We start from the raw sequence: 71,833 nt of genomic DNA on the forward strand, positions 1-71,833 counted from the left end.
CATCACTTGGCAGTTTGTTCCATAATTCGATAGCATTAGGAAAAAAGGAATACCGGTATACATCCGTACGTGCGTTAATAGGTTGTAGTACCCTGCTGTGGTTTTTTCGGGAACCACGTTTTAGAGGCGCTTTCACATAATGTTCTTTATTTATTTTTAATGCTCCTTGCATTATCTGGAAAAAAAGTTTGAGTCGATGTTTTATCCTTCCAATTTCCAGCGTTTCCAGTTCACACTGCTGCATCATCTCTGTAACTGAGTCAGTACGGCGATACTTGGAGCATATAAAACGTGCTGAAATGTGCTGAATTCTTTCCGCCTTCTTGTTTAAGCATTTTTGGTGTGGGCTCCACACAGCATTTGCATATTCCAGAACTGGTCGTATAAACGTTTTATAGTTGACCAATTTAATTTCTTTAGTCGCATCTGGTAGTTTTCTCCTAAGAAAGCAGAGCTTTTGGTAAGCTCTTGAATAGATATTATCAATGTGAAAACTCCAGTCTAGATTTTGCGTCACTGTCACCCCTAAGTATCGGAAACTCTGTACCTCGACCAAGGCATTTTCTCCTATATTATATTCAAATCTGATAAGGTTCTGTTTTTTACTTACGTGAGTGTATGTGGATTTTTTGAAGTTAATTACCATGCCCCAACTTTGGCACCACGAATTTAATGATTGTAGACATCTATTTAGTTCAATCTGATCTTCAGCGCAGGCTAAACGCGAGTAAATTAAGCAGTCATCGGCAAACAGTTTAATTTTTACGGGCGGAACAATGTTAGAAGGAATATCATTAATATACAATAAAAACAATAGCGGGCCTAAAACAGACCCCTGCGGCACTCCTGACACAACTGCACACTTCCCCGACTCACTGTTACCGATTCTAACCTTTTGGTAACGATTCATTAAATATGCCTGAATCCACAATACTATAGTTTCACTAATTCCTAGGCTTCTCAATTTGGAAAGTAATTTATGATGTACAACTTTATCAAATGCCTTCGCAAAGTCTATACACACAATATCTATCTGTTGGCATTCATCTATAGCTTTACAAAGGTCATGTACAGTTTCGATTAACTGTGTCACGGTCGAAAGGCCAGATCGGAAACCGTGCTGAACTGGGCATAATAAATCGTTTTTGTATAAAAAATACAGAATATGTTTTGCTATTGCATGCTTTAGGACTTTACAGCACACAGAAGTCAGCGAGACTGGTCTATAATTGTTTGCACATAGCCTATTGCCACTTTTAAATATCGGAATGACGGTGGCAGCGCGCCAGTCCTGAGGTACTGAATGATCTCGCAAAGATTTTTCAAATAAAAGCTGCAAATAATACGACATCCATTCAGCGTACCGTTGAAGAAATGCCGATGGTATTTCATCTGGGCCACACTATTTTTTTGCGTCCAACGTAAGCAAATGCTGGAACACGCCCTCCCTTTTAATGCCTAGGTCTTCCATTGGGTATTGTATTGTGCAGTCTAAAGGATCATCGTCTGCATCACATCTATCCTTGGTAAAAACTGATTGGAAGAAATGATTAAGTACGTTTGCAATATCTTTTTTTTCTTTCACGACTACGTCGCCATCCACTATCTGTTCTATTGCATTCTTTCTATCTGTGAAGTATCGCCAAAACTTTTGTGGCGAGCATTTGAGGAAGTTTGTAAGCGTTTTATTGAAGAACGTTTTCTTCGACTCCAGCAAAGCAGATTTTAACATTTGTTTGGTTATTGAAAGTTCTATTGCCCTGCTTTTTTTCTTCCTTTGTCTTTTTATCTTACGCTTAAGGTGTATGGTGTGCCTAGTTATCCATGGATTTCTTTGCTTTGATTTCTTTATACGTATGGGTACAAAATGATCTATGCAGTATTTGATTATCCCTTTAAGACGGTTCCATAGTTCTACACTTTCGCGGTTGGATGCTATTTCAAATTCATTAAACTGTTCTTCCAAAACGTCTAGGATGGACGTGTCATTCGCACGGCCATAATCCTTAACATGCATCACGACATATGCTTGCTTACAGATTCTTGTGTGCAGCGGTACATTCAAGCAAACCATCTTATGATCAGATAAACCATTTTCAACTGATACAGTATAGTCAGGTATTCTACCGGATATGAAAACCAAGTCCAACAATGACTGGGACTTTGGTGTAACTCTTGTGAAGTCTTTAACTATTTGCTTAAGGTTATGTGAAAACATAATATGCATCATTTTATTGGCGCTTCTTATTTCTACATTACCCGCTGATAGACTTTCCCAATCAATATGCGGCAAATTAAAGTCACCAGCCATTATTAGTCTTGTGTTTTCATTTACATGGGAGCTAAGGAATTCATTCAAGCTATCCAAAAATTCTGGCGGGGTGGCTGGTGGTCTATACACAGTCCCTAATATATACCACATGTCTGCAGAGCTGATCTTGCACCAAACCGTTTCAGGGAGACTGCAATCAAGAGCGACTGCGTTTATAGTGCTTTTCACAACTATAGCCACGCCACCACCTCTAGAATCCCTGTCGCATCTAAACACCTTGTAGTCAGGAGGAAAAATACTACTGTCACTAATTACACTATGGAACCATGTCTCAGTCAACATCAATACATCAGGGTTTTGAGAAATTAGAAGATACTCTAAATCACTTAGTTTATTTGCGATACTGCGGGCGTTTACAAGTAGAATTCTGAGCTATGACCGAGAAGAATCGCTATCCGTGTCAGAAGCCTTCTCTGAAGTTTTCAACTGAATCAATGCCTGGCTAGCAGTATTTCCCCTCTTTTTGACACCCTTCATTTCTATCACGATCCCAGACGTAGATATGATTGTTGATCTTAAGCTTGTCATGTACCACTTTTACCTTGTTGCATTTTGCTTGTTCCTTTTCACTGCTTTGGCATAGTTTTTTTCGTACTTCTGCAGTTTCCTTAGCGTAGTCTTGACTTATGCTTATCGAGCTGCCTTTCAGCTTGCCACAGTTTTGCATCACAGACTGTTTTTCCCGTGAATCATAAAAATGCATGATTACCGGCCGATTACTACCGTCTTTTTTCTTGCCAATACGATGAATTTTGTCGATCAAGTTCACTGGTACTTCCAAGGTTCCTTTGAATACATTCTCAATAACAGCTTGTTTCAGGTCGCTGTCTGATTCACCCTTGTCCTCATCGATACCAATAACCAAGAGGTTATTGGATCGGCTTCTATTTTCATATTCTACCAACTTATCCGCCTGATGACGAACAAGGGATTCTAGGCTTTGTACTCGCTTGTTCAAGTCTGCAATCACGGTAAGTGTAGCGGTCATTTTTTCGCATTTCTCTTTCATTTCGGTCATTTCAGCTCTTAATGCATCCATTTTAGCATCTGATGAAGCCTGATTATCAATGATTAATTGCAACATTTCTGCAGTTTTGGGCCCAGGATTTTCTTCAACATCTCCTGAAACCAACAGTGTCAACACCATAGACTAAGAGTCAACCAAAAAATTCAGGTAGCTTCGAGGGCACGGCAGGGCTAACAAAAAGCGGTTATCGCTTCTAAAAGTAGTAGCATTAGGCAAATAACGAACCTGCAACAGCAGTAACGTCCGCTTAGACATGTTGTCGCTAGGCCAGGTGCCGTGCCCTCTGAAGCCTCCCTCGCTGCGTGGCTCCTTTTGTAACCGGTCCACTGATGACGTCACTGTCGTCGACGAAAGACGATCCACGAGCCGGATGCCATCAATCCCAAACTCTTGATAAGGCGTAAAGAAAAGCGATGCCTCGTCCGGACTGCAGACCGGTGTAGCGTTCACGAAAATCTATGGTAAAACCTGCAACAGCAGTAACGTCCGCTTAGACATGTTGTCGCTAGGCCAGGTGCCGTGCCCTCTGAAGCCTCCCTCGCTGCGTGGCTCCTTTTTTTTTTTGCGAGTGAACACAGTAAATAATATTTCTCAAAACAGCGATCCTGGTGACATGTCTTTTGCCATTTTCCCGCAGATATTTTTTTCGGCTGTAGTATATTTTTCCTGCTTTTCTAGCATCATGTGTCAATTTAATAAAGAATGTAATCCTGTGGTCCGCCAATTACTCGTTTGACAGATCGGGGTGTCTCAACGTTACGATTTCTATCTAGGGTAACTCTGGACGGAATTTAATACATGCCTCCAAAGGAGTAGCTATTTTGCGTTTTGCATTGCTAACCTAGTTGGCATTCTTAAGACTGGCATTGAGTCTTTAGACACAAAAAAACGTTTTCTGAAAGAGGATTGGCAAGTGGTGCCTGAAAGTGTTTATGGCAGAACTGGAAAGGCTATTGCAAGTGCCTGAAGATCGACATCTTGCTGTTTGTCGTCTCTGAATTTTTTAGCAACTGAAATTGCTAGGAGAGGCTTAAGGGTTGGTAAATTCTTGTTGCGCTGTTCATACTGCTTGCCTGGCATGGCTTTGTCATTGCACAGAGAACTTTATAAACCTTGAGAGAGCAGCAAAACCATTGGCTCAGTAGTTTGTGAAAAGGGTAATGTGCATCCTCTTCAGGACATCTGTTGCGCAAAATGGAAATCGCCAGCTCCAGAAAAGTGCACACACATAACCCGAGCTTCACCTAGGTGAGGCTCATGTTATGTTGCTGCACCCAGTGAGGTTACTGCACCCACATTTAAATAGATTGTGTTTGATGGTTTTTTGAAATTTTTAGCTAGTTGTTTGTGTGGTTGTGGACACTGACTGCTTTCTGGATGACTACTTACATGTGTACTAATATGCATGAACTGTCAGTATTCTTCAGAAATTTTCAGGTGATGCGGTACAGGTTAAGACACCACTGTACTGTCTTGCAGGTGGTTTATCAAAATGGAAGACTGAAATCTCGGTCTCTTGGCCGCAACATCTGACTGTTGATGCTCTGTCATCATTGAAGAAGGAGTCTCTAGCGGATGCAAGGGCTCGTATGTGTGATGTTCTGTGTGTGAGTGGCATGCCAGGGTTTTTGGCACGTGTCACCAAAGATGATAGCAGATGGAGAGAGAGCAACTTCATTTCCAGCACCAAATTTGATGCTCTGGCCATTCTTCTAAGAAAGGGGAGGCAGTGTAAGGTGTTGGTTGTTAGTGGTCTTGTGCGGGGCCAATCCTGCATTGAGTATGTATGTGGCCCCCTCAAAAGTGGTAGCGAGGGTGTCTGGGAAGCCATTGTATATAGTATGTCTACTGGGGTAGCCATTAGTATTGAGTTTGCATGTGGCTGAACATAGCACCTTCTTCACTAGTGAGGAGTTGAAGAGTAGGCACGAAGCTCTTGGAAGATAGCTGACTTCTTTGTGGCATCCCATCCTCACTTAAGAATCTCTGAGTCAGTTTAACGAGGGTCATAGATGTGTGCCTTGACAAACCTGAGCAGATGGAATTCAAATTTTGATTCAGAGTGTGCCGAAGCGGTGGTCGAGTGGTTATGGCGCTCGGCTGTTGGCCGAAAGACGCGGGTTCGATCCTGGCCGCAGCGGTCGAATTTCGATGAAGGCGAAATTCTAGAGGTCCGTGTACTGTGCGATGTCAGTGCACGTTAAAGAACTCCAGGTGGTTGAAATTTCCGGAGCCCTTCACTACGGTGTCTCGCATAGCCTGAGCCGCTTTGGGACGTTAAACCCCCATAAACGATGATTCAGAGTGCACTGTAACAGCAGACCTTGTATTTTCAGTTTGCTTTGATGCGGTTGCAAACAGTGCAGCATCTGTATCACAGTTGATTACTCAAAAATATAAGATCTACAGTAGATCCCAAGAATTCACTAATCAAGATGTTTTACCTTTTATGCATTTTTTTAAGCAGCTAGCAAACAAAAGAGCTAACGTAATTTTATTCCCAAGAAAGCTCATGTGTAACTAAAAACTGCCAACTAAAAGCACTTTCATGGGCTCACAGATACTTCCTGTCTGTTTCAGTATAAGCTTAACCTCGTTGGCTGGAAACTATTTACAGACTAAATATCAATGAAGACTTCTTAGTTTCGTTGCCAGTGAACTACAAGTTTAAAGTTTTGAATTACGATCTATAGACCTCTCATTTGCAGAAAGAGGTCTGTTTCATTCTCATTTGCAAAGTACCTTGTATGCAAACGTTTCCTTGTAACAGTGGTTTTAAAGTGTTTGTGGCACTGCCTCTTCTAATCATCCTTTTATAAACATTGGTCCATGTAGGCACTCACGATCTTTCTGGGTCCATTTCCCGCATTGCTGGCTATGCTTCAATTGAGGCGAAACGCAAAAGGTGCCTTTGTGCATTGCGATGTCTGCGCAAGTTGGAGAACCTGAGGTGGTCTAAATTAATCCAGAGCCCTTCACTACTGCGTCCCTCATAGACAATGTGCTGCTGCTTTGGGATGTTAAATCTCATGGTTTACAATTCATTCCGGAACTTTTGTACATACTTCGCAAGTACCATATTACCTAAGTAGACTTATACCCCTGTCACATGGGACTTCTTTTCGGCCTTTGCCGTAAAGTTGTCTTATTGCACTAAAGGAGGAAAACCGAAAAGGAGCAGCGACGCTGCTACACGGCAAATCCAAAGGAGCTAGAACGCGGCCTCCGTGAATGCCAAAAGTCACCGCTGTGTGTGAAGCGGCGCTAGAAACATTATGAAATTAAAGCTGACGGTAGCACTTCAGCTAAGAGTGCTTTCATTTATGTTGGAAAAAGTAGCTATCACGATAATAAATGAGCGTTCTGACGGTGAGAAACGAATATTTTGAAACAGTTTCGTTTTTTTTTCATCGTTCTCGGTTCGACCACGGTAGGCGCACTTTTCTGTTTGGCTCCTCGTCGTGTTCGAGAAGCGTGCTTTGTTGCGTGTGTCTTTTTGCACACAAGCAAACTCAAAACACGCACACAACAAAGAGCAAACGAAGAAAAAACTGCGAAGCAAGATGCGCAAGCACGTGTGTGTCGATGCGGCTGCTGAAAAGCGTTCAAGTCTTTTCTTAGCAGTGTGGATGTCTTTAGTCATAGCCTCCTCTACGCTTAACTGCACTGTAATGCAAAATTAACCATTAAATAAGATAAATTAGGTATTTTTTACGTTTTTAAAACTAAAAATTGCGTCAATTTTTTATTCTTTGAGCTCGCTAGCTGGCGCTGCCGTCTGGGTTGCTCCTTTAAGCAACTTTAAGGCCACTGACGGCTGCCTTTATTGCTACGGACCTTTATCGCAAAGGTCTCAACGCTTTGCCGTGTAGATGCGCGTGACGCGCCTTTGGGGCAAAGGACCTTAATTTCTAAGGCCTTACAAGTGCCCGCTTGACAGGGTACCCAACTCAAAAAGCCTTCACTAACAAGTCAAGGTACTTTGAGTGTGTTTGTATGGTCTCCATTATAACATGGTCAAGAACATTTGGCACCATGGTTCTAGCTGTGTAGCACACGAAATAGTTGGGCTCTTTCGTTTGTGAGCTTCCTCCTTAAAGAGATTTTTTCCTCTGCGCCAAGGAATGAGGCACATAATTGTGAATGAACGAATTTTTGAATGATGCTAAAGGGAATTTCCAGGAGGATAAGCACGGAAGGTGTTAGTGCACTGCTCCACAGATTCCAACTGAAGTAGAAAGCAATGTTAACAATTGCAAAACTCAATACCTTTTGTCTCCAAAAATTGCGCTCACTCTGGGGCCTAAATTATTGACGGCAGGTTTGAGTGTACAAACTCGGTGCTTCAGGTAGATGAGTCTTTAAGAAATGCTTTCTTAGGAGCTGCAATATATAGACTTTACTTTGGCTAAATTATTTCTGCAGGGCCATATGCTACTGTGCTTCCTATTGCAAACATGTTCGTGGTTATCCTTGGTAACAAGGTAAACGGGTGGCTATGTTTGTAATGTGGATAGTCTGCATTGCAGGATTGTTTTGGCCAAGCCTGTAAGCAGTTGCTGAACGAATTGGTGACAAAGTTTTTGAAGAAGGCAGAACAGGAGGTGGCTCCCCAAAAATGACAGTATGCACTCTTGTCATCAAGCAGACTGACTTGTCTCTGTTCAAAAGTGGAGGAATGTTAATTTTCACTCCCTTTCCAGCTTCCTCCCACCCACAAGCTGGGTGTCATTGCAGGGGGGACTTGCGGTGGACTGTTCCATCTCTTCATTTTGGAAATCATTGATGTCCGCTTACAAATGTAGCATCACAATCATAGCATGCAATATTGCGCTTTGTATGTACACCTCCGGTCATATGTCTTTTGTCTACATGGCTTGCTTTTGGGTTGCACAGCAGGAGCAGATGCGGCAGCCCGGAAGACTCGGAAGGTCGTGAAAAGTGAGGACAACTGTTCTTCTCACCTAGCAGAAGGATATCCAAAGGGTGCCATTAGTACAGCTTTACTTTTGTGATTAGCAAATCCAAAAGAAGAATCAAATCCGACCAAGGCAGTATGGGATGGCAGATTTAGATATAGACTGGATGTGTACACACTGCTGCCTTTCGGTCTGTTCTCAGGATCTGGGAGTTTTCAACACCGCTGGCTCTGCACAACAGCTGCTGAAAAGGCCGGGTGTAGCTGCTCCCGACATCAAGGGTTCAACTCAACAGCTCAAGCAAAACCAGGAAAGAAGAGATGCTGGGGATTTCACACAGCAGTTGATGTCTGATCAGGCAAATGACATGATGGCCAGGGCTTCTGAAATGGAGCTGCAAAAAAGCCCAGCTGAAGCTTCCAAGGCAGCTGGGACCATGGTCAAGAGTGGCGTCGTCGTGCCTTCTCCTGTTCTGCATCAGAGTGAGTCGCTAACGCTTTGTTCCTTTCTCTGTGCCGAGGCTGAGCAGTTTCGCGTGGTTCCTGGAGAGCCGTGTTGCGCATGCGCGGGGGGCAGTGACATCACACGGCGCACAGCTGGCGCGCCGCCGCCGCGCATGCCTCGCACGCCTCGCCGGTCTGCACATCTTCTGGAAACCGCACCACGTGACTGGTCACGTGACCAACCGCGTGACCAATCATGTGACCAGCCACGGCGCCTCGTCACCGGCAGCTGCTCCGCGCTATGTGACCGACCACGTGGCCAACCGCGTGATCAACCCCTCCTGCACACTCAATAAAAAAAACCCTGTGTCGAGACTGGGGATTGTACCAGGGCCTTTGGCATTTGAGGCGGAGGTGCTACCACTCCGCCACGACAGCTCCAGGTTTAACAGTGAATAAGGACGCATGTAGTGAATGAGCGCCTTTCATATATTAACTCTTCCAAACCAGATGTCGCTGCGCTTACGCTACGTATATCCTGGCTTAACAGAGCTAGGCCATCATCAATTTTTCTTGGCATTTTGTTATAGTCCATCCTCACTAATTAAATTAGCACAAGCAGCTCTCGTCACCTATTCTGTCTCGGAATGTTTTCTAGAAATTAAATTTTTTAGTTTTACAGCTTGTTGGTATGGCTGTTGTTGTGCAAAGTGGGCATATCCTTTTAGACTGCACTCATCATTTAAATTAGAGGAAGGGTTTTTCAACCTTAACAGTATATTTAGACCTATTTAAAGCTAGTTTTGTAATGTGAAAAAATTAACTGCTATTTTCTGGCGGTCATGTACACAGTTGTGTACAAAGTGCTGCAGTGGTTAGAAATTGCAGCATTAAAGACATTAGGATTTTTATGTAATTACTCGAGGATCCACGCAGTCGTAACTTTTTTTTTAGTAAGTTTTTCATGAGTCATAAATTTTTTATCCTAGAAACTTCCTCACTAAAGTCCAGCCCTGGTGCCTTATAGCTTCAGCACGTAAATATTGATGACTCCAATTCAAAGGTTCGCAAACATTCTTGCAACTTTTTTGCTAATTCATGTGATTGCTTTTACATTTTCAGTACCTGACACGAATGGAAAACCTCTCAGTGCACGTGCCAAGTGAGAGACTTAGCGCCTGGACTGAGAAGCGAGAATTGGGTCGAGCCAAGTGTGTGGTACACAACATCTGTGTGCATCCTGAAAGGCGATGAGGCGCTCTTGCCTTCATACACGGTGGTTCTGTCACAGAGTAAGTTCCATGTGTGCATGGCTCCATTCTTTCAGTTCAGGGCACAGGTCTTCAAAATATGTTTTTGAATGGAATGGTGGGATGCTATTGGGCCTGAAATTATTGTAGGGAAGGCCTCATAAGATTGGGTTGGATGGAATTTTGTGGTCAATTTTTTCTTGCTTGCCGGCGGGTTCTGGCGTCAAGAGAGGTACATATATATGTGCACTCTAAGGTGCTCATTTTCTTGACAGAATTGAGAACTGCATGCACTCTGAAGGACAGCTGGTTGCGTATTTTACTGTCAATCTCGCATCAAAACGCAGCTTTGGAAGCTTGTGTTTCATGGATCTTGGTGCTGCTGGCTCAGTCGGCAGCAAGAGTTTGATGATTGTGAGTGCTGAGGATCAGATTCATCGCAGTGCTGTTTCATGCCACCTCCTGGTATTGGTATTAATGGATGGAGCATGCACAGCCCCTCATACGTGCTGTCCTTTCATGTGGTTGGCTCGCGAGACGTGACGGTCCCAGAATTGATTTTTCTACACACCCACATCCCGTAAACTTTTACTGCAGGCTGTACATGCAAGTTCAGTGTATAGTACTAAGAGGCTGTAGTAACACTACTGAAAACTATTGATTTTGGAAGTGCCATTTGCAAAGCCTTGAAAATCCTGAAATATTGAGTACTTCAAGGAAAGCCTCTTAAATGTGAGGTAGTGATGGCAAATGCAGTGAAACTTCATTGATACATTTTCTAAAGAGTTTGATGAAAAAAATCATCCAGAAAACTAGATTGAAAACCACCAAGGTTTTGAAAAATGCGACTGAGAATGAAGGCACAAAGGCATTTATTGACACTTTGGCTTCCTCTAAAGGTTGGTTTACGCTTGATTGCACAAGATCTGAAGAACTTCAGTGGTGCTTATAGAGTCCAGTCTCATTTGCGTTCTCTTTAGCGCGAAATAATCTTATTGAGTGTCTAGGCCGGCGACTGCTGTGGTGAAAGTAGGACCTCTTGAGAGTCATTTTCGGATGCTTTGAAAAAATTTTTAAGTAGTCGTAAATTTATCTGTGTAATTCTAATTCTGAAAATGTATTACTTCATTGGTTTCTGGTTAGAATTGACAAATGTTTAAGGGGGAAGTGGAACTAAAATACAGATTTTCGGAAAAAGATTGTGTTTTTAATTTTGAGTTGTTTTAGATTGCTGGTTTAAACCTTTCGCCGTCACGGACGTACCGGTTTGTCTTCGTGCTTCCTCCCACAGTGTCACTGGCGTACCGGTACATTCTCTATCGTGCGTTCAAAATTTCGTGCTGGAGCGCAAAGCTGGCGCTCCTGAACTGGCCGCCATCTTTTGAAACTTTCTACAAGTTCGTATTTTCGCCCTGCACTGTTTTGGTACATGTATTGAAGAGTACGGGGTGACTGTCACTCCATCTATTTCTTTGCTGAATGGCGTGGTCGCTCTGCATTCGCTGGATCATGCGTCGCGCATGTGGCTATGGGTTCAAGGGTTGTTCTGCCATCTCCGCTGGCTTGAAGGTTTCTATCTTTCTTCTGTTGGCGTATCTGCTACGGGGCATCAAGTTCAGGGGCACACGTCGTTGCCTCTCCAAAAAGAGGCGGACACATGACTCGATTGCTGCTTTCGCTCTCTCGCCGCACCCTCGCTTCTGGCTTGCAGCAGTAAATGTAAAGCCCCTCAAACCTTGCTTTAGCATTTTTTCATCCCCCTCTGTCTTCTTGATCACACAACGTCCCATTTCTCTCCGTTGTGCGGGCCACTGAAAGCACATCCTCCCTGCGCGTGGTTACTTTTGGATGGCTGAGTGCGCGGGTCCTTCGTCTGCTCACTGGAGCGGTGGCTCTTCTGATTCTGGATACGAGCCAAGCTCGGACTCTGGCAGCGTCTCATCCGAGGAAGAGGTGAGTTCCGCACTGTCAGATTCGGATGTTGAAACGGTGGGACCATTGTCCCGGAAGCGTGCACGGCAAACGGAAACTATGTGGAAGAAATGCGATTTCTCACCTACGTTGTTTCCTTTCGACGCGTCACGTTCACGACCGTCTGCGAGTGCAACTCTTCAACTGGATGCGCAAGAAGGTGACTATTTCAAGCTGTTTTTTGATGAGCCAATCGTTTCACACATCGTGAGTGAAACGATTCCGTTTGGGCAAGTGAAGACAAGCGCACAAAGAGTTGCACGCACGTTACGGCTGAAAGCTTTGGTGGAGACATGTAGCAGGAACGTACTGTTTCTTTGAAGTCGTTCTGCTGATGAGGCTGATAAGAAAGAATGCCTTGCAAAACTAATGAAGCTCGAATCCTATGTTGCACACACCATTTCTTGCAACCATTTTTTCGTTGAACCACTTCCTGCTCCTCCTGTGGCTCCTCTATCTGAGTAACTCCACAGATGTCGTAGATCAGCTGAGAACAGTGCGGCCATTTATGGAAGCAATTCAGAGCAAGCTGAGTAGCATACTAATTCCGCACCAAGACCTGTGCACAGACGAGTCTATGATGTCATGGAAAGGGCGGCTGTCATTTTGGCAATACATTCTTTCGAAAAGGCACCACTTTGGTGTCAAGTTCTTTGTTCTTTGTGATGTCAAAACCGGCTACATTTTGAAATTTGTTGTGTACACTGGAGCGACGACAAACATGACCATGGTCAAGGATTTGGGATTTTCTAGCTTCATCGTTCTAGAGCTGCTTGAAGACTACTTCGGAAAAGGACAGTCGCTATTTGTAGATAATTGGTACAGTAGTCCAGCACTGTTCAACTGCCTTCAAGATAAAAAAACCAAACACATGTGGAACTGTTTGGACCAATAGGAAGGGGCTTCTAAATTTCTCAAAAAAGATGAAAAAAGGGGAAGTGGTGTCATATCATACCAAGACGCTTCTTGCGCTAAAATGGTAAGACAAGAGAGAAGTACATGTCCTAACGTCGATGTATGATGCATGTCTGGAAGACACAGGGAAGGAGGATAGGGTAACAGGCGAGAACGAGCGAAAGCCCACGTGTTCTCGAATACAGTATGAAGATGGGATTATTGGACAAGACGGACATGGTGATGAGTTTCGCTGAAAGCATTAGGAAGAGCCTCAAGTGGTACAAAAAGTTTTTTTTTTCATATTATGGACATGGGAATGCCTTTATCTTGTGGTGTGATAATGGGGGATGCAAAACATTCAGTGAATTTCGCTTGAATATTGTGTACTAACTGATTCAAGAATTCCACACTGCTAGGAGGAGAGGTGGAAAACAGAGCGGTGTTGACCCAACGAGGCTCACGACACTTTCCCCAGATGGTTCCTCCTGAGCAGTGTTTTTTTTTCATATTATCCTCATTTATAGTCAGGCTGATGGTGATGATGATTGTGATGTTTACTAACAACAGCTGCAGAACACTGAAATGGGCATATTCCGTTGACTATGTTATTTGTATACCAATCATAATCAAAAATAAATTGCTATGCTCATGCCCTGTTATGCTCGTTCCCTGAAGCCAAGCCGACCCTGGGGATGCGTCACGGCCAGAAATGCCCGGCAGCGGAAGGGTTAATGAAGAATATTCTTTCCAAGTTTGGTTGTTATCTGAGCAATAGAAAAGAAGAAAATTGATTCTTTTCATGAGGCGGTGGTACGACGTCGAAGGAGACTATGAACGCTCTTTTCAGGACGCGGCCACGGTGCGGGAAAAATGAGGATGCAGACTGAATGCCCATGTTAGAAAGTTTGTTTTTTGCACACTTTAGTCAAGGAAGACTTTCTGCGGAGGATTTGTCATGACACTAACGAAAAACTAAAAAAATAAATGCTTATTTCTGGCCGCGGCAACTGCCAAGTGGCTGGCAAAACAAAAACAGGACCTCGGATTGGCGGAAATATACTATGTGGTCACCCAACACTGTTTTTTCGCCATTCAGAGTTACTCCCACTTTGGTTGTGTTCAACGCTTGCTATCTGTTATGTTTTCTTCCTTCTGCGAGTTTATTGCGGTCAGCGGGTGGCCGGTGGTGTGACTGGATGATGCCCGCAGCGAAGGCTTCGATACGGAGAAGCTTTGGGAAATGAAAATGCACCATGAAAGCGAGAGGCCTAGAAAGCACAGGGGGACCGCCAGCAAGTGAGCCTCTGCTTGTGCATTCACCAGGCCCATGCCTGCCACTAGCGATAGACGTGAACTTTTGAAACTCCAATGTTGGTTCTTCACCCGAATACCGAATTTACATCACTAAGAACCGTGGAGGTTGCAGAGCTACTAGAATAGTACTGCAGACTGTACTAGAATTTGACGAGGTTGCACGTGGCATCAAGAGTGCTTGAAAATCTGGAACTAGAACATGGAGTCTAGACGATGAAGCACATCCAGCAAGCAGGCCATCAAAGTATTTCACGAGTGAAGGCAAGGGCAATAGACAGCTCTAAAGCTGAAAAAAATAATAAAAAGGCTAGAAGCAATCGCCACAGAGCAGCATCGTGTTGAAGAGGAGGGCCCGACCTATGAAGCAGGGCACTTTGAGTAATATTTTTTTTTACCCCAAAATAAAATAGCATGTTCTGAAATCTTTGCTTATTTTTCTCAGTTTGCAGTTTTTGAGAAAACAAAACCGTTAGAACTGTTAGGAAAACTATCATTTCCAAACTGCATTGCCAAAGGCTGCTTTCAAGGTGGTTTCTCGACTGGAATTTTTTCAGGAACAAGGTAAGGTGCTCTTTCGGTGGCTAAATATTTTCGAACACAAAATATTTCGAGATGTCTGACATATAATCACAAAAAAAAATAGAACTTTTACACAAATGGTATAAAAACATGTAGCCAGCCTTATCCTGCACTATACACATTCTAGAAGATATCTAATTACTAACAGTTAGTATTACTCCATTGTTTTCGAAATGATAGTTTTCCTAAGCAGTCACATCTCACTGCTTATTATGATAGCCATAACTTCTTTTCTGTTTGAGCTAGGGAGCTGAAATTTTGAATGTAGTCTAATGAGAAGATACACCATCCCTGAAAATTTTATCACAGTTGGTTCAGTGGTGCCAAAGTTGGCTGTTCAACCTAGCATCCCCCCTTAGAAAGAAAGCTGCTCTTGAGGGTAGCTTTCCCTCCGTGCATGGCATGGTAATGGGTTGCAGTGTAATATACAGCGTGGTAATTATTTCATCCGATGCACTATAACACATTGCAGAGTGCATAAAAGTTGCTGTGTCTTAACAGATACAAGGTTTCATCATTAGTAAGCATGCACTACCGAGCGCATCGCTGTTGCCGTCATCTGAAGACGTCTCCAGCTTTTGAACGAAGTTGGTCACTGTCGAAAACACTTTAGATCGTCAGTAACGCTGCTGCCTGAACTGCTTCAAAAAGCAACTCTTTTTCTCAGGACAGCGCTGGCATTGGCATTTTTCGTGTGTGATGTCATTAGGAAATGACTGTTGTCAGGCTTAAAACACACGTTAAAGGTGCGAAATGTGTTTTGTTCGCCGAGATCTGTCTCCCTCTGGTGTTGAAAATTGCAAGCAATGCATTTGGCGACCATAACATGTCTTCGGTTTTGGGAGCAGCATAACATGGGCAGGACGAGTGTGACTCAGTCATTGGGGATATTGGTACAATCTTTCATGACAAGTACAGCTCAGGGTTGGCAGTTAAAGGAGTGTAAACACCAAATTTTCATTTACATTTTTTTCTTCTTTGGGAATGTCTGGGAGATATTTACCGTATATACTCGCGTAATGAACCCACTTATTTTCGGAGTCTCTATGGGGGGTGGGTGCATTACGTGAGAAAAAGTTTCAAGTATTTTTTTAGAGTCAAAATTTCATCATGCGCCGCCAGCCCGTACTTACGTCTGTCCGTCCATCCATCATCAACAAAAGCATGCGGTCAGACGTGATTGTGCTGGCATTGCTTTGAATCGTTCAGTTCTAAGGTGTTTTCCACTATATGCCGGTTATCCTGCTTGTACGGCGATGTATGCTTCGGTGGAAAACAGCGCATTCCGACCATTTTGTGATAGCCAGCGGTGCCGGCAAATCGTGGGGAGATATAGCCAACATTCTGAACACTGGCCCTCAAGGTCAGGTGTGCATTGTTTACGTGAGGTTAAAAAAACATGCAGGGTGGTGAGGGGTTAATCATTTTTGCTTTCGATCTCGTGCTTACCAAATCGCTTTCTGGTCTGAAGGTCCTGCTTCCTTCACAGCACTTCAGGTAGAGGATGTTTTATAGGGTTCTGGTTTAAACTGCTGTGCTCCTCTCCATTGCTCGAGCGTCCGCCAGCTTTCTAAGGCTGGCGCGCAGGAGTACGCCAAGCAAGCCACCACCGCCAGCACTTCTGTCAGGACCGCACGTCTTGGCTGAGCAGACCCCCCCCCCCCCCCCGCCCCTTCATCTTTGATAGGAGCTCTCGTCAAAATATCAACGCGCTATGATGTTATCCGGGCAGCATCTTGGCGAGCTGCCAAGGTCTGCACTGCGATCTGCTTGAAAACAGGAATGAATGCGGTACCAAAAGTTCATGGTTTAAAAACAAATTTTCCCGCACAAAAGTAGAGGGGAGGGGGGTTCATATGCGAGTGGGTTCAATGCGTTAATATGCACATTTTGATTCCCGAAAAAAACTCTATAACGCGAGTCATTCGAAATAATGAATGGCAGAAAAATGTATTCAGAAAAATAACTAGCTATGAATAAGGCCTGCTTCTGTGCATAGTGGCTGGTAGTGAAGTTGAAATCAGATGTTGCTTTAGTACCCACAAGCCCATTATTTTAGTCACCGTTATGCTTAAAATAATGCGGTGCAGCTTGACATGCCTAGTAATCTGTGATACACTTCATGGCGTTTCATGGCAACCTGACTTAACTCCTACATCTGTCCACACCCCACGAACCGCTACTATTTACCAGGACTCTGTCGGCAGACAGGAGCTGAATGCGGCTTTGTATGTAGTACTACAGCCTGCAGAGAGAGATTTCTTCACAACCATGCTTGGAACACGAAAAATGGTAAGGTGCGCTTACTGGGCGTCTTCGCACTGTAAAACATGCTACCACAAAAGAAAAATGCCACCACTCGGTCATTTACACTTTTTCACTGTATTCCTCTTATGCCCTGCACTCAAAATGCAGAAAATACATCGTCTGTTTGGGGCGGTAGAGATTTTGTTCTCATCACTGTCCATATTAACGGGGCAAAAATACATGGACCACAATGGACTCTGTCCACTTTCCCCACTTCCACTGTCTGAACAGCGAGCTTCCGGAGGCATAAAGACCTTGAAAAGGTTTTGTCCCAAGAAAAATTGTCCATAATTTTAGTCGTCCATATTAACAGGATTCGTATTAACGAGGCACAACTGTACATGTATCCCCATATGGAATTGGCTTACACCTGTTAAATTATTTATAATTGAAATATTTGTTTCATGCAGTTTTAGTTTCTGTTTCAACAGCTAAATTATGGGCATTATATTAAACTTTAGTTTGTCATGCGAGGCCTGAAAAAAAAGCAGTATAATTGTTGTTTTGTCGTTTTGATTCATTGCTACTGTTGCGCCACCCTGTTTAAGAACTGGATTGACAATAAATGAAGGAGTGGCTAAAATGTTTTTGTGTTCCTCACATGACTAAAACTAGCACTGACATCATATCCATCGTTTCACTGCTGAATTCAAAGAGCATGAGAGGAGGGATTCAGTTATGAACTGTTTACTAGGTGTAAGTAAATTCCACATGGCATTTTACTTTTGTTAATGTCTTGCGCATCATCACAAAGCACAGCCAGCCAAAATATGGTGTCTGGGCTAGTAAGGTGCATGGCTTCATTGAAAGCTAATGTCTCCATAGAGTGTATAAATGCGTCATCTGTAATTTTTTCTTTTTGCCAGTACACCATTCCTGCTGGACATGTACATTGACCGTGAAGTGGCCGTGCAACCTATCGTTCGATGGCAGCACTCGGACCAAGTAGGCGGAAGCGCTGGCGGCCTCCCAACTTGTTGAGTATCTTGTCACGAGGGGCCACATTGACCTCAACCTGAGCCCTAAGACATGCTCGGACCAGGAGCTGAGGAAGTGAATGAGCCAGCGCATGGCGCCCATGTCAGTGGCCCTGCTAGAGAGCTCTGTGCCTACCATGCAAGATCTCGTCACACAGTTTGAGGCAAGGGCCGACAACCAGTGTCCGACTCTCTTTCTGCCGACTCATGTGTGCTGCATTGGATGTAAAAGTTTTGCTCACGCCTTAACCCTTTTGTGCAAGTTCAGAAAATGTGGCTGATATGCATGCATGAGGACACAATGAGCGGATTCGTTGTGTCTTTATAGCCGTTTCTGCCTTCTGAGGTTGTGTCGGTACTTTGAAGGGGTATAGACACCTAACTTTTGGGTGTGTTTTTTTGTTTTTAATGATGCATAAGGCATTATTATACATGAATTACCATGTGGTATTTTCCTACGACCGCTAATTTATTTATGATCGAATTACTTTCTCGTGCTGTTTTGGTTTCGGTTTCAACAGCGGAATGGTAGCTGTGATCTCAAAGTGTGTTTATAGGTCACGTGAGGCATGCAGTATAATCACTGCTTCTACATTCACTGTCATTACGGCTCTTGAGGAAGGATGGTTTCAGTGCTCTAGTGAATTAAAACGATGAAGCAGCTATTATATAGTCGTTTTTCCATGGCTCATATGACATATAATTGCACTTTGACGTCACAGCCATCGTCTGGCTGTTGAAATGGAAACAGAAACAGCGTGACAGAAAAGTTTGATTGTAAATTACTTGGCAGCCATAGGCGAATACCACATGGTTATTCATGCATAGTAGTGTCTTCTGCTTCATTGTAGAGAAGAGAACATGCCATGAAAATTAGGTGTCTATACTCTCTTTAAGGGGGAAGGCAGCTCTTTGGAGCAAAATCGATTTTCTAAAAATTTACTTTTCAAAATCTGCAGCTTTTTTGTTGTAGTCTGTGAATTTTGTAACCTCGAGAGTCAATATTTGAGCTGTAAAATGAGTATAAAACTTCGATCCCTGCTCTCTCTGAGTAGATTTTCACACAAGAACAGGGCTTTTTCTGCGACATGCTATTATCATTCTACTGTAGTGATCGCCACCATCTTGGCTTCATTTGAAAGAGCTGCTTTTCATTTTTAATTTTGTGTCATTGCTGCTCTTTTATGCTTACTGGATAAGGAAGAAAATGCCGCCAAATTGCTGTCGTAACGTGCCATGCTATTCGCTAGTCGATGCAGGTTACTGAAGGCTGCTGCAGTTGGCTTCGATAATTTGAAGCTGCTCAATTAGAATTTTCGATTAATTAGAAGCGAAATGTTGATCCCGACATTTTTGCATGTATTCCTGTAGAAATATCACTCAATAATTCGTTGTTAAACAGCTTAAAGTGTCATTTAATTAAAAGTTATTTTTAAATCGATAATCATGACTGTCATTTTTGGTACCATTGTGACTATCGTGAGGCTACTTTCTTAAAAAGGCAAAATACACCACTGCCATTGTAAGTGCCTATAGCACCGCTCATCTCAAAGTGGTCAGATGAGGCTTGAAGTGAGCTGATATAGCTGATATGTCACAGTGCAATGGCAGGGCGACGGAGTCATTTTGGCCATTTGTTTGTCGCAGATGGTTCCACGTTTCGATTACAATTTGGAGTTCACATGCAGCGGTTGTACCAGTCATGGCGACTCGTGGACCATATCGCATGCTTGACTCTGCGACGAAAGTCGAGATTTTGAGAGAAGTGGAAAAGGAAGGAACCACCAAGCAAGGTATCGGGCGGAAGTATGGCATTAAGCCTAACACGCATTCTAACTTCAATAAGAATAAGCACTTAATACGGGACGCTTTTGAGCACGACATGTTTAAGATGTCGCGTAAGTGAATGCGTTCAGGCTGCCATCCGGAGCTAGAGAAGGTTCTATTGGTATGTATTCGAGGAGGACGGAATAACAGCGGGGAGATTGTTGCGAAAGCCCAATCTCTCGGAGCAATGTTGGGGATCGACGACTTTGCTTCATCTGATGGATGGCTCACATGCTTGAAAGACTGCCATGATCAGGATTTCAAGAGCGTATTTGGAGAGAATGCGTCAGTATATCCTGAAACAATCTCGATGTGGAAGGACGAAAAGCTTCCGAGATTCTTGGCTGAGTACCAGCCGGAATATATCTTTAACGCAGATGAGTCTGCTCACTTTTATCGGCTTGTCCCTGAGAAGACTTACTTTCAAAACGGATTAATGCGCCGGGGGCAAACGGAGCAAGGAGAGGGTTTCAGTGCTGTTCGTGCCGCCAACATGACTGGCACAGAACTATGTCGCCTGCTCATGGTGAGGAAAGCTGCCAAGCCAAGATGTTTTAAAGGCATGAAAATGCTTCCTGTTGACTACACATCAAACAAGAAGGCGTAGATGATGTCAGAAATTTTCAGAGATTGGCTGATGAAGCTGGTTTGGAAATTTATGTCATTCATCCAGAAAGTGCTCTTTCTTGTAGACCAGTGCAGTGCGCATGATCTTAAGTCCTATCCACCTTGCATACCTTCCTGCAAATACCGCATCTGTCCTGCAGCCTATGGAACAGGGCATAATCAAGAATGTTAATGTCCTTTAAAGCAAGCACCTTGAGTGAATGATTTTGTGCATGGACAACTCCTTCCTGTGAGTCGGTAGAGTGCTCTCTACTTGTTGCCGATTTTGATACCGATGTTGGCACCGATTTTGATGTTGCTTTTGGTGACGTCCGTTTCAAAGAATTTATAGCCATGTACAATGAAGTCGAAACATGCGACGCTCTTACGGACAGTGAAATTGCACTGATTGTTCGGCCCAGCCAATCTGTTCATGACTGCGATCATGACGTGCTGCATCTGACAGCTGCAGATGCAGCTGCGGGCTTCGCTGTTGTGGAGCGTTTTCCAGCAGACAATAATCCAGCAGAACTGTTTAGGCACATTTATAGTCTTCAAAACATGCTTTCTGCTGCAGGATTCAATAAGCAGAGAAAGATGACAGACTATTTCTCGTGAACACTGGCATGGTTTCAATGCAAATAAGGATGTTTTTATGTGCTCTTGCTTAATTGGAATCTTGTTCAATTCAAAGCTTTTGCCGTCCCCGTGGACTTCGTGCTAACCGGAGTTGACTGTACCCAATTGGCTGATGCCCCTTGCGTCATCTGCTGGAAACATCTATTGAGCGCAAGCAATAGCAATCTTGTCAAAGTGCATTCGCGGGTGTGTCTCAACAATGTCAGCGCCAGCGCCAAAGTTCCGCACATCTCACAGGTACGAAAAAAAGGGGGGAAAAATCGCTTATTAGCAATCTCAAGAAGAGCGCTGTGTACATCTAGAGTACCTTGGATATGCCTTCGCCAGCATGTAACGAAGTGCCGATTGGGCTAGGCCTGATGGCAGCGCCGGCCGCAGATACGTTTTCGGACAGCGGTCGCATTGATCATGATACCCCAATGCTACGGCTTTGTGAGATGCAAGAAATGGACAAGAAAGATTGGAAGAAACTTCAGTGGATGGCATCAGCTGCAGCAACAGAGCACTAGATGGCATTCTTGATAGAACTGGAGATTTCACAAGCTTCGTGTTTGGCGACACAACATTCTCCATTGTCGCTGGCGAACGAGATGGTTAACAAGAGTTGGTAGTTGGCGAACGAGATGCTGGCATCAGTGAAATGCAAAATGTGCAACGGTGACGTGACAATTGATAAAACCGGAAAACAGTACGGCCTTGCTGCCAAACTGATCCTGACATGTACGGACTGTGGCAACATTTCGTGTTGATGAAACTTGCCATGTAAGAAGACCGACCAGACAGTGAGCCCGTTTGTGGTGAACATTCTCGCTGCGCATGCATTGCACTTAACAGGAAATCAGCATGCTGCGCTACATAAAAATCTTGGCAGAAATATGTCGAGAAGAAATTGATGTTCGCGATGGACCATGTGGCCGAACAGTTGACTTCCTACTGTGTGGGAGCAGTTTCGGAAGCTTACATGGAGTTGAATCTCGGAAATCCAGGCAACATCACTGTGTCATTCGACGGCTCACGGATGACACGTAGACACTCATCACACATTGGCAATGTGAACTGTGATTGAACTGTTCACTGGACTTGTTAACTTTGTTGTACTGTGAATTTTTGCGCTGCGTGCGAACGGGGCCCAAAAGAAGGTGACCCAACATACCCCGCCTGGAAACAGAGCCACACCTGCCAGAAAAACACAAACAAGAAGGCTGGAAAATGAAGGTTGAAGCTGCCGTGATCTTATTCCAGTGGTTCCTATAGCAGCACAACCTTCTTTATACCACAGTGCTGTCTTATGGTGGCAGTTTCATCTTCCCTGCTTTGAAAGAAGCGGAAGTGTATGGATACATTGGAGTCCAGAAGGCAGATTGCGTGAATCATGTGTAAAAATGCATGGGCTCTGCTCTGCACAACGTGGTTGCCAAGCAGAAATGTCCTGCTGGAGAATGGCTTGGCGAGAGAGGCAAGCTCACGCAAGATTTGATCTCTAAATTGAGCTTCTATAATTCATGGGTGCTAAACTCACGTATAGGTGATGTAGAGGCCACGCTCAAAGCTGTGATGGCCACCTACCATCATGTGATGTCCAACGACTCCACTCGCAGCCACACCCTCTGACCAACAGGCGGGGATTCTTGGTGCCGGCAGAATGCGGCAGAGGCCAGAGGTGAGGCTATGCCATGTCACCGGTACAATCTGCCTCTTCATGTTTGCGAGCCCTTACTTCCTATATATGAAAGGCTTTTGGACAGGAGGCTGCTTGAATTTTGCCAACGAGGCAACACCCAAAACAACGACAGTTTGTGTTCGATGATATGGGCACTTGCCCAAAATGAACAACATTCCTCTCTCTTCACTGTGTCTGTGGCTGAAGCCATGATGAAATCCAATGTGGGGAGTGAAAGGACTGCTACATGTATATTGCAAGAGCTCAGCCTAACTCCTAGCCCCAAGACAAACGCGCACGCAGGAGAAGGATAACCAAAGACGAACTGAATCTTTACAGAAATGCAAATGTGTGGAAAATCTGCAGTGCACACTGAAAAAGCACCATTTCAATGCTTCTGGTCAGACTGATTACATTCCAGGAGGCTATTAGGCATCTGCTAATGCCAGTATGTAAATAAAGGCGAAATACAGTCGACGACAGATTTTTTGGACCCCCTAGGGACCGCGAAAACGACCGAAAATTCAGGCAATCCAGAAAATCAAATTTTACCATAAAAATCACAAACTTCTTGCCAATATGCCGGAGGAAGGGGTCAGTTGTATTGCACACACAGTTGTAAAGCTCCTCATGACAAAATTTTGCTGCGCGACATATCAAAAGATGACGGGCGGCGGTCGCTTTGACAAGCTCGGCCTGGGTGTGCTGCCCTTGGCATGTCACCGATGAACGCATGGATTGGGACAAAGTCTTTAGACGGGAGAGCGAACACGCCACCACAGGAACTGCGCTGCACCCGCAGTGCGATGGTCCCGGGACAACAACGCGAAGATGGCGAAACAATAAGAACTGAGAAATGGCTGGAGCAAGTGCTCTGTCGGCGTTGGCCTTCGTCATTAAGCCTAGCGACTAGAGCCAAAATCAACATCGTATCCGGCGGTGTGCACTCTGCGGTGGCTTGCTTATAATGAGAGGCATCTTGCCTGTCATCGAAACGCCAGCTGTTTACTGTTTTACAATAGAAGACTCAGGGTTGCGGTGCGTTTTGCCGTGGATATGCTTGCCTCGCTTTGAAATGCACCACCATCTCCTCCCACGCTCGCCGTTTCCGTGAAGCCGTATGCCTCCCACGCGCTTCGCTGCTACCTCTTCTCATATTCGAGACGAAAGACTCGGCACAGATGAGTTCTGCGAGCTTTGACTGCTGTTCAACTTCGTTCGGCGGAAGTCATTCAAGAACAGTACGAATTCGAAACCACGCAAGCGCAGTGTGCTGACTAGCGCAGGAGTCCAGCATCTCAAGCTAAGAGGCTCCCTTTAAGCATGAATAACGTTTTGTTTGATCAAGCTTTCGGTCTCTCCTGCAGTTTGAATGAATGAGATTCCACTGTACACATTACCGTAAAAACCTGCATATAATACGAACCTGAATATAATGCGAGGTGAAGTTTTAGAGACGCGAAATGGAAAAAAAGTTTTACCCGCGTGTAATACGAGTGACATAAGCTCAGAGAAGCCATTTATTCAAATCGCATCCCGCACTTCAATCACTTTCATCTTCAGCAGCGCTTTCTTCAGACATTTCTTTGTCCGACAGATCATCCCAAATGTACTCATTTCCCGTGCCATCGAGGGCGTTCGAGATGCCGCACTTCTTAAAAGAACGACGTACAAGATCTGGGATGGACTCCCATGCATCCACAATACATTTTCACAGCTTTGCCGCGTTCCGCTGCACTCGAAAAGGGCTTCTTTCTGTCGTTGCCATCCACGAATGCTTCCCTCAGTGACACCAAACTGCCTCTCGGCTGCACTGTTGCCAATGTTCTCCGCAGCTAAAACCACTTCACTTGAAAGCAGCCGAGTACTGTTTTCGAGACCCTGACATCTTGCTCCCAAAAAAAAACATCCACTTCACGAAGTGGGGCTTACATGCGAGCATGTGCATTGTCAACAGGCACACGGCACACCACGACCCCCCGGCACACCCATGGATCAACAACAAAAAAACGACATCGTGATGTCGTTTGTCGAGAGTAATGTAGCCAAGCCATAGCCACGTACCAACAGCAAAGCCAAGCCGTAGCCACGCCGCAATAACGAAATCAAAACTTCGAGCAACTTCGAAAATTTTTGTTTGGATCCGCAAATAGTACGAGGCAGAAATTTAGGACGCTAATTATGGGAAATAAACCTCGTATTACATGCGGGTTTTTATGGTGTATGGCAGCTTGGTGTATGGCAGATTGGATATGGCAGCTTGGATCTCTGGATAACGGGTGGTATATAAGTGCGCATGGCTTCTTTTGTCGTCATTAAAGTTGAAAGTTGCTCTTCTTTCCTGTTGTCTCCTTTCTCCTGTGAACGTCTTTTATTAGTGCACAGCCTCCAGAAATGAATATGTACCAACTAGCCTGTCAGAAAGTCTTACTTGGATATTTCTGCCGAGTGCTAATGAGGTCCGAAAAATCGAGCAGTCAGTTGCGGTGCATCCGAAATTTTAAGTGCTCTTGTATATTGGCTCTATGGGCCATGTCACGGTGCCGCGAAAAAGTCCGAATAGTCAAGCCTGTCCCAAAAATCAGGCGTCCGAATTTTCGATTATTTTGCCAGAAATGGCACTTTGTTTTTCTCAAAATGAATTCCTAACTAGCATATCTGAGCATCTATGGCAGATAGGACCATAATTCTTTTAGCATGCAGTAGGTGTGCAGACCACGCGATGTTGGGAGCAGAATTTTTAATTAAGATTCAGAATTTTTTTTTAATTTGCTGTAATTGATTACACTTTAGGCACTATTTGTACCTTGAGTTTCAATGTCTTTTAAAACCGCCTATGATGATAAGATAAAACTGTTTCCAACAATGCATCTTCTTTTTTTTCTAGAGTGTAACCAAGCACTATTTGTGACCCTTTATGGTGTGCGTTTTCTTTTCATTGTTCCTGTTAATGGTAGGGTGTTAAACGTATTTTAAGAACTAATCTACCTATCATAAAAGCAGACATATTATTTTAATCAGCACAAGAGACTAGTCAAGGGTGTGCATTTTGATTAATTTAGGTGCAGAAACGAAAAATTTCCTTAAACGTAAAATGCGGCACCATTTAGCCTCCATTCAACTTTTCTCAGGGAAAGCTTGCTGGCTGCTGGAGTTCTGAGAAAGAAGAAAACCGTTTTTGAAAACTTTGCGGGAAGTCTGGAATTCTTAGGCATGATGTGTACTGTGAAATGCCGCTTAAAGAAACCTCAGGGTGCTTTAAGGAATTGTTTGCTTAAAGGACAGCTGGCTCACCTGAATTGAACATTGAGTGCTTTATGAACCGGAGTAAAATGTTAAGCCCCAAGCAGTTCTTCAGTGTTCTCTATTTCATTGAACTGAACCATGTGTTTGAATTTGTTTAACTAAATTTCGTTTGGATTAATGGTGCTTGACAAAGCGTATTCAAAAGCCAATTTGTTTGGGAAGTTTGTTCAAGTTATATTTTTGCAGCATTTGACGGGCAAACAACAGCAGACTCCTATGCTTCCTTTCAAGCCCACATGCTTGAGAAATCAGGGTCCTTTTCCCCAATCTGTCTTCATCTACTAGCTTATGCAGCCAGCTGTAGTTTGCATGCGTCTATTTTTTCTCCCCTCTGATAAATAGTCTGGCTACAGCAATACCTTTGTAAGGAGGGACCATGAAGTTCTTTTGTACTTTTCGTTGCGAGTCTTCATGCTATGCTTCCAGTGCTTGGTGTTATCCTTGTCATGCTGGGCATTTGTTTTTGTTTTTAATTATGCATTTTTGAAGCCAGCAGGAGGTATCAAGGGTGCCTGAAGTTTAGAGTGACCTTAAGCTTCTTGATATGCAAAGGCAGGCCGGTGGGCTGTCACATGTCTGTGTTACTGTGTAAATAGTACAAGTGGACTTTGTTGTATGGCACAGCACTTATGATGCTTTTCAGCTCAATTGCACTGTCGACTAACAGGAAGGGCTACGCAAGGTAAATTGGGAAGCGTGGATAATTGTCAGGAAGGATTAGGAGACAATGTCGTCCCGTGGGGCTCTAAACTGGGTTACCGTGCTGACAGCAAGGTTTGGTGTGTGCTCCTAGATGCTTCCAGAAGTAACTTTCTATTATTCAAATATCTCCTGTAAGTGACGTTTATTTCAGATAGTTTATCTGAGGCACTTGTTTTTATTATACTATCACAGCAATTTCACAGGACCCTGCCTTGTCCGTGCTTGTTTGGGCTAGCTACTTTCATGGTGAACCTTGTCTAAGGGCTCCATTCTGGCCCGTTACAATGACCTTGTTGCAGCATACACAACTGAGTAGACAGCGTCATGTACATAGCTTCCGTGCATATTCATGTCTTCCTTCAAGGTAGAGGAAGCCTACTTCTTAGGGGCCTCTTCCAGTGGTCGCACACATAAATTTAAAATGTTGTAAAGTCTTATGAACTTAAGCTTTTAGTTGTTATCATCAGCGATGTCGTCGTCGTCATTGGCAACAACCCAATCACATCCACTGCACTAGAAAGCCCTTTACCAACTGACCCGCAATTAGCGTTGTCCTGTTCCACCTGTGGCCGCCCTATCCTGGTCTCCTGGATAAGGTGGATAGACAGTGCTGCTGCCCCTGGCGGCATTTTCTTCCGGGTGGCATTTTCTTTTGCTTCGGATCCGCTGTGTTATATATCCTACACTCATACCTCAGCCCTTCAAGACAAAGACGAGAAAATGGCTAAAACTGAAGCAGTGCATATTTGTGTCACAAAAGTACTGCATGCTGCACTATGCGAATAACTGTGCAGCATGTCAAAATAGGGGTGAAGTGCAATCAATTATTGGTTTCTGTGCATTATCTAGTAGTGAATGGTGTATTGGTACTGTGTAACAATAAGTTCACATTAATGGCAAATCTTTGCATCGTTTGTTCACTTGAAAATACTGAAATTCTGGGCTGCTACACGTTACAGATATTTAACATAGTCTAGCAACTCTGCAATCGTGCAACCAGAATTGCATTTTGTGCTGATAAAAGGAAGGCTGCGACAAAGTTGGTCATGGATCCTTTAGTGATTTAATTGTACCATGTGGTCTTTTATGCTCATAATTCATGTGTAACCATTCTTTTCTCTCCAAGTCGTTAATTTATTTGTGAAAGATCACTTTTTCTTCTTTTCCTCAGACGGTCGGTAAAATGCAGCGCACCTTCCAGATGATGCGAGAGAAGAAGACTGCAGCGTAGAGACCGAAGCCACTCGCGCGAGTTCACACCGTGTCGTGTATGACATCATGACCGGATGGCTGCTCATTGTTTCCAGCGGGTTTCAGCCCCAAAGAGACGGGGAGCTTTTGGCCAGGCTTGAGGGGGCCTCCCATTACTTGTCCACGATGCAGCAGGCCAAACAGGCTCTCCCCATATTCCCGCAGAGGTGAGAAACCTGGCGCTTGGTGGCGGTTATCAGTTGCGCCCTTATTTGTGCCGCATGAAAGGACATTGAGGACAGATTGAAGTACATTAAACTTGCGGTAATTCGAACTTTCGGTGAATTCAGATAACTTTGGAAGTTTTGGTTGACTGGCTATATTTTCAATGCATTTTAAAGCCACTTAATTCGTACTGCACATTCTTTTAAATTTGCTGAATTCAAACTTCTTGGCTTGTTCCAACTCTCCCAGCACGCGAAAAAGCAATGGCCGAGGTCAGGTACATTAGGTCTGAGTTATTCCACGCCAAAAGTTCCAGACATTGCACTTGACCATCTTTCAATTTGTTCAAAAAAATTGATGGAGACTTATCCTAATGTGTGTAATCAAAGCCTAAAATATTTTTGCCGGAAAAAAATTATTCATGAGGTGAGGGCAGTTTGAATATTTAGAAAAGGCGAGCAACCAGGCACTGCTAAATAATTATTAAAAAATTCAAATTTTAGAGAATGCTTCACAATTTTTTTTATTGATATTTGCACAATTCTGGTTTTCGATAAAATTCAAATTATGCAGCTTTATATGGCAGAAATATATTAAAAAAATCGAAAAGATGCATGAAAATCTTCCATTTCTGTCGTTTTTTTATTTATCAACTTGCTCATGGAAATTCGGAAATAGCCGTTTAGATTGTCTAGATGTCTAGTACCTAAACAAATGTTGCAGGTGATAGAACTGCGTACATCGAAAGTAAAAAATACTGAAGTTGAAAAAGTGTTTTGAGCCAAAAACGCTCGTTAATTTCACCGTGAGGTGGCCCAAGTAAAAATATAAGCAATAGCGGGTTACGTATAACAGTTTATTGGGTTTCATTTCTGAAATTTTTGTAGAGTTAATTTTTGTTTGAAGCGAAAAAAGAATTTTTGAAGTTGAGCTCTCGTGCCACAAGTTGCGTCGTCTCGTAACTCCTCTTAAAGGAGTGTAGACACCTAATTTTGTTAGCATATTTCCTTCTCTGCAATGATGCAGAAGACACTACTATGCATGAATCACCATGTGGCAGTCATCTACGACCACTAAATAATTTATAATCGAATTTTTTCTGTCGAGCTGTTTCGGTATCTGTTTCAACAACCGAACGATGGCTGTGACGTCAGAGTACTTTTGTGTCATGTGAGGCATGGAAAACATCCATATAATCGCTGCTTTATTGTTTTAATTTACTGCTGTGTTGATGCCAGCCTTCCTCAAGATCCGGAATGACAATGAATGTGGAAACAGGGATTATATGGGCGTTTCCCATCTCTCACGTGACCTTTAAGTACACTTTGACGCCACAGTGCTCATTCAGCTGTTGAAACCAAAATGGAAACAGCACGAGAAAGCCAAAAAAAGCACAGAAGTGCCTTCAAAAAATGTTTTTGTGAGCGGAGGTAGCAAAAAACTGGCTGATACCCTTGGAAAATACCAGTTTTCTCAAATTTTTTCTTGACCCTGACTGCCCTGTTTGCAGAAAGCATAGCATGAAAATAGCTTCTTTGGATTTTCATGTAGTATGTTGCATTGTGTTCCTTGTTAAATTTTTTATACTGACCTGAAAGACGCGGGTTTGATCCCGGCTGCGGCGGACGAATTTCGATGGAGGCGAAATTGAAGAGGGCTGTGTACTGTTCGAAGTCGGTGCATGTTAAAGAACCCCAGGTGGTCGAAAGTTCCGGAGCCCTTCACTACGGCATCCCTCAAAGCCTGAAGCACTTTGGGACGTTAAACTCCCAAAAGCCATAAAACAGTGACATTCCTACATTTATAAATTACTCCATTTTTTCACTCTGCCACTCTTTTGGCATGGTGATAATGAGTGCATTATGGAAGCAGGGATAGAACTTTTCGTGTAGAAAAAATCAGCCTACTGAAGCTATTTGGAGAGTGTCACTGTATAACATATCTTTGTGTAACACTTGAGGGTGACTGCAGGCTCCTACCATGTTTCGTTGTCATGCCAGGCTTACTGCAAGTTTGGCATCTCAATGAAGCACATAAAAATTTATATTGTCAAAAGTACTGATGATATATGAGGGAAAATTTGTATTTATTCATTTAGTGCACTTTCCAAAAAGCATGCCAGATTTCACTGCTCTTGGTCGAAAAGTAAAAACTTAAGTCCCGAAACCTGCCTCCCCTCTTACATCAGAGTTGTTTGCTTCTGCTTCTGAATGTTTCAGTGCAGATCGTAAATGTTCATGGCACAATCTGTGTAATCATTTCAAAAGCACTACAAGTTTGAGACACTCACAATGAGGCAGACATGGGTTAGACTTCTAACTCATTTATTCAGTAAAACCCACACGTAAAACCGCATGTAGGTTTTTTCGAGCGTTCATCCTGATGATGGTAGCACCAGATTTTGTTCTGGTATTTTTTTTATAATACTGTGTGCTAACATGAAAGAAGGTTCAAGAGTTGCTGGTACCGTTGTGTTCTTTGTATCGTTGCCAATGGCTGTGGCTAAACCGTGGGCATAGCGTTGGGAATCGGCCTCGCTTGAAGAGGGAGGGAGTGGTCGTGAAGTTGGTAATGGTACACGTAATGGTACAGGCGTTGCTGATAATTGCCACTATATTGGGAATGTTACATTCCGGAATTTAACATTCATGCTTGTACTGCAGGCAGAACGTTGTTCACATGGAGCGCTATCGAGTGGTCGTGGTCTATGGCGAGACCGGCTCGGGAAAGATGATGCAAGGGCCCCAGTTCATCATTGAGGAGTTCATCTGCAGAGGTGAGGGCTCTGCCTGCAACGTAGTCATCACCCAGCCGCGGAGGACGGCAGCCATCAGCATAGCAAAGCAGGTGGCACAGGAGCGAGGCGAAGAGGTTGGTGGTTTTTCGTTTACTGGCATCGTACAATGCTGTCATAGTGCAAGACAAAGACGACAGACTGGAAGACTGGATGAGTGCTCGTCCAGTCTTCTAGTGCATCGTCTTTGTTGTCTTGCGCTATTATGTATATGCATAAGCAACTAGCCTAACACTCCATTATTTTAAGGTACTCTGCTGATAGGTGCCGACACAGAAATTTTCAAAAGCGAGTTTGACGGAATCTAAGCGAGCTTTTGAGGCAAACTTTAGTTCTGTTCATTTTTGGGGTGCTATCAGGGCTGCACTGGAAAAGGGCCTGAGGTGTGGCCCTGCAGAAGTGACATCAACTTGCTGGCCTCGGCTGTGGAATTTTGGGGCCTTAACCAGGGGTCCTCAAACTGGGTTTCAGGGAACCGATTTGTTCTTTGCTTTTTGTGTTGCCGAAGAACCTAAGTCCTTGCATGTTTCAATCCACCACCCCTCTTTTTTAGCTTGTGCTTAGCTTATGATGGCCTTGATTGCTTATGTACTGTAAAACCCAACAAACTCAAACCCTTTTATTTAGCTGCTTTGTCTTGCATCTTTTCATGCTGCAATTCATTATCCTGGTAAGTGTGTCCACATATGTGGATGCAATCTGAACACTGTCAAATCTTGCCTATGCAGTATAAGCTCATTACTGCATTTACATGATTGTATGTCAATTCGAATATAAGTCGACCCCTCCCCCATGTCACATCATGAAAAAAAATGTGTGCCGATGGCCACATTCCAGAACACAAATGTATTTGTCACTGGACTACTCGTTCACACTTGCGCCATCGTCCTCACTAGTGCTGCCATTGTCATTGCTGCTGCGGTCCCACACCACGTCGTTCTACCATCGTCGTCCCGTGTGAAAACCCGCGCTTCACAAACAACTGCGCAACAACATCACAGGGAACAGCTGAAAATTTTGACTCGCTGCAGCCACACCTGCATCACCCTTCCCAAAACTTGTGGCCTGACATGCAGTTCGTTTCTTCGGCGCAAAGAATGACAGCCATCTTGAACATGGCCATGGACAAGTGCTGGACGCTTCCTGGATGTGCACCACTAACGACTATTGACGAAGAGCAACAGTAAAAACTAGTAAAACGTGACTGCCAGTCAAGTCAAATGCATCAAACACAGCCAGCCCTACCGACCCATGGTGTCACCAACTCCTCTGTCTCTTCCACTCTTCACCCCACTCGTAACAGCGTCGTGCGAGCCGCGGCAGAGCTAGTAGTGGCGACTGCGATTGTGAGATGGTTCTCCATGTTTATGAATTCGAGTAACGGGGGTTTACTTCAACATTTCGTAGGTGATTTCACCTAAATTTATTTCTTATCTTCATTTTCTTTTCGCATTGCACTTTCGAGTCTGTGCGAAAACGTCAAGTAGTGAAAAACTGCCAGTGTAACGAAAAATTGCAGACTTTTCTCAATTTCATTGTATAACACGTACTGGCACCGCTTAAAATCTTTTGGCGGGGCTAAATTATGCAATAACATTTCATATAAGCTGAAAAGAACATCCAATTTTGTGTCCTCACTAAAAGGATATGCGAACATTTTGTTCCATTTCTACAAATTTGTGTGTGTCGCTAAAAAAAATTTTTTTAGTAGTGGATCAGATTTTTAGTTGGCTTGTGCAAATAGTGCTTTTTTCGTTCGAAGTAAATTCGAAGCAAATATTAACTATTCTCTAATAATTTCGAAGCGAATACGAAAAAAAGGCCGAGGGCTAAGGTCTGGGATTTATTCAAGGAAAGTAAACAACTTGATTATTTACGAAAGTCTACAAATTTTCGTGCAAAAACACTGGCTGTTCCGCATGCTGGTGTTTGAGGTGCTCCCTTCTGCAGCTTACAATGGCTCCTGCAGTCAAAAAAAGTGTTTCACTTCTTGTCTGGGTCGCTGGTATCGGAAGGTACCTACGGGCAGCTGCAACCAGGGTTGGGTAAAGTTGGCTGCCCTTGCTTTTCCACCACACAAGGGGGTCTTGGAACCGGGAAAGAAGGAGGCCTTCAAATACCCAGCAACCTCATCCGAGATTGTACGGCTTGACTGATGATGTGCACGTAAGCTGAAGTGTGTAAAAGCACTCCACATAGATTACCGTGATTGGTCTGCAGAGCAGGTGCTGTACCATGTTGATCAACTGGCACAGTCTCTTCTGCTGCCGTTGTGAGTAGAGTGAACGCCCATTACTTTGCGGGTCATTCAGCATAACAGACATCTTTGTATCTAGGATTGACCAACATTGACGATGCATGAAGGCATGACATCTTGATATCAGGTAACCTCGTCTTGATGCTACGCAAAGGCTTGAGGCAAGCAATGCTGCCTCACCACCTTCGGAAACATGTTCAGCTAGAACCACCTTGGTACACTGCAACATGGGAATGACTTGTGACAGCGTGTGATATCTGACCCCTGACAGTTCAGTTGTGGCATGGTCAAGTGGCTTCAAGATGTGCACTGCTGCATTCATTAGCTTCCACTCACTTGCGTTCAAGTTTGGAACTGCATCAGATTCTGAAAGTTCTACAGTGATGACTGTACAGAGATTCACGAGTCTGGCCATCATGGCATGCTCACTGTTCCATCGTGTCGGGACGTCTTGTATAACCTCGAGAGGGTCCAGCTGCATGTTTCTCTGAATTTCCTGAAGCCGTCCTCGGACCTTGGGACTTCGTTTGTATCTAGCCACAATTACTCTGGCCTTAGCACAGAACTGCAAAAACCCCGACACTTCTCTTTTGGCATCACTGACACACATCTGAAGGGTGTGTCCGAAACACTGCACACCACTCCAGGATGGCCGCGCTACTGCAGAAGTAAAGTTCCTTTCATTATCTGTAACGACGAAGATTGGCACAATATCGTGGGCCGGAAGTTCCGACTCCTCGATGACACCTGTGCTAAATAGCTCCAGGTTTTCTGCAGTGTGAGAGTTCGTCATCTCTATGCAAGCCAATGCATGCACGTGTTGCATGAAGTCCCTGTCCATGACGTGACAAGTTACACAAACATAGCTGTCATTTGCCCACGATGTCCAGCCATCAGCTGTGATTGAAAGTGTCTCCACTCCGCTTACAAAAATGTCCCCGAGCTTCTTTTTCACCTTCTCTTTGCTTGATGCGTAGAAGTCCGGATTAATCGCTCTCGAGAACATTGTCTGAGATGGCACGCCATAATCCGGCATTGCGAACTTCATCATGTCGAGGAAACCCAGTTCTTCGACAATGTTGTAGGGGTGCATACCATGAGCTACGAAGCGAGCGATCATTTTCGTCATCTGTTGGGCTTTTGGGGCCAACGCCTTCATTTTCGGCTTGAAACAGCTGGCTGTGGATGGTTGTTGACCACTTGCCTTGCTTGCCCCCTTGAGCTTGGAAGGCCTTCGTGTGCATCCCACTTCTCTTGGTAGTCCTTGTGCAAGTCCGGGTTCCTCTTTAAATGCGTTGCTAGGGTTGTTGTCATACTTGTCGTGGTCTTCAGGACTGCCTTGCATTTAAAACATAGAGCTTCGGTTCCCGGTGGAATCTTTACAAAAAGGTCCAAATCGGATTGCTGGCCGCATGCAAGTCCAACATGGTGCTTTCTGAAGTGGTCCAATGCCGCCGCGGCAGAGACAGAGTCGCCCACTAAATGTAATCGACCACACCACCACATGCCGCCACACTGACAAGATGCGTTTTTGGTATGCCTTTCTTCTGAGCTTTGCTGGCTTGGTTTGGATTGGATTGGATTGGGAAAAGTATTACTGTATTAAAAACCGAAACTTCCGAAAATGCCTTCTCCCTGCCGCATGCGGCTATTTGTTTGAGACGAATAGTTCGAAATTTCTGAATAACAAAAGTCGAATCGAAGCGAATATCGAATATCGCATTATTCGTTAAACTATCCGAAAATATTGAATATTCGCACAAGCCTAATTTTTAGTAATGAAACAGAATTTTTGTGACATCAGGCACATTAAGGAACCTCAGGTGGTCTAAGTTAATTCGGAGCCTTCCACTTCGGTATCCCTCACAGCTTAGGTGTCATCATGACATTAAACCCCACATCTTATCATTTTTTTGCTTATCCAAATGTTTAGTAAAAGTGTGAAAGTTATGCACTGGATCTGTCACCAGCCGTGACAGCCCGGCTTTGGATCAAGATAATTATTCAACATTTTGTGTGCAGTTTATGTCAAATAAAATTTTTATTTATTGAAGCTGTTTGTGAAATCGGCAATGGCGACTTTGTCTCCTGACTTCATGGTGTCACATATCCTTCAAGTGCTCCTCTGCGGTAGCTCAGTGGTTATGGCGCTCGGCTGTTGACCTGAAACGTGCGGGTGTGAAGGCAGCCGCGGTGGCCGCATTTCGATGGAGGCAAAATTCTAGAGGCCCGTGTACTGTGCTATATCAGTGCGCGTTAAAGAATCCCAGGTGGCCGAAATTGTATTCCAGAGCCCTCAACCATGGCGTCCCTCATAGCCTGAGTCACTTTGGGACGTTAAACCCAGTAAAGCCATCCCCTACAAGTACAGTGCGTTTATTGCCTTGCAGCTGGGCGAGACGGTGGGCTTCCAAGTGTGGATTTCCAAACAGCTGTTGTTGAGCCATGGGGGCTTGCTCTTCTGCACTGTGGGCATCCTCCTGGAGCTCCTCAAGGGCAGTCCAAAGCTGCGTGGCATCTCGCACGTCATTGTGGATGAGGTGCATGAAAGGGACGTCTGCACCGACTTCCTGCTGGTGCTCCTCCAGGGTGTGCTGAAACTGAACCGCAACCTTAGGGTGGGTGTCTCTTCACTCGTTTATTCCCTACAGCCTGAGTACTGTCAAGCCCTTGTGTGTGGGGTCCGATCTCCACAGATGTGGATGCACTTAAGTGGGCCTCTTCAGTTATCCACCTCTGGCTGCCCACAGGCTGCCTGCAGGCTGTCAGAGTGCGCAGCCAGGCGCTTGATTTTCTTGGGCTGCTCCGTGCACTTCTGATGGCTGCCCAGAACGCGTTTGTTTTATTGCGAAGCAATACTACTTCAGGTCGCACTTCAGCCCGTTCCGTGGCGAGGCGTTGGTAGGCACCATTGACCTTTAGCGTGACCTCGCTGCGTGACGTCATACCACGTGACCTAGAGTGATGTCACACCAGCTGTGTAAAAACGGGGCCCCATCTCGCGCCGTCGCGAGGCGAGGCGGTAGCCACCAACGGCGGCCTAACTCCCGCTCCTCTCACCAGGGGCGCTACGGTCAGAGTGACGTCACACCAGCTGTATAAAACAGCTCCGCTCCTCTCGCCAAGGCAGTCATACAGCCAGATGTTACGATGGTGCCTACGAACAAGGCAGCTCGGCAGAATGCAAAAAGGAAGCATCAGCAAGCTACGGAGACAGAAGAAGAACGAGAACGACTTACTAAGCGGCGTGCCCGGTATGCAGCTCGGCGACAACGTGCAACCTCCTCTGTGGAAACAGCAGAAGCAAAGGAAAAAAATATGAGTTTGCCCGACAGTGAGTCTCCTTCTACTAGTTCAGAACGCTGGAACGCGACTAAACGGCAGAGGCGTGTCCAAGAAACCCCGGAACAGCGGCAGCAGCGGCTCGAGAAGGAACGTGCATTTCGAGAGAAGGAAAATGAAAAGCGAAGAAAACAGTGTGCAGAAGAAACACCCCAGCAGAGACAAGAGCATTCGAAGAAAAGACGAGAAATCTCTCACCAAGGCTGGCCCGACTCAACCCGAAGGACACATTGCAGTAGAATGACATGAAGAACATGCGAGAAGAGTAAAGGAGTTTGAGACGGCAATGCGTGATTTCAACAGACGCTTTACTAACAACCCGTTCGGCTATGCGTGTACAGTGTGTGACCGGTTGTGGCATAGGGACAAACTTGCGCCGATCCGTCAAAGACGCCGCCAAACCCCATAAAGCAGTCTACTCGAACCATGTTCAACAAAAACAATAAAAACGTGTTTTGCTACCTGGATGAGGTCTCTATAGGCGACGCGTACGAGCGCGTACCGCGCTACAAGAATGACATTGTAAGATGCAAGATGGGTCTACCGCCGGACCCCGGGGCAACCAGCGACACGCCGGACACGCAGATGCACAAGTGGGGCAAACTTAAGATGACCGACGAACGATGGGGGTGTTATGCAGACAACTTGGCCATCTACAACGTGGCCGAAACATACAAGCTACCGCTAATGCATCGTGAAGACGACGAGGAGACGTACAACAAACTGTATTGCATTTTAGATGCTAACAATAACCCCAACATTTATTACGGCGTAACGCTACCGTACTTTAACGAACGCTACTGCAAGCACCGAGTGGGCATATCTTATGATGCGGAGAAAATGGAGTGGTACCGCACTGTCGGCCAATCGATACTGGAAGATTTTGTAATGGGCACGCAAATCGATACTGGAAGATTTTGTAATGGGCACGCTGGTGAGGGAAATGTTTGTCGGCATACACGGATTTGACGGATGACTTCCTCTTAGATGATTCACTGTAAGCCGTAACACTAGCATAACCCAAGACTACCACGAGCCATACTACCAGCTGATCCGAGAATAACACACTATTGCTTCGCAATCACCAGGCTTAACCAAGCTAAGCCACGGCCATTTTTTTTCTGGGTTTTGGGCTGCCAGCGGGCAGCCACACTCGCCAGGACGACTTTGTGCTGGCAGCGCTTCGGCAACTAGCAGATTACGGAGACGTGGTATGTTAGCGGTAAGTGTGCGTGGCCATATTTATTTGGACTAGAAAGACTGCGGTTCTTTGTGTGATGTTTTGCAGAGTGCAGGCGCTTGTTTTGGCTGGAACACGGTGCAATATCGTTTGTGTCGGGTTCAGTGGCAACTTTTGCAGTAGTTCTCACTGTTAATCTAGTGGTTTTGCATACATGTGGGACTTTACACATAAACGAGGTCACTAAGTCTACAAAGGAAGCTCATCCTCTCCAACCTCACCTCCTGTCCGGCTTCTCCCTTCACATTTGTGGGCAGGTTGTGTCACTGGCTTTTCTTCCTTCTTTTTTTTTTTGCTGCCTTGAAAAACAGTGGTTTGAAAAACAGTGTCTGTCTCCAAGGAAGTTTGAAGCAAAATGGAAACTATTTCCCTAAGCGTTATTCTTGTCAATTTCTGTTCGCTTTCACTGAGAATAAATTTCTGTGGCATGTGAAAACCTTGCAGCACTCGGAGACATAATATTTTGGATCCATTTTGCGAGTATAAAGCAACTAGGTTCAAACTGGATGCCCAGCCGGTCAGAAAGACAGTGCCCAATCTGGATTACTGCGGCCAAAAATCACCACTACGTTGTGACACCATTGGCTCGATATGTGCACATCTGATCTCTTTGGGCATTCATGCGTCACAGTGTCTTTTACTTTGCTAACAGAGGATGAAGACCTCTTGCTTGATTTACGTTGCAGGGCACCGTTAAATCTGGAAAACTTTTCCTAGAAGCATCTCTAGCCAGGTGTACCAGTTGAATGCGGAAAATCGTTTTTAAAAGGGGCACCTCTCTTAGACACATTTTTCTTTTAATTTATGGACAGATTTACACCAAATTTTTACTGTCCGTGCATTTTCATGTGCTGATTCCGAAATTGCAATTGTTTTTCTCCTGCAGCAGTCACTTGTACATAGATCAAGGAAAGCATGTCTTTCTTTGGTGGAAGCATGGTTAACAAACATGAGATTTTACGAAGAACATTTCTATTTATAAATAATCTAAGGTCATTAGGAGTGCTGTAAGGCATATTTAAGCGTCCTAGGATGATTTGGAAGAGTTTCAACTGGTCAAACTTGAAGAAAGCTCGTTTTGGGGGCTGGTGAAAATTATATATTTTGAGCATTTTCTTGATGATCTAGTGGTCTAAAGTTAGTATTACTGCAGAGCATGTGCATTTATCTTTCTTTCACAAATTGAATTATAGTAATAGCTGTTATAGAACTGGAGATATTGCTCCTCTAATATTCTGATTGTGTCAGAAAGGCAGTTGTGAGAAATTGGGGAAAGACATTTTTGGCATAATTTTGTGCCACCAAGGCCAACTAAAAATCACTGAAGCGAGCTCTGGCTATTTCTGGGGTGGGCGTACCACCATTTCTCCTCAACATAATAGCACTTGCAACAAGGAAATTGCCGGAGAAGAAATGGCATGATCTGGAGGCTGGTACCAGAGATGAATGCCTTTGCATCATGACTTCCCAGAAGTTGTTGCCAAAGTAGAGGTGTGCATGTGTGTATCTCACAACAATGCTGTGATTGCAATCGACCCATAAGTAATTAATTGTGCTCTTCGCTTGTCTTGCACCTCAAAAGATTGAGAACAAAGTTTATTTCGTCAAGCTTTGAGATTCCGCACGTTGCGGGACGCCGGTTTGTGACCGCCGCTGCCGTCACACCATTAGGTTTGCTGTAAGGCTCGATCTATCGTGCCCTTGCTGGCTATCAACGAAAGCTGCTTAGGTATCACTTCCTCATCTGCACACTCACGGTTATGCTGCCTGTATGCAGCAGGAATCTCTTGAGAGAATCTGTGCTCACTCCTCGCTGTAGTGCTGAGCGCTGAGCTGGTTGCTGATCGTAGATAACAGGTTGCGATGATGCAGTGTACCCTGCAGCTTCAGATCTCTATCTTTTGCTCCCTCTTAGGCTGAAGATGTTGCACATCTCGAAATGTGTATTCCTCATTTTGCACTGAGAAACCTAGCTCGGCCGTGACAGTGGAACAGCGCAGTGTGACCAACTCGCACTGGGTTGCAAGCGGTTGAAGCCGCCAGCCAACTAAAAGTCGCCATTTTGTTCACGTGATTTTGGAGACCAATAGCAGTACGTGTATTGCACAGTTTTTTACCTTTGCTTACCGCTTCCATTGTTTGCTTATTGTCGCCAACCGAAACATGGGAATAACCTGAATCACGGCCTTTCAAACGAAGCCAAAATGTTGCGAGCACAGCGCATATTTCTCTAACTGCTGGGAGTCAATGTTTAGTGCGATTTGACCTCAATTAAAGTGCACGGATTCACATATCTTGAATTCTACAACGCACGAATTAGGTAGTGTGTTGTAAGGAAAATTTGTAGATAGCTGTGAAAAGATCTCAGGATAGCGAAAACTAAATATAAAAAATTTGATTTTTTTATTCTAATTTTCGGCTGTGAAGAGCCATGTCTCCCCTTAAGACGGACGGCCCTTTGTTTTATGGTAGCTCTGGCACGGCTGCAGTGAATGCACCTGCCTGCTTGTTCTGCACAAGCATGTGTGCTTAAAATGCCTAATATGTAGTGGTCTTTTTACTGAGAGATAAGGCATAGGTAATCGTTCGAGAGGCTAGGAATTCTTAGTGCACAATCTTGGTATGCTCTCTCGAAAAATTTGAAAATTTTCTCCCACCCAATAATTAATGCCTAAGCGGTTATTTCTAGACATGAGCAAATATTCAGTAATTTCAAATGTTCAATCAAATAGTAAAGTATTCGATATTTGATTTGATCCGAATGTTGGTATTTGAATTCTTCAAGTATTTATTGCTTGCGAGTATTGTTTCTGGAATCCTTGCTTGGTGTGGTTTCAGTTCATCATGCTTCCTCTGGGATAGCATCGTGCGTGTTGCCATAGCCCAACTCCATGAACACTTCCTAAGGATGTGCACAGCATACCTGCACGCCTGCATGTGTGTTAGAGCCAGTCTGCGCATGTACACAGTGCCCAGAGCTGTACCTGCCAGGTGTCTGAGCCTGCGCTACCCTCGGTGCGGACATGCTGGAACCGGCACGGCACCGTCCACCAGAGGATGCACGGCTCTCTTGTCCTCTGCGGGACGAGCCTGGGCTGACTGCGGCTGTCGCAGCTGTTGTCAGCGTGAAATTCGCTAAACAAGCGGTACAGTGCACCCATCTCAGTAAGCTAGCACATGGAGATGGGTCTCCCTCCGGTGCCTTACACGGGGCAGTGATTGATGTGCGATGCGTACGGTCCCGCATTTAAAGAACATGACGCCACAACGTGAAAGGCACGGTATCCCAATGAACACAAAGGGTGACGTTTTGACTTTTGGATAGACTTGGACTTGGCTTCCATGGTACTCATGTTGCCAACAGACGTAATACCCCAAAACTGTGGAATCCGAAACCTAGTTGCGATTGCTTCACAATGGCTGCTCCGCAACACTGCTTTAGGGCAGTCAAATCACGGTGTTTGGTTTCAACATGAGGGTGAACTTTAAGGGACAGAAAATCTTGGAAAAAAAACTTTCATTACATTTGAGTAAATGTGGTGTTTGCACTGGCCTAGTTAATTCTGACAGATTGTCTGATCTTCCACAGTGTATGCAGAAAGTCACCAGCTAATCAATAAATCAGTGAGCAGTAACAGCTGCCCTGTGTCTTATTTCAGTCACTGACAGATTTTTTTGGACTCTCTAGACACAGCTGAAATCGAAAGATTAAATTCATGCAAAAAAAAGCCGCAATTCACCTTTCAGTTGTGAAGCACCTGTGGAGAAAGGGATTGATAGTGTTCTGCACATTCTGAATTTTTTGTACTGCTTTAACTTAAGGGGTTATGAGGGTCTTAAATTTTTTTTATTTGTTAACATACTTTGGGGAAACTTAACTTTCAGGTATATCATAGGATGCTTTTTTGGATATTCATTAAGATTTCAAATATTTGACCTGGAAGGAAATATGCATTTGGCAAATTAACATATACTAATTAGGGTCTTAGACCTCCTCATCCAGGCATGTCACACGAAAACAGACAACTGACGGCGACTGCTTTCATTAACTTTGTGTTCAGTGGCTGCTCTGCCACTGATGAGACAAGGTTCAGATGCAAAAGCAAACATGCTGTAGCGTGCAGTGCACTGTGCCTACTGTATGGAGGTCCGGAAACTAAGAGAAACATTTAAAAAAAATGACGGTCGATTTAGCATGGCTAGTCCAAATTTGAATTAGGTGCGCTAGCATTTCTGTTTCGGTTTGAGGCTTGGTAATTCTGTGCCAGATAATTCTATCCCAGATAATTCTAGGTATTGGGGCCGCATAATTTCTGTTGTAAATTTTACCAAATAATTAGGTCTGGTGGACTGCATCAACATGGTTATTTCGAAGATCTGGGGTGCAGGCACAGAGTATGGGCAAAGTTAATTCACTTGTGTGCTTCTTCTGCGTCGTTTTTGTGGCGGCCGCTTCAATCCTACGCAATACTTCTCTGTTGGAACCTAGAAATTGCATTTTTAAGCTACTAGCGACAGGGAAAAGGCAGATGACTGCACGTAGTACAGCATTGCCAAGGTGGCGTTTGTCGTGGCATAGTTTTGTTTTCGCGCCTTCATTAGTTTGTGCTCGTGTCTCAATAGTGATGAAGCTGCACCAGCAGTCAAGACAAGCTTCACGCTGACTGTAAGTGTGCTCGGCATTGACATAGATGCAACATGCTGCAGGTCACCGAACACGGTGACGGCCAACCTGCTATTGAGTATAGAGTACCTCTTTGGCTCCATTGCCATTCTGTGCGCCCCGATAGTTGGCTGTCAGAATGCTGGCACGGGATGAACCACTACCTTGAAATGACATTCGTGACGTAGCATGTGGGAAAGCTGCCACAGTTACGATGTAAGAGCCAAGTTTCTGTTGCACGGATTTCTATGGAAGCTTGGACAGTACTGGCTCTCGAAGACATAGCAGCCAGGAAAATGCAGCATCCAAGAACATAACAGCGGAATTCTAGTTTTTTCTTGTTCCTTGTCGGTGACCGGCTGACTGTGTGCCATGCTGGCTTGCACAGTTTCCTTGTGTGGTGTGTTAGAGGGTTAGGTTACCAACGTCTCCAATTACCTCATGTAATTGAAAAGTTTGTCCAATAAGGATGATGCATTCCCGCAGTAAAATATTTTGCCTGGGTCCTGTTTTAATGCAATGGCATTAGAAAGAAAATCATCTGAAAGAAAATGTGTCGTCATTCAAACTTTGCTAGCTGACTGGAGGAAAGTGACGTCACCTCCGGTAAAGGCATGAACAGCTTCTAATACTGTAGCTTGGCCAACACATTATGTAATTAGGTGTCCCTGTGAATTTTTTGGCTTTCCTTGGTTAAATCGAAAACCCTCTTAATTAGAATATTTGTGAGGTCCTGATTACTTTGCAATAAAGAAATTTTACTGGGCTTTTTCCAGACAGACATTTTGCTCGCTTCACCTAACAGGTGGTCCTTGAGTGCCACTATCAATGCGGAGAAGTTTTCTGAGTACGTCAACGGTGCGCCCATCATCAGGATTCCTGGAAAGATCCATCCTCTGACTCAGTACTTTCTCGAGTACCTTGTGGCTGACAACTTAGTGCCCCAGGATGCACTGTGAAAGGTAAGCGTGGCGATGTTTGGCAAGGGCATTGTCTGCCTTTGCCACATATTCCAAAAAGCAAAAAAAAAGGTTTGGATTTAACATCCCAAAGCTGGACTGAAAGGGATGCCATAGTGAGGGGCTATGGATTAATTTCGACCACCTGGAGTTGTTTAACATGCACTCACAATGTACAGCACACAGGTGCCGTTTCCATTTCACCTTTATCAAAGCGTGACCACTATGGTTGGAATTGAACCCATGCCCTCCGGCCCAGTATCCAAGCACCCTAACCACTGATCCAAGCTGGCAGGTAGAAGTGCAAAAAAAGAGTGGGAGAGGATGAACACAAATCATTGGACAGCAATTCTCCCTTTGTCTTTGTGCATTTCGATGGATGCGAAATGCTAGAGCCCCATTTTCCGTGCGATGTCAGTGCACTCTAAAGAACCTCAGGTCGTCGAAATTATCCGGAGCCGTCTGCTACGACATCCCTCATACCATAAATTGCTTTGTGACGTTAAACCTAACATAACCTGCAGTATATACTCTCGTAATGAACCCACTTTTCTTCCAGAAAAGTTGACATCAATTTGGGGGATAGTTTATTACGTGGGAAAAAAGTTTAAAGAGGTTTTTTTTTGGAGAGCCAAAATTTCATATCATGCATCTGCCCACCCATCCGTCCGTCAATTATCCACCCACCCACCATCAGCAAAAGCATGCATTCAGACAGCGGCAAACGCATCGTTCACACCGGAAGGCGTGTGCTATATCACATTGTGATACCCGGCCGCGATGGCGAATTGCGGCGAGATAAAACGAACATACTGAACTCCGGCCGTCAAGGTCTGGTGCGTGTTGTTTACACCAAGTTGAAAATAACACGCAGGACAGTGAGGGGTTAGGCATTTTTGCTACGTTTCTCTCTGATGCTTGAGCACTCGCCGCCTTTCTAAGCACACAGTAGCACAGATTGTGCCCAGCGAGCCACCACCACCAGCGCCTTGGTGCTCTGCCCAGTTCGGAGAGCCCCCTCCCCTGGCCTTCCATTGGAGCTCTCCTCTAAAAGTAAACATGCCGTAATGTTATCAGCTCCCAGCATATTGTAACACTGCCAAGGTCTGCGCTGCGGACGGCATGAAAACAGGAAGGGGTATGAAAAGCTATCCATTTAAAAAAAATAATTTTCACTGACAAAAGCGGGGTGTGGGTTCATTATGGAAGTGTGTTCATTACACAAGTACAGTCGAACCCGCATATTTCGAATTATTGGCTGTATTGAACACAAAGATTATCCCCTTGAAAATACTGTGCAAAAATAAAGGACAGTTGCATAGTATATCGAACTCCAGTTTCGCTGGCCATTCGATATTTCGAACACCGCACGGGGCCCCTGGGAAGTGCGCTTTCCTCAAAGACACTCGCATCTTGGGTCGCACAACGCACGGTACGGAGGCGAGCAGCGACGTTTGCAAGCCATGCCTCCTCGGTAAAGGCAGAAAACCGGCTCTTAAGTGAGGGCAGCACCTCCTCACTGGTGAGGAAGACGAGAGAACTGGAAAGAGTGAGGCGTGGCCTCCATGCCTGGCACCCCGCAGGAGCCGATTGCGGAGGCCACGAGTCAGGAGGTAGTTTACCTGGTTGCACCCACTGTGCCCCATGACTGGCGTAACTAGCACCAATGGCACATTTCCGCTGAGTTTTCTTCGTCTCTCTCCTTTGTTTTCCTTTGTGCCTCATTGACCGACTCCAGTTGACTCCATCGGCCAGTGTGGGGCCTGTCGCGTTTTTATGTGCGTGTTTTTGTTTCAACGTGTCCGTTGTAGCGTGCGGGACTACTGTCATCTAGTCAGCTATGGCATCTACGAACGTAAAAAAGAGAATCGACTTCGCAACAAAGCTTGAGATGAGGCAGCGCATTGAGAATGGCAAAAGGAAGTCCGTGGTACACGCATTCGGAATTCCACTGAGCTCTCTAATCGCACTGTTAAAAAACAAGCAGGGCATCACACTCAAAGCAGGTGAGCAAAGTCGCTCGGGAGCTTGTCTTGTGCGCCCTGCTGTTTTCGACAAAGTTGAGAAAGTGCTGTGTGTGTGTGGTTTCTCAAAGTCCGAGCGAAAAACATCCCTGTGGATGGCCCCATGTTAACGGAGAAGGCCAAATGGTTTGCCATGGCACTTGGTGAAGAGAACTTTTGTGGTGGCACTGGGTGGCTGCAACAGTTTAAAGACCGCCACGGCATTGTGGGAAAAGCCAGTAGCTTTGGTTTTCAGATATCAAGGCGATTTCCCAGGTGTTAAGCCTGCAGCGCTCCGACGCAGTTGGACTGGCTTGGTTTTGGCTCGTCTTGTATTACAGTGGCTACAGCAGTGGGCCTCTTCGATTAACCGGGCTCGGGCCGCCCGCTGGCTGCCACCAAGTTCGCCCCTGACAGGAAACGGCATCATAGTCACATGGTCTGGCGGCCACCAGAACCAGGAGTCGGCACCAGGAGTCAATTGAAAAGCTCCCCCTATGCAGAGCTGTGCAGAGCTGTTGTTAGAAAAATTGATTTGCACCTTACATTTCTTTCTAAACTATAGCAACAATTTTTTTATTCACTTGTCAGAAACAACTGCTGGCCATGTTTGATAATTCTAGGATACTCATAAATGTTAATGATGCTGCACTTTAACTTTCTGTACCAAACTGTCTTATATAATTGGAATTTCTGCACTGTGTACAAGGTGTATCCTAGTGATAGATCAAAATGTTGGGTTAACGAATTACAAAACTGGTTATGCTGGAATATGCGTAGTTTATTCATTTATGCCTTTTTCTACTGCAGTACTCGTTCCACACCTCTTCCTATCACGGATGAAGGCGATGTTGCCAGCCAAGCAGTATCTGCAGCCAGAAACACTCTTTAAATGAAGGTACGTATTTGCTCCCTCCAGTTTATATAATAAAGCTGTGCTCAATGGCTGCAATGGCAGCACCTGAGTCATACTTTAGGAGGCCCCCTGGTTTTGCTATAGTAGATTGCTACATCATCTATAGTGTTATCTCATCAGTGTTATCTCATCAGGAGCATAAAATTTGTGTTGTATTTGGTTTGCATTGTGTTGGTCATTAATTGTCTATTTCTGATGCTTGAGCAGGTGTTTGTTGAGTAAACTTCAAGTCATGATTAAATTTCACAGGTTATGTGTGCATTCAGACTTCTTGTTTACTGATACCCCATTTGAGAATTAGTTTGTACTGATGTTTATCACACTAGTGGAGTCTGTGACAGTGTATTATAGTTGCTGATGAGAGAACTAAAGATTAGCTGCAGGAGTCTAATAATAGAGCTGTAGTGAATGCAAAGGCTACAAGGAAAAGGTTGGAATTGAAATAAAGACTAAATGTTGGGTGGAAATGAGGTCAATTTACTACACATATATACGCCAAATTAGAGCACATTTTATTTAAAGAAATTCAGCATTGTGGCTGCCTTTATACTCCCGGTATAAAACTACCTTGTCGATGTTGAGGTGCAGCTTTTCTCAGATACTCATATCTATGAATACTGCAGTCATAGGCACGTGCCAGAGGGGGGTCAAGAGGGTCAGTGGCCTGCCGAATAGACAAGGCGAAGGGGTACACAAATTTTTTACCATATTGTTCCCTGCTACCCAGGAGGCACCGGGTGGGCCATCGGCCGAGAGGAAGAACTGGCGGAAGTGACCCGTTCACTTAGAGTCGGCCAGCCGTCCGGCCGCGCTTGCTTTGCTGTGGCCCGCGCTTTGGCGAACCACAGATCAACGTAATCTTGCCGTTTACTTTCTCTCCAGTGCCATTTACTTTCTCTCGTTCGGGCTTTCCGTGTAATGCTTGAAGCCTGTATATAAACCAGTTTTTGCATGGTACTTCTTTCGAACAGCGCTCTGCACACAGCTTGGTAGAATCCGTCGATTGTTCTCCCCCAGCCTCTTCCACGTTAACCAGACAGTCTGGTGGTACGCAGCACGCCAAAACTGCCTGCACAAAATATGTGCATCGATATTTCTCTTTTCTTTATATTAATTTTTTGCCTGTTTGTAAACTTTTTGCCTTTTCCAGCTGGTTCACATCCATGCTGAGCTAAGGCCACTTCCAGCACTGTCTTTAACGCTCACAGTCTTGAACTCTTTTGAGCTCGTTACGCACTGTGTGCCTCTTGCTTTTTCCTGATTGCTTGCATCTCATGGCAGCGCAAGCAATTTTCTTAATCTTTCATCAGCGTGCAGCAAATGCAGCTGCACCTAACTGAAGAAAAAAGCAATTATATAAGCCTAGTAAATTAAGCAAAGCAAATATTTGCATTCATGAGCGCTTGGTCATGGCTGACGATCAACAGTGGCACCACAATTCGTGCTAATTTGTCCTTGAGTCAGAATGGCAAAGATTTTGAGCCGTGGTATGCATACATGTATATCATCCACAAGTAATTCTGCTGGTTATCTCGATATGCAACAGCAGCAACTATATCTTGCAGCACACTAGTTTTGATGAGCAGCATTGCAAACTCCGAAACGCAGCCATAATTATTGTTCAAAAGCTTGTTCAGCATGCAAAAGACAACGCACGGAGGTAAGTGCAGAAGCTTCATCGTTGAACAATAGCCTGAACATGCGACAGAAAGAAAGCGCACACGAGAGCTTCCTCCCAGCCGCCTCGTCTCTTCGTGCTGCAGTACAGCAGTGAACCCACTCCAACTCATCCAGTTTGGCATTGTTTTGCATTTCTAAAAACCTTTGGGGGCAATTAGGCAAGCAACTATAAATAAATGAACAAATGCTTTATCTCGTGCGACTCGTGTAAGCGTGTTGGTGATCTGATTTAGATCATGTTTACAGGCGTTACAAGAAGTTGGTCAAGAGAAAAAAAACAGCGAAAAAAAGACTCAGGACCAGGAGAAGACACACACAGACTGTCGCCGGAAAGAAGTTGGTGGCCAGGCTTTTATGCAGCAGTGGTACACAACAACATTTCGGTGCAATTTCCTTATTTTTGCAGTTCCCACTTCCACATGCACCTACGCAAAACATACGTATCAATCGAGATTCGGTTTTCGTGTTACCCTGGTAGGACATGAAAGGCCCATACTGGGTTAACAAAATTTCCGGCTTGCAGGCGCCGCCATGCAATCGCTCCTCTATTCCTTAGCTTCTTATCCGGCGGTGGCACCAGTTTTCTGTCCAGTAGTCTGTAGTTCACAATGATTTCAGAATTGGTTTGCGCACACTCGTCCAGGTTCCGGCAGGCCGGCGGTTCCACGGTTACCCGGAAGCAAGGAATATGAGAATGCGCTGACTCCCAAGAGTCGACGAAGATATTGACAGCAGGGAAAGCAGGGAAGCCCTGCTGCACAGCGAAGAACCTGCTCGGCAGAAACAAGCCAATCCATCTGGCGGCTGAGGCCACGAGGAGATAAAATTTCTTTGTTACCCTTTAGTCACGGAGGCTCCGGCCCCCGCCCTCCAGGCCTGCGTGGCAGTGGCGATGAGTAGTAAGGTTTCTTCCTTTCTGGTGAAAATAAAAGCTGTCATCCATCCATCCAGTCGAGATTTCCACGTGAAAATGTCGCGACGTGACTTTTGCTGCCGGCGCACTCTACGGCGTATTTGTTTCCGCCGTTTTCTGAAGCTGCTGATGGCTTGAACATGCATGGTGAAAGTCCAAACTGTTCAACATTGCTTGAATTATCCATAATTTCTAAAACATAGTCCTTAAAAGCCAGCTGAAGCAACACACTACGCAGCAACGCCACCGGTGCCGGCCAGAGATCCCCGTGGATGACGTCATGACAGTCCCGGCCAATTGCGGGCAAGAGCAGCGTTTGGCGCCCTGAGGCGATGGGCCGTGTTTTTGTATTAAAAACCGCTTTTTACGTTTATTTCCGCACTTTTTGAAAGATATTTTTTTTCAGCAGACTAAAAGCTATAAAATGACCTAGAGAACTCATTTTTTTCGAAAAGTGCTTCAGCTTCCCTTTAAATATTTGCTAAGGCAGCCATCTAATGCTCTTGCGTAAACAGTGCCTATAAGTAACAGTACACAAAGCGTTGCTAAAACGTGTGCGTAATGTTACATGAAAGTTTTTTGTTTTGTTAGGGTTTGTTAGCCTGACGTTTCTAGAAGCATCTCACAAGTACAAAAAAAGGAAACTAGCAAGTTTCAGGTAATGTTGCTGGTTAACATTTCATACCATTCAGATAACATTGCCACAATGAAATGCACTACTTGGGTTGATGATTCATTTATTGTGACTTCCCCACCTAGTAACCATATATTCTCTCATAGGTTTTTGCTGTTATTTTCTCCCACCTTTCCTGTCTTCTGGTGTCATATTTGGGCTTTCTACTCATGTCGAGTAGCATGCACAAGCGGGAGACTAATGAGAGCATGTGACTTGCAACTACTAAGTCACCCTCTCCATTTGCGAGTGGGAGAAGTCAGTTTAGTATTTCCTTCTTTTCTTTTTCAGTAATGCAGCTCATTGTCTATTTCAAGATGCTACCAATGTTTGCCATCTCTTCTGTGCACCTTGTGTGTAATTATGAGTGAAATACGTTTTTCAAATTTACACAATTTTCAAGTGAATGCATGGAGCAGAGGTATCCAAGCCTTTCAAGAAGAGCTGGAATGAGTCACTACTTTTTTCGTGCTTGAAGTTTTATCGCTAGTGTCTGAACACAATGAAAGATTTGGGGTATTTACTCATTTTTTTCTCATGGCATTATGCTTTTATGGGAGCAGCCTCATCCAGTGGCGTTCTAACCTGTTTGTGGCGAGGTGTATAAAAAAATGCTCAAGAAGGAATGAAATGAAGTGATGGGAACAGTTGGTGCATTTTCTTTTTGTCTGTTTTTCAGGTTGAAAGCCAATCTCATATTTGCTAGAGGGTTGCAGTATCCAATCCAGCAGTTTGTGAATAACGTGATGTCTAATCTCTCTCCCTCCTTAGGCCCTTCTCACTTGTTTTATTTGTTGTTTTACTGTTTAGTACTTGTAGTGTATTCTGTGACTGCTATTTTAGACATTCATTGGGAAGATGAAACTCTGCCGTTGAACCCCTTGCAATTGTGTCTTAATTATTGTTTGAGACCTTATGGATCAATAATAATATAGAAATATCCTTGTCGCTTACAAGGCTGGCATCCGTGCATGTTTTATCTACACCGAAGAGCCAATTTTCAGTTGCTATGCTAGTTAAAACTATTCCATAACTGCAGGGCCTCACATTCGTGCTTTCTTATAGTTATGCATCACACGTTCTGTTTTTTTTTTCCAAGTTTGATGTTGACACGATTGCAAAGGCTGCATCACTGTGTGTAAACACTAGCAGCAGCTGCAAGTTGAAACGTGTTTTGCGGGGTCTTGTTTGTTCTCATGTGCTTTACGGAAAGTGGTGCTAAACACAATTGTGTGCTTGCAATTTAACCTTGCACTATGGGCAGGTTGGTGCCTCTCAACTTGCAAGTAATGAATGCATGCTTCTCTTTTTGTAACAAGTCGTGCTGTACTCTGATCAAGTCATGCAATGTCATGTGATGTTTGTAGTTTTTTTGCTCAGTTCAGCTAAAAATGCATGCCGAAAAATACAGCTACAAGTACATGAGAAAGACATGCCTAGCTTAAAACAGAACAGCTTTTATTTTAGGTCTGCATGGCCTTAAGCGAGGTTTGGTTCTTTGATGTAGACAATATCTAGCAAGCTTTATTTAAGGTATCCTCACCATTCATTAAATCTCCTATAGACAGGCCAGCTGTTATCAATGCATTGAGGCATACCCTTTCTTTCTAAAGAAATCTATGCTTTGTTTCCACAGGTTTGGCCGCACCTAAGATTTGCTGCAGCTCGTCTCCTCGAACAAAATCTCAAGGAGGCAGGTTGGGTTTCTGTGCCCTGAGTGTGGCTTTGCTACAGTGTATCCCTCCAGTTTCAAGAGACACCAGAGAATCCACACTGGAGAACGTCCTTACCAATGCAGCCATTGCAACAAGGCCTTTATAGCTACAGGAAAGCTGGCAAAGAACTTCCGAATTCATACGGGTGAGAAGCCGTACCAGTGTGATCATTGCGGCAGGAGCTTCACATGGAGGTCCACCCTGGTGGAGCACCTCCTTATCCACACACGCGAGAAGCTGTTTTGGTGTCATCTGTGTCCCAAGGCTTTTGCACAAAAAGCGGGCCTATTTCATCATGTACGATCTCACAAGAGGGGAACTCTGTACTATTTTTTTTTACACAAGTCGATTTTCGCACAGGCTGTTTTTGAAGTTCTCCGAGGGTGCAGTTTATTCATCTTAAGGCATTTGCTGTTGAAAAATGTTGCAGGGTGTTCTGCCAGCATTTAGTGCTGCACTTGTCAGCAATTGTGCATTGCAAGAACCTGCCAATTTTGTCGTGATATCTTTGTTGGAAGTATCAAGGAGGATATTTTGACATAAATCATGTTGACACTATCTGATATGTGGTGTAATTTCTTTAGGGAAGTATGAGCTGTGGCAAAATTTAAAGGTGAATGACTATGAAAAAACCTGCTTTTCCAGACATGGAATTAGAGTAGCAGCATTAGCTCTGTTTGTTGGGTGGCAATGCTTTGTTTTTGTTTCAGTTTTACCTCTTATTTGCTTGTAAGAACAGTAATGGTTAAAAAATCAGGCAGAAGTGTGCACAGTGTGTGCGTTGAGGGCTGATGCCTTTTTTCAACGTGTTTTAGTTTTCAAAATGGGTCGAGAGAAACGTTTTCCTTCATTTTGTATTGTATACAACAATTTTTCAGGAAATGTGTCTCTGGCACTTTCTTTTTTGCTGTTGTCTTATAAATTAGAATGGGGGATCCCTGTCTTGAAATGATACATTGTATTTATTGAGGCCATTCCATTGGAAATGCAGTGATCACTGCCTTCTCATTTTTTACTGTCTATTGCACTCTATGCATTGTATCTCAGCAGCGCATGCTTCAGTGTTTGAAATCGTGTTGACGTCCGCTGCTTGTACTTTACTGGCAGAAACGAAGGTAGCGCACTTGGTGACAGATTTTTCTTTATCCTGACTTGAAGAGTTTTTGGTTTGCCATTTAATCTTGTATTTCTTCCTCTATGATACTTGACAGGCAGTTTTCTCTTATTTGCATAAGCGAGCCTTTGATTCTGGCAAAATCTTACAATTCCAGTGCCTAAGTTGTTGTGCAGCATTTGTTGCAGAAGTTTTGAAATAAATCTGACAGTGGCAGCTTTTAGCGATGTCCACTTCTTTTGGTTGTTGGTTTTTCTACAATGCATGCAGTACTTTTGTGCAATCCGTGAGATTTTATAGCATTAAGTGCATTTGAAAAAACTTGTAAATATATTACAAAAGATAATGTATGGCCAGAAACCTAACTGCAGCATCTTAGCATAAGGGTGCACTAACTATATTACGAAAGGGATGGCACAAGATGACAAGCACACTTCAACAGTTCGTGTTTTTATAAGCTGCATATCGACGCAAAATTAGAGGGCAATGAATGAAGATGTAGAAAAAACCAAGAACACAAAGGAAAAACAGCTTAGCGAGCATCTGACAGATGTCACATATATAGTTAGCGCATCCCTATGCTAAAACTCGCGACAAATTTCAAAGCTTTAAAAACTGTACCATGGTCACCTTTCTTTCTGATGTGTAGTACACTGCTGTGGGTATTGGAGGCAAAAAAACAGGACTCGCACAGTGGAAGTAGAAGCTGAAGTGATCTGCAAGGATGGATTTGGGACGGTGACTGCTCAGTTGGGAGCAATGCTTTTATAATGTCTATATTACATTTGTCTGCCAACCTTTTCAACAAGCACCACACAGCTGCTGGCCTTTTCATTTGATGAGTCCATTTCTTAGTGATTCAAACCGGATCTGTCTAGAACCCTTTACATCAGTGAAAATTAGAAGTGATCACATGGATGTCCAAGTACTGCTTGTTGAGCTGTGTTCCAAATGCACTGAAACTTTGCAATACTTGCCGCAAAAATGCGATGGAAACATATTCAAGGTGCTGCACTTCTGACTGAACTGTAATTTTTTTATTTCATTCCTACAAATCACTTCCTCTAGTGCAGCATGATCTTGACATTGGGCTTCTGTGATTTCTGCTGCAGTAGTATCAATTTCTTGATGAGGCAGAAGCCACTCAGTGTACCCTGCCCATAATGACTCATTCCAGGAAATTTTACGAAAAGGCTCCAAAACTAAATGGCAGACAAAAACGATCACACTGGAAACACATTGGCTTGCCTACTACTGTGTGTGTCCATGTATGTCTTATTCCTTGACTTTAAATTATTCCTTAACTTTAAAAAATCTCAAACCAACTCACTCAACAGTACTTAAGTAACTTTGATAAGTCAGTTGCACATTTAATCAGTGGAGCACATTCTTACATGCCTTACCAGTTCTGAGATATTGTGCAATTGACAACAATTGACAAACAACTGAATACATTTACCAACTGTAATCATTAAATGGTGGAAAACTAATACGGATGACTTTTCTGTCTTCTGCTCTCACTATAAGGTAGAGAGAGCATAGGTATATGGGTTTTCGTTGTTCTTTTACATTATGCTGTGCACCTGCTGCTATAATTTCTCAGGATTCCTTGGCTTTTGCACTCCTTTGTCCTCCCCTCCTCCTTTCTTTTCCTCTTCCTTGTATTCTTTCTGCCATGCTGCTCAATTGCTTTCCCCTGATTTTTCCAGGTCAACCCAACCAGTCGTACCATGCCTAGTGTTGCAGCTCTCCACGCGTGGGCACACAGCCTTTCAAGCCCATATTTGCTCTCTGTCCACCTTCGCCAACCCCCAGATTCTTTTCTGCTGAGCTGGCATATTTCTTTATTACAGTTCTGCAGATGAACCGCCTGATCCTCTCTTGCAGCCATCCTGCCTGGGCAAGATTTTCAAGTTCACGCTTCCCATCCTAACACCCTTCCCACATCACAGCCTTCTACCCCACACCAGGGCTTCCTCCTTTGTGTGAACACCCTATTTAAGCCCCTCCACTGACGAATGCTTTGCCCAGACGAAGACAAGTCCTCTTGTAAAAAAGTTGGCAAGCACCCTAAGGGCTCCCTTTCTCCTAGTTCACTTTCTGTCGGTTTTAAGTGACGCGGGACTTGACTCGCGTCTGTAATGTTAAAAAATGTGCCTTCTCTTTTTTCAACTGCCTTCTCCCATTATCATCATCCGCTTTCGTGACCCGCTTTTTTTTGCCTCTTCCCCTTCCTCAGTGCAGAGTAGCGGACCAGATATTCATTTTTCCAGCCGACCTCTCTGTCTTTCCTGTCAATAAACCCTTTTTCTCTTGTAATGCCTATCCCTGTATGTACTTCACTTTTTATGCTCTCATCAGTAAATGTGAAATGAACTGAGCAATGTGCTTTTTTAGGAACTTAGTTTCCTTGTGTATGGATCCGTTGGGTGGCATGGTCTCGCTTGGCACCATTTGTGCCGAATATTTTGTTGCATGCCTAAAGTAGTTTCCTTCCTTTTTTAGTTTCAGTGTGTTATACACTTGCATCTCCTTCAGTTATCAATCAGTTATTCTTGCCCTCACTGCAGATTAAGTGTATTTTACACCCTTAGTGACTTTTGCACATCTCTCTCACTAGGCTGTGTACAACTCGCTTCCATTTAGCCATTGTTTCTGTTGCCAGTTGGTGCTTCTGGAATGATTGTAATGGCGTATTTTAGCAGTAGTAGTAACAAACTGCTTGGGACACAAATTAAATTTGGTCACCTGTCGTGTCAAGGCCAGTTTATCCTCCATTGGAGGAGACTACAGCCAGGCATGCTGGGAGACACGTGGAAGGTTTGGGTAGTGTGCGCACTGTAGGTGAGAGAACATTTACAGTGATTTTAAGGCAAAAGCGTTTTTTGGCTCATGAATGGCATGGACGGAAGTTGTAGACAGAAGCTGTAAATGGTAGTTGTCTGCACAAACTTTCAATTGTAAGCTGTGTGGTAAATAAAACAAAAATGTAGTTATGTAACAGTTCTTAACCAAGGTATATGTAATGAAAGAAACCAGAAACTAACAACAGAAAAACAACAAAAAATGAAAGGACAATGAGGACAGGGAGAGGCTTTCGCATTTGCACTCTTAAGTAGACTTGGATAAAATCCTGTAACTTTTCTTCTTTGATGCCAATGTGCGCCAGCAGCCTACGTTCCAGCGACGTGTTTCTGCAGCAATGTTGTCAACGCCAACGTGCATAGCTCTAGTGCAGTGTTTCTGCCAAATTTGTCCTCACCAACACTTGCAGTGCACATGTCTCTGCCACTACCGCCACATAGCTCAAAGCATGATTATTAGATTGGTAGTAGTATTAGTTGATGGAGAATGTGATGTGCAATGCACATAGACGTGATAGGTTGTGGTGATAGCCTAGTGCTCTCTGCATGGCCAGTGAAGATATCTGTGCGATGCTGTGGAAATCGAATCCTGGTCACGGCAATTTTTTTTATTAACCTAAATGGATTAAACAGATCATAGGTTGTTATTAACCACTGATTTGTAATTAATATACTAATACTAATTCTAAATTTCTTCACAATTCTCAAGGGAAAAGTGTATAGGCGCTGAACAAAATAAAGTTTTTTTTGCCTAATGTCATTCTAAATCTACACAAAAACTGCAGTAGAATGAAAATCTTGGTTATTTTAAATTAAGTGGTTCCTTATCTTAGTTGCATATTGAACTCTTAAGGTATGGAACTCTGCTCTCTCTTTTTTTACATTAACATGATACAAAGAATTCAGTGCAAAACCTCGTGCTGTATTTCAGAGTATTTGCTTTGTTCTGGTGGCATGCTTGTGTTTGTCATGTATGCTGAGTATTCAAAGTAGCTGTTGTCAGTAATGTGTGGAAGTAAGACAAAGCATATACTTTTTGGTGCTGTAGCGGCAGGAAATGAAACTTTTTTTTCCATGGTGTGTCTCGTTGCTTGGGTCAAAATAATGTCTTAAGTGCAATGCGTGCTTCTTGTATACATTGGTGAGCGCATGAAATGGTCGTTATTTGAATGCAGCCCTTGACAGCTGGTATCCCAGTACAAGTGATAATAGTGCCAGTAGTTTAGCATTTGTACTGGCATTCAAATTCATAGGCATACACTGCCATCCTTCCCTTCATTTTTGATACTAAGTTCTGCTATTGTACAAGGATAGCTTTGGTCCTCCCATCTTGTTGTTCACATGTGCTGTTCACAGAGCGATTTTGCACTATTGTGCAAAATGTGCAAAAGGATGAAGGGAATATCTGTTTCACAATAATTCATCTTGTTTTCTTGTTTGCTTTTTAGCGGTCACACCTGACATGGCTGGATGAACTGCAAGTCCTCACTGCCCTCCTTTGTGGATCACTCTTGGCCAAACAATTGTTGCTTGCCAGATCCCTTCACTGTTGTGGAACATGTTAAGGTCATCTCAGTTTTCTCTGTCTCATTATCTATGCCTTCAGAAGGTGTCACAGCAAGACTATAGCACTTCTGTTTCACAATATAGAAGGTTTAACATCTCATCTCCTCTTGCTGATTTCTCATGTTTCTACTTTGTGTTCTTAGGAGCCACTAATCTTCTGCCATGCTGCCCTTTCCCTCATTATTGCATTAAAATTGCAGCTTTAAATATTCTTGCAATGCTGCTGCACACGTCCAATTGAAAGTATACTTGCATGGGCTCAAGAAAAGCTTATGTGGTGAGTGGTGTCAGTTAAACAGATATTACCAGGGACCATAAGGAGCAACATGTCACAATCGGCCAAATGGCTTCCAGAGATGGTGTTTAGCTTGTAGATTTCATGCTCAAGGGTTGCTTGTTGAAGAGCATCTCCATAAAGTCTGTTAATCTTCAAACAAAGGAAAAATCAATTTAGCTTGTTTGAAGACAAGGAAAATATATAAACCCATTTTTAGCACCATCCTAGTGCTTTTTATGTGCAGTGTCATTTTGTTGGCGACTAAGAATACTCGAATCAGTGCTGCCATCTTGACTTTTGACTGACCGGTTTTCATGAATCAGGAATGTGGCAACATTTTTTGCATGCTGGGGTGTGCCTTGATAAGTACTGTTATTCTTGCTTTAACTGCAGTGGTATATAGACAGTGTGATTGCATTTGTTGTTGAATAAGATGAGATATTATTGCTGGGTGATAATTAGTAGTTTGTATTGTTAACAATACCAAAAATTGGGATTCATTATGCACCCAAATGCATGCAGTGCTTTGAGGTGCTAAGTTCGCTTCCCATTCGACAATTTCAGCACTCAGTGAATCATTTTCAGCACCTTTTGAACACTTCCGCCTAACACTAAAGCTTAGGATTGTCCAAAATTCAGCCGTAAAAAAATGCAGAGGCAACTTTACAATGTGATGAGACAAATCAGCAAGTGCAGTACTGACTGTAAAGTTGTATTTTATATTTATTGCCTACCCATTACATGTCAATTGGATTTCGCCATTGGTTTTTCATTCTAGTGCTGCGTCATGCAGCTGAAGGCTTCTGAAAGGTGAACATGATCGGGTGGGTATTAGATGGAAATGTTCAGGAGGTGGAGATGGGTGAACGTGGTTTGGGTGTTGGGCAGAGCCCCTCTGCACAGTAAAGGTGGATGGGTGGTGATGGCGGTGCTTATGGAGAGTGGAGTTGGATGGGCATTGCTTCTGGAGGGTGGAGTGGGAGGAGGGTTTTGAAGTGAATGGCAGTTTAGCCTGGCCTCTTGGATCTGCATCCAAAAATCTGTGTCAGTACACCACAGTTCTTCAAAACTTGGCCGGCAATATTGACAGCCATTCTTAATTTTCGGCCTCTTCTAGCTCATGAAACCTCCATTTTTAGCTAAAATAACAGATGCTAGAATTCGGTAATATATTGATGTAGGCCAACAATAATTTCTTGTGAATGTTTCTTTGAGGCAGAAGAGATCATACTTGTAAAATAACATGCCACTAAGTGTGAACTAACTCAAATTTTGAATGTTGAAAAAAGGAATGCAAAGTTTGCTTTCCCATGAGAGAATTGTCAAAATTGCATTCCACAGTGGTGCCATGCTCTTGTGCAAGACTTTGAACAGCCATGTAGTTCAGTAGCCACAGCTGCCTTACTGGAAGTCCCTAGAAGCTCTTTCATTCCACCTAGTGAATCTGCCTTATGAGAGTGCCAAGAATGTCCATGTTGAATTCTTAGAACATTGAAGGTCAGCTGCTCATAACATTTTGTCTTCAATAGAAATGGTGCATTTAATTTTTTTCCGGGCACTGGGGCTGGCAAGACGACACCAAAGATTTTCAAACTACTTCACAAGAACTGTGGTCCATCTTGACTGGCCACTTGTTTGTTGTAAGACGCAGTCAGTCATAGCATGTCTGATCTACATCCCTTTGTGCCAATGTAATAAAACAGTTTTTGGACTGTGGCAGTATTTTTATGAGGCTTTTTGATTGAGTGCACCTAGACTAGCAGGTTTAGTCTTTGCGGCCATAGTATAAAGCATGGTATGGGCAATTGTTATTTTTTTTTCATTATGTTTGGCAAGTCTTGTCTTGAGCATTACAACGCAATATTGTTTGGAATTTACTTGCATTTGTGGTCGAAGCACTGTTATTTGCTTTGTGTCCTGGATGCAGTGCAGAATGTTAGTCTCTCTTGGAATTGGATGTGGCATACCCTTCAAGTTCCCAGATAGTTGCAACAAACCTATGCTTGCTTTAGTATTCACCAAAAGTATCATTGTTTTTTATTCACAAGAGTAATTGCTCTCCAGACGTTTCATGATTTTTCTGTCTTTGCAACATTCAAACTGCACCTTAAAGTATCCCCGAGGTTCCCTGAGATATAGCTTCACACACTAGTCATGAAGGTGTCTGTATATGTTGAAAATAGATTGTGCAATGAAGTGACCAGTCTGCTCAAGTTAATAGATGCCATCAAAGAGATCAGGAGTTATGCAATGCATGGGAGCAGGCTGCATCATTTCATCATCTGGTAGCCACTCACTTCAGAACTGAAATCCTGCACTTCACCGGTCCATTTCTTGTTTCTACGGTCACTTGTACAACAGTGTCTACTTTATCACTGATTTTATTAATATAGTGTGAGTGGTGATGCCCATATTTGACTATGAGGCTGTTTTCCAGGCCTTCTTGTAAACCTTCTAAAAGTCCTGGTATCTTTTGTTCCCAATATTGCCTGATGAAAGGGGCACAGAGGACAACTCCATCAAATGATGCACTAATCAAAAATTTATTCTCTGCCTTTTTTGGGTGGTATGTTAACATATGTCTCATGGCAATCGACGCACTTATACGAGGCTGAGAAAATCGTATTCAACAATTTTTTCATCACTTCGTTCAAACCTGGCATTTACGCCATAAAGGGCTGGTTGCAGTTTTTTTTTAAGAGAATGGCAGTGTAGCATAGCCTCTGAGTTCTCTGCCCAAAAATTAGTGTTAACATAAGTAGTTTACTTGCACAACCAGCCAGGAATGGTGTCTCGTGTATTTTGTTTTTTGCACTTTTCTAGATCTGAAAAGCTCAGTTTTCGAGGAGAGTGGTTTCCTATCAATACAGACAGACTTTGATCTGTCCTCATTGTCCCTTTAATTTTGCTAATCATAGTTTTTATCTCTTTGCTAGTGAATACCTGTAAATGTTATTTGAGCAAGTGTTTCTACAATGCACTTACAGATTTATTTACCTTTTTTAGGAAGTACTCATATGCTTAATGTTAATGTGTGAAATAATATTTAATGCCCTTATACAAACCCATTAGACCACAAATTTTTGACAGATGTCCGCCAAATATCCGAATGCGTATGTCCAAAACAGTCACCAATGGTGCCACCGTTGGACATAATTTTGGCATCCGGTTTGTTTGCTCCAGCAGAAGTAATGCAGATCATGCAGGCATCTGACAGAGAAGGATCGGCATGAATTTACATCCTGGAACTATAGCATTCAGTACTTAATGTGTCTGATGAGTGCAGTGCATAGTTAGCTTAAATGTGAAGACTTGATTAGATGACTGGTAGTAATGATGAAAATATTAACAGTGATGTTAAACAAATTATCAATATTTATTACAGTGCAAGTATTCATTATTTCTTGCCGCTAACATAAATTCAAAGGCACAACACATTTTGCAGATGTATCTGAACGCCTGTGTTATGAATGATTCTGGTTTGAATTTTTCATTCTACTCATAATATTTTCACTCATGCTTGATGTGTTTTGTAATGTATGCAGTTGAATCTAGATATATCGAACTCAAAGGGGACCATGAAGTAGTTCAATATATCTGTAATTCGATTGTATAATAAATGAAAAAAGACAAGCTTACGTCTAATTTTCAAGCGAGAATACTTTACACCCATGCTATGGATGCACTTCTTGCATTGAAATTCCACCACTGGCATGCTGGCAGCGCACTGCTGCCTGGGCATAGCCAGGTTTACCCTGGTTCACATCATTTCAAACTAGCCACTCCCTATCATAAATATCTGCTCGTGTTACGAGTACACTATAAATATAATACTGTCATTAAAATTGAAATACAGCTGATTTTTGCAACATCTTTGGCAGCGAAGCAGGCCAGGCTAGAGCCATCAGTGCTCTTGTTAGTCAAATTGGCTTCACTGAATGACAGCAACATGGCATGGAAATTAAGTACAGGGGACCAAAGGCCACCCCCAAGCACACCCCACCTTCACCTTGTTTCTCGGTTGTTGCCAGCAGGTGCCCAAGGCCACACTCAGCTGAATTTCTCCGCACACGGAAATTGGCCGAAGAGCACCATTAGAAGGGCCACTTAAAAAAACACGGTGCATCGTTTAATATATTGAATGACTGGCTAAATTGGAGTTCACATTAGGCAACTTTCCAATATTTTGCATGGTATTTTGAAGGGGATAATCTGTATGTTCGATGTAGTCAATAATTCAATATATCTGGGTTCAATATGTGGGGGCTCGATTGTATGATGCACACGGAAATCAGTAACAAGCATTCTTTGTTAGATCACGTACGTGCTATGTCTGTTCGCAATGGCAGTTAGAGCCATGTTAAACACAATTCTATTTCCTGCATGTGGTAGCCGAAATTACGTTGCTAGATTGCAATATTATGTTTTGGTAACCAAAGCTTTACGAAAAAGAAAATTCCTGAGTGTAAGAGAAGTTGCACTTTCTCTAGCCAAAAGCTGGGTCCTGTATTCTACTTTGAAGTGTAAATCAAATTAGAGAGGAACTATGTTTTGACACAATCTTGTTTTGCTCAAATGCAGGGTAATGGATGGTTTGGTGCCTGATGAAGTTATGCAGAATTGATGCAGTATGCACACTGTTCTGTTTGGCGCTGCCCGACCCTATGCCAGGCTGTCACCTCACGGATGCTCACATACTCTACCAAGGTGTCCTATGTTCTTTGCCAATAACAAAATGTGTTCAGAAATTGGAAAATATACAATCTTTTCCTGTGCTTTATTAATCAGGTCTCTGCAATTTAAATTCTTTACCACTCACCAGTGTGCTGCAGAGGGCGGGAAAAAATATGTTTAATGCAACAAGCACTGCATTCTTATAGCGTTGCTGTAACAGCAAAAATGGAATGTTTTATGATGGCCTCTTGACAGTGGTCGCTCAATTCCTACCTTTCATGTGTGTTTTTCAATGACTATTCTTGGTTGTTTTTTGTAATATAGTTTATAGCTGGTGTTATGGGGACTTATCTCTATTTTTCTCTCTCAAGGCTGTTGTCAGTTTTCGTATTGGCTATGGCACTGTTTAGCACTTTTAGTGGATTTCAGAACTTCGGGGTATGTACGGCAATGAGCAGGAAGGTGAAACTCTGCCACTGGCTTCACACTGAAATTACAGTCAAGCATTCTTTAGGAAACCTTATTTTAAAGTAATGCCCTCATTGCTGATGAGGTTGGCATATCTATGCATGTTATACATGTCTACAACCAAGAGCCAGTTTTCAGCCACCACGGTGGCTCAGTGGTTATAGCACTTAGCTGCTGACCTGAAAGATGCGAGTTCGATCTCGGCCATGGTGGTTGAATTTTGATGGAGGGGAAATTCTAGAGACCTGTGTACTGTGCAGTAGCAGTGCAGGTTAAAGTGCCCCAGGTGGTCAACATTTCCGGAGCACTTCACTACAGCGTCTTTCATAGCCTGAGTCACTTTGGGATGTTCAACCTCCATAAACCAAGCCATACCAGAAGCCAGTTTTTCACTTACTATATTTGTTAAAAGTGTACCACGTCCATGAAGTCTCAAATCGCACTTTGTTGAAGTTTGCAGTTTAAGTTATGCCTCACATCTTTTCTTTCTTTTCTGAAAGTCTGGTGCTGTCATGATTGGGAAAGTTGCATTACTGTGCATGTCAATGACAGCAGCAGCTCCAAGATCTAGCTCAGAAGTGCTACTAAAAAAAAAATTGTGTTAGTGTGATCTTGCCCAGCTAAAAACCAGTGGCCATCATTTCGCCAGTTATAAATGCTTTTTCTAAATTCTTGCTCAACATCATTATCAAAGGTGTCTTTTTCAATGGTGCACTTTTTATTAACTCTCATGCAGATAAGAAATGCATGCTAACTTTGAAACAGAACATCTCTCACTAGATTCCCCCTCAGCCTAGAGACATCGGTCATAGTCAATGTATGCTTCGGCATCTGACTTAAGGCCAAGTTCGAAGGTCACTTCAATGTCCTATACACATACAGACTGAAATTTTAGTTTTGCATTGAGTAGAGCTATCACTCTAAAAAATTCAGGTCATAAGAAGTTAAGACAGTGGTCGAAGTAAGGAGCAGTGAAACATAGACATCGTTGCATTTCATATATTGCACACCAACATCATCAACCAAACATTAATCTGTATGTAACAATGACATTATCTTTTTGTCTGTATATATGAAAGCTTTGACACGCAAAGGAGCTAAGTTATTTATTGACAGAAAATCCTAAGCACGATTATGATACCGCCTAATGTGAAATTTGAACGCATCTATGTAGGTGTCTCAGGCTCTGTAAGCTCAAAGTTTTGCTTTGCTGGGTCATTGGCTGGTCTTGTGGTGATACTCGTTCGATAGTAGTATTAGTTAATGAAGGTGACAGGGTGTGAGAATTCGTGTATTAATTAGTGCGGTAGCAGTATCAGTTGTAGAAGGCGACGAAAAGCAATGCACAGCGGCAGCGACGTGGCTCAACCCATGAACGGGCGCTTGAGAGTTGTGCTCTCAAAGACCACATAAATGTTGTGCCTTGCAGTTTCTGAGTGTGCAATGAGAGCCTATTCTGTTACTTAAAGCTTGAGATTTTTTTTCCGCGGTGTTTATTTGTTGGATAGTATACCAGCTTTTTGCATCACTTTGCAACAGTCATAGGGCAGTTGTCAAGTGCAGGCCACTGCAGCTGTTCATGTTTGTAGAGCACGAAGATATGTCAAAACAAAGTAATGGCAGTACAAGAGCAGAAAATGTGCTTGTCTTCACTCTGTGCTGCCTGTTATCTTTTCTCTGCAAAATTTGAAAGCCTTCAAGCTCAACCAGTTCTTCATATTAATTCTGTAAGTGTTTCATAAGGCTATAACCGTAGAAACAAACTGAAAGAAGAAAAGCAAAAAAACAAGAATTGTGGAATTGCTTTGATGACTTGATGATCTAAGGTATGGAGATAATGCTTTGAATAAGGATAGTAACTATACTGGATATTCTGAACTTCAAACAGGTTCCATTCCCACCACACTTGCACTGCTCACACTATTCGAACAGATTACCCAGGCGAAAATTCGTTAATGGGCATCTACTGGATTTTGCAGGAATCAGAAGGAAATCTGCTGGTTGTACTGGTTCCAGTATGATGCTAACTGGTTTTCTGGCATTCCACTGGTTGTTGTACTGGTTCTAGTAGGGTGCTTACTGGTTTTCTACTGGTTCCAATAGGTAACCTGATGGTTTTCTGCTGGTTGTACTGGTCCCAACAAGGTGCTTACAGGTTTTTTGTTGATTGCACCGGTTCTAGGAAATTAATTTTTTGCTGTTCTGTTTGGAACACTTTCTTCTTTGTTTGAGGGGTAATAATATTCTTCAACTAACAAAATCTTGTAGCTAAATTGCTTTGACTATAAGCGCTAAACATTGAATAAATAGTTCCAGATTTAATTAGTTAAATTTTCTGGTACTTCCCTCTGGGATCGTACTGTTTTGAGTAGTACTGGTCTATTAACACATTCTCAGCACCTACTGAAACCAGCAGCTGATGGAACCAGTAGGTGATGGAACTGCAGTAACTGCTGGAACCATTATTTTTCAATGCAGCATTGAAACTTTACGTTTAGTTCTGCTTGGACAAACCATTTGTAAAAGGTCCGTTTAATGTCTGACTCTTTCAGAAACGTTAAAAACCAGTGTTAACGGGAGACACGGGTCTTGAAATGATAAAAAATATCAAAATTTGATTTTTCAAAAGTGGCATATTCTAGATCTATACACTACAAAGTACTTTGTGGGTGGTACAGTGCAGAAACAGATGAAAGCACAAAAGAAAGAGACACCACAGAGGAGTGCTGTGGGGTCACTCAGCTAGATCCAACTCACCCTGCTATCCATCCTTCTAAAGTACACGCCTAAAAAGTTTGAATGCATAATTCAACCTCCAATTACTCATATTTATGTGTTGTGTTGAGTTTAATGGCTCATGGGCAGTGAAGGCCATCATGCGCCAAGCTCAAGGCACAAAATAAGTTTTTGTAGAATGTTTAGAAGTGTGAAAGATCATCAATTGGGTAGGTGGTCTAAAAGGATTGTACTGCCTAGTAATAACAGAGGAAAAGAAATTTTGGAATGGCTAGTGCTAAAAGCCTTGGAGAGGTCAGGTAGCCTCAGCAGTTATCCTTGGCTGGGCAAGGATCCTGAGGCTCCTAACCAATCAAAAACCTCAGCCTTCTCAGGGATGAGAAAGTGGCTGAGGTGTATCATGTAATAAAGCAAACCAGTGGTTCAAAACCGAGTTTTTCAAGGACGCCTGCTTCTTTTAAAAAAGGTAAAAACAGAGGGTATGAACAATGGCATTATCATCCAAGAGCTGTGTAGGATGAAAAGTAATGAATTCTTTATAAAATTGACTTAAGTACTTTTTCTTAGTTTTTCCAATTTCACACAAGAGAATAAAATGTGATTATCCGCGAGACCATCCCTGCATTCTTCTCAAACAGGTTTGTCTTGTTTTGTTAGCAGGAAGCTGTGCATAAGGCGTGTGTGGCCTATTTGAAGGTGGCATAAAATCACTTCCTTGAAACATTCTTGGTGCAGATGTGAGTTAAATTCACTTAAAACTGGCTTTTTCAAGTGTGGTTTATTATTCACTTCGCTTTTCTCAGCTGGCTGCCATTTTTTCCTGAATTTTTATTGTACTAATCTTATACAGTCATTAAAGGTTATGTTTACTCCTTTATTTCCTTTCCATGAGCATCAGCAGTGCACAAATTTGGTCTCTCGTTGCCTTTTATTCCGACATGACTCTGGACCCAGCAGAGTTTTGTTTCATCGTCGAGCTGTGGCTGTATGATGTCACGAAGTATAGAAGTGAATACGTTTCTAGAGTGGAGAGCTGTAAGTATGCTTAAGTAGTTTGTGTAAATAATACTGTTTTTGAGGTTCTCATTTACTATTCTTTCTATGGCCACACAGATTGCGTAACATTCTGCAATGAAGATGGATGCGCACTGTGGAAGTCCTACTGTGTCCTCCGAATTCACCTGCACCCCGCAGTTTGCCCTTTAATTGGCAACCATGTCACTGTGAAACTGATGCCAAGTGCCCATTCTGGTGTACATGTGTTGTAAGATTGTGCTACCAAAAAAATTAGGTGCAGTTTAACTACTGCTGAACCTGGTTAGAGAGCGAAAGCTGTTGTGTATCTGGCAAGCAGATGCAGCTTGGCATCTGTAATGTTGAGTGCATTCCACACACTGGACAGGTACCTGCCGCGGTGGCTCAGTGGTTAAGATGCTCGTCTACTGAGCCGGAATACCCGGGTTCGAACCCGACCGCAGCGCCCGCGTTTCGATAGAGGCGAAACAAAACTGATGGCACTTAAGTCTGCTTATGCGGAGGAATGCAAAGGCATGTGTTTTGAAGGAAGGAAACATTTTTGACAAAAGGAAAGGCCGCATTAGCTCTCAGATCTCGACATCTCGGTGGACACCTCAACCTCGTGAAAGCATGATCTCTGGCTCAAATTTAACGGTCAAATTTAGTGACACGTGAAGAGTGGCTTCACTACATAGCGTAGTGAAGCTTTCGGTGCTAAAGACCAGTCGCATAGATGCAGTTGTCACTCTAATACAGCTTTTCTTCAACTGCTCGAGACTGTTCTCAGGCTTAACCCTCTGAAATGCAATTTTTGTTTCATTGAAAAGAAACATTTTCCTGCCTAAATAGTGTATTCAGGCATTAAAAAAGATCATTTGTTAGTTTTCCAGTGCTAAATACTATAGTAGGTATTTTACTGCAGGGATGTGCAAAATTTCATACAGTGTCACAATTAATGAAATCAGTGCCATCAAAATGCTTTGACCTATCAAGTAAACACCCGAAGGATCGTGGCAATAATTTCTATTTCAAATGTGCACATTCTGCTTGAAATTGTGAAAAAAAAAATGATCTTACTATTGGCAGCAAAATATGTCTTCACAAAAATGGCGGATGACGTGCTACCATGCTCACTGTTTCACAAAATTTTTTTTACTGCATTCCCTATTATAACATAGAAACCACTCTATTTACCACATGAAAGATGCAAAATTCATCTGAAATAAAAAAATCATTGTTAAGTGCAATCACTCAAGAAAAGCTGCGGGCTTGCTTTGTACACAACTGTGTACATAGCGTGTCAAAGGGTTAAGCACAGTCTCTGGATTTATGCACGCTTGAGTAATAAGGCACATTTGTATTTTGCATTTACATGTCCTAACCAATGTTCAATCAACTTCAATTGTTTTAAAAATATTTTGGTCATCATAATTTTTACACATATTAACACATCCTTGTTTCCAGGTCATGCACTCTTCAATAAGTATGGAATTTTAACCAAAACTGTCCACCAAATAGGTAAACACTTCTACGTTCATTGGGCTATTGCGACAATGAGGTGCATCTGGCCACCTTGATATCTCAAAAGCCACCGAGTGGCATAGGACATGGCATCAAAGCATGCTCTCTGCAAGCTGCCTATGTGCCAAGCTGCAATATTTTGCACAAAGTGACATAAAAAGAAATAAGATGCCTTTATTATCAATTGTGAAATACACAGCCTCGACAGTTTGCCTACAAGGTTTTTGGTCTTCACAAAAAATTTTATTGAACCAGCTTCACTATGAAATATTGAGCCCTTGAAAGCGGCAAGGTCCTTTCTGCCACCAAACTAAAGTTCGGCAGCACTTGTGAAATCTTAAGCAATTATGCTGCTCTCTTTAGCTTTTCATGCTATTAGATGCAAGCACAAATCAAGTGAGGTAATAAATCAACAACTGTTGAATAAAACAAATGGTCCACCTTTCACTTGAAATGTTGCTACACATATACCCGTGTACACTCACAGTGCACACAAGGCCAGTAATAACTATACATACAGTGCATGTATGATGGTTAACCTATAATGCCAACATAAAGACAGGCAGCTGTTACACTCAACACTACAGCAAAATAAAGGTGAGTCAACAAAGAAAACAAGACGGGGGCAAATTCAGAATACTTTGGGTACAAACCCTATATTTAAATGTACACACTGTGCACCAAATGCACCCATTAACCCACAACCACAAGTTAAATGTCATAGTCCTGTTACTATATACCAGATATAGTCAACTCGACTAGAAAAAACTTGCAAGCTCAAGAATCTGAAGGTCTCTAGTCGTACTGCTGACAATTTTGTTAGGCTAAGCCGTTGTACAGCACAGTGCTTATAAAAATGTTTTATGAAGATAAACAGGAAAAAAACATGATTCAGCTTCTGCACATATGGGAGATATGTGGCACTTTGAATCTACAAAAGATAAGAAATGGGTATTACATAATAAATCAACCTTGACACCTATCGTAAATTCTGCCTTCTATATCACTAGTTTGTTCGCTTTCAAACTTCCCGAATAGATCACATATTGAGGTCTGCTTTGAACAGTAATACATTTAAATGTGTACAAAGATTGATTCACATAACAGAGAATTGAAAACTATTGTTGTTGGCAAGGTCTGGCAACTGCTTGTACCGACAGAGCCCCTAGTCTTCGTAGCTTCTGTTCCCCACCTCGAAGTCTGTAACACCAGTTCACTCGGTTGGCTGAGCTTCCCAATTCTGCCACACAAAATGCTTTACGATACAAAGTAGACCTTGAAAATGAATGTTTGTGAAATTCAAGTAGAAACAAGCTAGTAGTACAGAAGAAAACTTCTGACAGGACACAAGATAAATATGCAGGTTACTGTACAATTCAACACTTGAAACATACAAAGGAATTGCTACACAATTCAACTTTAAAATGCAAAGAGGCACAGTGCTATGAAGACGTATGAAAGAGTGTACCTGCTGCAGAAAATAAAGAGTAAGCTATTAACTTGCAAAAGGAGCTGTGCCACAACAAACTACAAAACTGTTCTATACATACAGACAACAAATGTATAGACAAAGAGCTCTAAAACAGATAAAAAAAAGCAAAACAATGGTACACAAATACAAGGATGAGTAAACACAGAGTGAAGGTCCAAAAACAGGACCAGATTGAACGATGCATTTTCTTCATGCATGTATATGTGTCAAAAAAGACACTTCATATATAAAAAAGGCAAAACAATGTTATATAAAACAAACTGAATGTGCAACATGTCATCTCGCCACACATAACTGAACTATAAAGCATCAGAACAATGTTACTGAACAACAAATTACTGTATTTGTCCACAACAGGCCACAAAAAAATGTTTCACTTAATATTTACCGTGATAAAAAATTCTAACTTTGCACCAAAATAAAATGTCCACAAAAAGTGGTCACGCTAACTTCGCTGTGCTAAAAGAAAAAAATGCATGAAATCTTTCCAACAATAAAAACGAAAAGGTAGAAAATAAGTGTCGAGGCATTGCACATAATCTCCACTACTACACAAAATATACATGCCTTGCAAGATCTTCACTGTAATTCCCCTTCCATAGACACATTACACATCCGCAAATGGCACACCGGGAACATTGATGTAGGAGCAGCACCCTGTACAAATTACATGATTTGCCTCCAGTGTCAATGTTTAATTCTTCATTCTTAGTCTAGCTCTGGGACAAAAATGCTGTGCTGAAGCCCTGTAGGAGACTGCATTTCAAATACCTCTTACGGTACAAGTATAGTATCGCCACCATGATCCGCTTTAATGGTGGGCAGTGATGAGCCAATTTCAATCTCCACTACATCCTCTGGCACAATGCATGACACTGCATCAGGGTCTGATCTGCACTTGCTGATCTCGTCAGCCTCAATTTCTTCCACTGCTATCTGGCAATGTGCATCGACGCCCAAGCTTGACAACACACTGTGCAGTACTAGAGTATCTTCCCCATCCTGAGTGCAATCATTTTCAGCTGTACAAGAATCTTCACTGCTTTTACAAACACTTATGCTGTTAACACCTTGGCTTGCTGGCATATAACTGCACCCTGAGCTGCTTTGCAGAACACTAGGCTCAGAGAAATCGTCATGCTCATACTGTGTTTTAGCTCGGCTACATGTGTCAGGCTCTAAATTGTACCCTGCAACAATGCCACAATCTTTCAGCTCAAAATTATTGGCCAAGTTTGATACAGCTGCTTCTTTTAGACCAACACATGGGCTGTCATCGGGAAATGTTGCTACTGGATGATGCTGTGAATCAATTCTTGAGCACACAGGTTCGCTCTCTTCAAATTTTTTTACTCGACAGGAAGTATCGCTTTCAGAAGTTACGCCTGTCTCTATTGCTGCTGTAAAGCTTTTATCAGTGACCAAAGACGAAGTTGCAACACCATCAGGAACATCTGCAGTCATATGTTCACTTTCACACTCTACACTATGCAGAAACATGTCCTTGCACTCTACAGACAGTTCACAATCAGATGCTTCAGTGATATCCAAAAATTCAGTGTGCTCAGCATGCTTATTGTGAGCTTTAAGCATGGGATCAGGATCTGCTGCAAGGGCTTCAGACTTTATTGAATCCTCCTCCACATTTTTACATTCAACTTCATCAGCAACATCTGGATCTTCACTGAGTGTTTCACAGTACATATCCTTCTCATCTTCCAAATCTTCGTATTCCATGGAATCAGGATTGCAAACACGATTGAACAAATCCTGTGCACTCTCCACATCATCTTTAAAGTCAGTTTCACTTTCAGACTTGTGTTCTGCTTGTGCAACTTCTCCTCCAACCTCATTCAACTGTTTGGTGCCATCTAAAACTGCAATATTGACTACTTGCGTCTTGCAACCAGGAGGCATTTCTTCTTTTTTATCGTTGAGCACAACATTGCTCACCAATTCCTCGAGCGTTTCCTTGCTTGCTAGAACCACATCATCTGTCTCATGCTTGACAGGCTTCAAAACTGCAGGCCTGAGATCTTTATTGTCCAATTGTAGCTGAGGAGTCCTGAATGCCATTGAAGCTGAACACGATCCAGAGGAGGCTGGTGTGGAAGCAGGGCTCGAAAGTGTGTCATCCTCACTGGCATCAAGTTCAGGGAAATACTTTTCATCTCCAAGATCTCGAAACACCAGTGTCCTGGTGCCATCACTGGCAGTACTCCAAATCTCCAACGAATCACATTTCATATAAGCCTGAGGCTTGTAGTGATGCATTGGCTGAAAATGACACCTTGTATGGTCTCGTAAAGTTGACATATGTGTTGACCGGTAATCACAAAAAGTACAGCACAGTCCTTCTGAAGTACCGTGGTGCTGAAGATGGTTCACAACTGTCTCACGCCGATGAAATGCATACGGGCATTTGCTGCAGATGTACACACACTTTTCTTCAACAACTGCTGGTGTGGCAGCAGTTGGTGTACTGTCTGACAAAGGCATGGCAGTACTTGGCTCAGAGCCATTTTCAGGTGGCTGAGGAGAGCTTGTAAGTGGTGCAGGATGCTCTACTTTCGGCTGCTTCGACTCAGGCACAAGGACTTCATGGAGTTTACGATGCTTGACGAGATTGCCTGCAAGCTTGACAGAGTAGTCGCAGTGTGAGCAACGAAATCGTTCATTGCGTCCATGAAGGGTAAGGTGACTTTCGAAGCGATTGTACTTTGAAAATGATGCAGGACATTTGTCGCAGCGAAACATCTTGGGAGGTTGTTTCTGCT

At 43.3% G+C, this 71,833-nt stretch overlaps 3 protein-coding genes and 1 long non-coding RNA gene across 7 annotated transcripts in view; 3 read left to right on the plus strand and 1 right to left on the minus strand.

The window, feature by feature from the left end:
• Positions 1-10,150, plus strand: part of LOC144106585 (uncharacterized) — a 13,262-nt gene extending 3,112 nt beyond the window's left edge. Inside the window, exons 3-6 of one of the 4 annotated variants that reach the window (XM_077639431.1) lie at positions 3,153-3,303; positions 4,839-4,946; positions 8,481-8,760; positions 9,844-10,150. In XM_077639431.1, coding sequence (XP_077495557.1) covers positions 4,935-4,946; positions 8,481-8,760; positions 9,844-9,887 — 336 coding nt within the window. In that variant the 5' untranslated portion in view covers positions 3,153-3,303; positions 4,839-4,934 and the 3' untranslated portion in view covers positions 9,888-10,150. Of the gene's footprint in view, positions 1-3,152; positions 3,304-4,838; positions 4,947-7,455; positions 8,301-8,480; positions 8,761-9,843 lie in introns of those variants that run through there. The other 3 variants (XM_077639429.1, XR_013309054.1, XM_077639432.1) reach the window with 3 other exon arrangements.
• Positions 10,151-19,704: 9,554 nt separating this feature from the next.
• LOC144108421 (uncharacterized) lies at positions 19,705-42,624 on the plus strand. The gene is made up of 6 exons (XM_077641663.1): positions 19,705-19,809; positions 27,928-28,174; positions 30,836-31,043; positions 35,614-35,841; positions 36,929-37,290; positions 42,429-42,624. The coding sequence occupies exons 2-6, from the start codon at positions 28,035-28,037 to the stop codon at positions 42,622-42,624; spliced, it is 1,134 nt and encodes a 377-aa protein (XP_077497789.1). The 5' UTR covers positions 19,705-19,809; positions 27,928-28,034.
• Positions 42,625-43,328: 704 nt separating this feature from the next.
• On the plus strand, positions 43,329-49,550 carry LOC144107534 (uncharacterized). The gene is made up of 4 exons (XR_013309297.1): positions 43,329-43,430; positions 46,241-46,328; positions 47,074-47,200; positions 48,670-49,550. It is a non-coding gene; the product is annotated as an uncharacterized LOC144107534 (long non-coding RNA).
• Positions 49,551-69,830: 20,280 nt separating this feature from the next.
• The window catches only part of LOC144108422 (uncharacterized), a 7,166-nt gene continuing 5,163 nt past the window's right edge, over positions 69,831-71,833 (minus strand). The window contains exon 2 of the mRNA XM_077641664.1: positions 69,831-71,833. This exon is cut by the window's right edge and continues 4,141 nt beyond it. Within this exon, the coding sequence (XP_077497790.1) occupies positions 69,831-71,833 (2,003 nt within the window).

The sequence above is a fragment of the Amblyomma americanum genome, chromosome 10 (assembly GCF_052857255.1).
Source record: "Amblyomma americanum isolate KBUSLIRL-KWMA chromosome 10, ASM5285725v1, whole genome shotgun sequence".
Classification (NCBI taxonomy): Eukaryota; Metazoa; Arthropoda; class Arachnida; order Ixodida; family Ixodidae; genus Amblyomma; species Amblyomma americanum.

What these genes read in the sequence shown, in the direction of transcription:
- LOC144108421 (XM_077641663.1), top strand. Translation starts at nt 28,035, where the DNA reads ATGACCGGATGGCTGCTCATTGTTTCCAGCGGGTTTCAGCCCCAAAGA. An exon ending in CTCCCCATATTCCCGCAGAG is followed by an intron (nt 28,175 to 30,835) that starts GTGAGAAACCTG and finishes CTTGTACTGCAG; the next exon opens with GCAGAACGTTGTTCACATGG. An exon ending in CACAGGAGCGAGGCGAAGAG is followed by an intron (nt 31,044 to 35,613) that starts GTTGGTGGTTTT and finishes ATTGCCTTGCAG; the next exon opens with CTGGGCGAGACGGTGGGCTT.